Genomic DNA, 69888 nt, shown 5'->3' with positions numbered 1-69888 from the left:
GCCCCTTTCCTTAGAGCAAGTAAACCAGAGCTGGGCAAGACTGGATTACTGCAAGTGTGTGCTCAGTTGTGTCTGGTTCTTTGCAACCCTATGGACTATAGCCCGCCAGACTCCTCCGTCCATGATTCTCCAGGCAATACTGGAGTGGGTAGCCATTTCCTCAAGGGGATCTTCCCAACCCAGGGCCACCTGGGAAGTCCAACACTCCTACACAGCACCTCAGGAAAGGTTATTTATAGTTTTTATGTCACTTAGGGGATCATTTTGTTGTAGAAACTTTGTGGTTACCAGACCCTATCTCAGGCCACATTGGGAAGACACTGTACTTCCTGAGACATAAGGTGCAGAAGTGTTCCCCACCCTAGGCAATAACAGTGGGCCTCCTGCCAGATTCCACTGCCTTAACTCCCTGGAGCCCAGCACAGAATGCCTAGTACTCAACTGGTAAGGAGTGGCTGTAAGGCCCCTTTATCTGGTCCAGACAGGTCTCAGAAGTTCCCAAGTCTCCATCCACCCAACAAAGCAAATCCACGGCTGAGAGAAATGGTCCTAGGCACTGTCCCAGCTAGCTGGGAGGCAGAACAGACAGGTCATCAGTACTGCAACTTTCACAGTACAGTGACCCATGTGGTGTCAGCTTGGATTGCTGTTTATCAACACCACTGAAATACGTGGAAAGCAGCACAGCCTGGGTTTGAACCCTGGAATCCGAATCCAGAGGCTGTGCTCCTAGAATCCTGTTTTCAAATCAGGCTTGTCCTATCTCACACCAAGATGAGTTTATTATACCTGTGTCCACCCCTATTATTTCAGGAGCAGTTGGCACCACTATTTATGACAGGATTTAGTCTCCCATTCCCCCCCGCCCCAGATGCTTACATTCTCAGTACAATCTTCTAAGGAAGGCACCTAAGATGCTCGGAGGAGACATGAAGATCAAAACTCCAGCAGCCTTCCCAAAGCTGACACTGAGATCATCACAATGGGACCAAGAGACCACGTCAGGAAACCCAATTCCAGCCACAAGGGAATTTCGCTGAGATTCCCCACCCTTCCCACAGGCCTGATGTATGTATACCCAAAGCAATCCCAAACCCAACCAAACTTTGAACTCAAGGTCTCTACCCTTCTGGCAGTCCCTGCCCACCTAACTGTATCCTTTTCTCAAAATCTCCCTCTTGGCCTTCCCCTATTTTTAACTTGTAGTAAGCCTCTATACCTTAATTTGAGCAAGAAAAAAGCACTTCAATATCAATTTGTTTTCAGTTTTCATCTTTTTAATCAACTCAGTGAAGGACATCCTAAACACTACATGAAACAACAGAATTTTTTTCTTCCAGTTTAAAAAAAATGACATACACAAGTATTTCTTAGAAAGTTCTATATAATCAAGGCAGAAATCTTGAGTAAAAAACACCTATAAGTTATCATGCTCTTTATTCTTACAGTTGGAAACTGCTTCCTAATCAGGATTCAACATTGTGTACAGGTTTTTAAAATGTTTCTAGATACATATTAGTAAAAGAATCTGGCCAAACATTTCTTGGCAGAAAACCCTAAGAGCTGGAACTAAAAAAAAAAAAAAAAAAACTGGTAAAAAAGGAAGAAATACTCAGACTCTACAAATATCTTCAGACTTTGTCTTTAAATGGGAGAAGAATTTTAAAACAAACAAAACAAACATGGAGCTTTCTGAAAGATCTTTAATAAGGTACCTTGGGAACTCAACTCAAAAAAAAAAAAGAAAAGAAAACCAGGTTGGTTTAACTATTACAGATGTTTCAGTGCAGCTCCAAAAGTCTTTATAAATACAGTCATTTGGAGAGGTGGTCCTGGTCCTGGATCAGATTATTCCTTGTGTTTCTGAGAACAGTAAGAAGGGGGAGAATTGTGATGTTGGGAATACACTGCTACTGCTAAGTCACTTCAGTCGTGTCGGACTCTGTGCGACCCCATGGACTGCAGCCTACCAGGCTCCTCCGTCCATGGGATTTTCCAGGCAAGAGTACTGGAGTGGGTTGCCATTGCCTTCTCCGGGGAATAAGCTAACATGCTTAATTCCCAGGGTTGACGAGGATGCTGAAAGGCTGGAAACCCCTCCATCTCTTACATGCTCAACAGGAGATGATTATAGACAAGACAGGTGGTCCCCCAACCCCTACTTCCATCAAAGCAGACTAGCCTTAACAGGCACCTGAAAGGGAGAGGCCTAGGAATGGTTGTCAGGTGGGCCTGTTGAGGTATGCACATACAGGAGGAAAGGTGAGAGCGACAGGGTAAGACTGGTGGACAGAGGTCTCTTAAATGGCAACACAGAAGTCTCACTTACATTAGGTGCACATACCTCATCTCAGTTGTCATAATTGTCCCTGTAATTTCCCCCTGAGTAGCGGTCATAACCACCCTGGCTTCTGGGAAAAAAACATATGTAGTAGTATCACAGCAACGTATTATATATTCTGCAGTATTACTAAACACCATGATAAGTTAAACATGAATATCAAGTAAAACTCAGTCATATGGTATATAATATAGCATATTAAATATTACCACCATACATAATCAAGACAGTACAATAAACAAATGTCGCCATCTATTGCACATTGCAATTACATGACCTAACAAATTATTTACCAACGTTATACTTCATGTAGGGTCTACTGCCCTGACCAGGGATTGATCCCAGGCCCCCTGCATTGGGAGTACAGAGTCTTAGCCACTGGACCACCAGATAAATCCCTAAGATGAGTTCTTAGTGAGAGGGAAGAAGCACCAGCGTACCCTAACCTGTTGGTTACCCACCTGCCACCATAGTCTCTGGACCTTCCATATCCATATCCGTATCCGAATCCATATGCTCCAGGTCGATTGTCATACCTGCCACTTCCATAGCCCTGGTCCCCACCACCTACAATAGGGAAGAAATATTTTGAATGGCAATTGTCTAGACCTAGACTGCTAACAGGCAACTCTCCTCCATACCCCATGATCAAACTTACCAATAAACTTACCTCTAGGGTAGCCACGACCACGTTCATAGCCCCCAAAGGCACCCCCTCGTGATCCCCGGGCTGACTTGCCAGCGTGGTCTACACGGATCTGACGACCATCCAGAGACTAGGTGTGGGGAGACACAAGGGTGGATGGGTTGGTGGTCAAACAGGGCAGGGGTGAAATAGGAGTGGGCTGGGCAAGTGGGCAAAAGAGCCCAGAAATTCCTGCTGGGCACCAGGTTCTGGGTGCCATATTCCAGAACAAGCTCCTTTGACCCAAATGGTTTTATCTGGAGCTACAGAATCCCACAAAATTACCTGAATCCACCATGTTTCCCCTGCTACTACTTACATCTTGACCGAACTCAGGTTGAATTCTCCTCCCCACTCCTCTAAGCTGCCCGACTATTAGGGCTAGACAGACACCTCTCTTGGTCTGAGGCTTCAGAGTCCATCCCAGAAGACTCACGAGGTCCTCTCCGGGCCAGGCCCGCAGGTCTGCAGACTCTACTACCTAAGCCCAGAGCAGGTCAACCATCCACAGGTGGCTTCTCGGCCTCATGCAGGACCAGTCGTCGCCTCCCAGGCAGCCCGGCTCTGTCTGCCGCTGCCCTCCACCCCCTAGAACAGAAGGCAGTCACGCTCCTGTGAGTGGGCACTGCGGGGCTTGGTGGCCGCGCTGCCCCAAGCAGACACAGAGGGAAAAACAGAATGGTCCAAGTGACAGATGGACGCAGGGCCCCTATGCAGGTAGGAGACCTCACCTCTCCATTCATGGCTCTCATGGCATTTGAGGCATGCTCCGGATTGGTGAAGGTGATGAAGCCAAAACCCCGGGATCGCTGAGTCTCCCGGTCCTTGACGACCACCACTGGGAAAGACAGGGGAAAGAGCTAAGAGGACAAGTAGTAAACGGTGTTAAGAATGGACCCTCCTTCCACTAAAACTCAATGGAAACTTATTGGGTTCTCAGTCTTAGGCCTAGGAACAAAGGCAGGAAAAGGGTAAGGCCTGGGGTTCTAACCTTTCTCTCCTGTTTCCTGAAATGCATGGGACCCAGACTTTCTTCCACAATCCCCCCATCACGCACCTGGCCCATTTCTCACCCTCAGAAATAGGTCCAAAGCTGCTGAAGTGGTCTTCCAGAGCCCGCTCATCAGTGTTGAAGTTGAGCCCTCCCACGAAGAGCTTCCCTTCTTCAGAAGACATGGCAGTAAATTCAAGTCCTGTATTGAGGATATGGAGAATAGGAGAAACTGTGGAGATGGGAGAAAGAAGAGGCTGGAGAAGTGAGAAAGGATGAAGGAAGAGAGAACAGAGAGGAGACAAAACAAGCAAAAAACAACAACAACAACAAAAACCGGGGTAACCAAGCACAGACAAAGACGAAAAAGACAGAAACCTCTGGAGTCGGTGCCCACACAATATCCACTACCCAACGCCCGTCATTTTGTACACCTGCGCATGCCCAGAACAACCTTGAACAAGATGGCGGCGGTCACATGCAAAAAGAGCCCCCTCCCCCCATCCGCCTCCGCCGTCGCACGATCACGGCTGCCACCCACGCCGCCAGCCCTTCTCGGCGTTTCCTGCACTCAAATATAGCGCGCCAGCCTCACACCAACCAAAAAGTGTCACCTCCAAGCACGGAACCCACCCGATCCAGTGAAGCCCAAGCCTATGTGTCAGAGGCCGTTACTTCTCATTCGCGCACCTCGCTCTCAACCGGCGCATCAAACGTCAGTGAGACGAGTAACAGCCGCTCCGCAAAATATATGCTACTTACCTGCAAACTAACAATAACTCAGAAGAGAGCCACCACGAACGAGCCGAGACTGGGGAGGTTGCCGCGCGGCAACACGCTAATAAAGGGCACAGAGTGTACACGTCACGGAACTTCCGCCACGCGTGCCGCCGTGCGCGCTCATTGGCTAAGGTCAGTGAGGCGGAGCGGGAGGAAGGGATAACTGCTTGAAGGGAGCGGGGAGCTGAGCACGATTCCGGAAAAGGACTGGAGGTTTGTGATGTTGATGCAACCTAACATCAGCATCTCGGAGAAGGCAATGGCACCCCATTCCAGTACTCTTGCCTGGAAAATCCCATGGACGGAGAAGCCTGGTGGGCTGCTGTCTATGGGGTCGCACAGAGTCGGACACGACTGAACGACTTCACTTTCACTTTTCCCTTTCATGCATTGGAGAAGGAAATGGCAACCCACTCCAGTGTTCTTGCCTGGAGAATCCCAGGGACGGGGAAGCCTGGTGGGCTGCCTTCTATGGGGTCGCACAGAGTCGGACAAGACTGAAGCGACTTAGCAGCAGCAGCAACATCAGCATCTGCCCAGCCATCTTCATCCCTTACACGCTCACACCCGTTTCCGTCTCTGACATCACCCTTACCACCCTTGATTTCATTTCCCTCATTGATTCGGACGTCTTTCTCTAGGTTCCTTGAGGACATAATTACTGTCCTCTGATACCCTTTCACCTTCTAGTCCTCCGAGCTCATACCCCCTCAAGGGCCCAATGTTTTATCTCCCCACTGACCCTGACGTCATCACCATTCACAGTCCTTAACATCAGACATTCCTTCGTTTCTTAGCCCCTGACCCGGATCCCTTCATTTCCTCCTCTGTGCCCAACATCTAGCCACCTGTTATGCAACTCTTCTCCCTGGCATCATTTCTTCTCATTTGTAACCTCAGCCCTTATCCTTACCTGACAGCTTCCTGAAGCCAGTTTCTCGAATTCCCCACCAACAAACCACCTGAGGTGCCTTCTATAAAAGAGAATGCTTCAGTCTTCAAAAGGAGTAAATCCCAATCCAACAGAATGATTTCTGCTGTCACTCAGAGTTGCTGAACCCTTGATCCACGCAGAGGACACAATAAGTAAAGGACAGATTGTCTGAGTCCACTGCCCACAATTGTTCTTGTCCGCCTTCTGAGTGCCTGAGCTACCTTTACAATGAATGGATTTGACAGACTTTTTGTTTCTGAGCTCCCCATCAAGGAAGAATGGGTTAGTTGCCCTCAGAGACTTGAAATATGTCATCCATAGAATGGACTCGTCCAGCCTGTTAAGGATCAGCACCCCAAATACAGACTAGATCTGTTAACTTTTGGGATACAGTATGGTGAAAAAGTGAAAGTGTTACTAGTCTCTCAGTTGTGTCTGACTCTTTGCAATCTGATGGACTAGCCTGCCAGGATCCTCTGTCCATGGGATTCTCCAGTCAAGAATACTGGAGTGGGTTGTCATTACCTTCTCCAGGGGATCTTCTCAACCTATGCGTTGAACCCAGGTCTCTTGCACTGTAGGCAGATTCTTTACTGTCTGAGGCACCAGGGAAGCCCCCTTACAGAGGACAGTTAGAATAGATTTACCCTAATTCCTAAGAGCCCTGGGATTTTTCAGAGTGCTCAATGAGCATTGTCTTCTTTCTTAAAGTTACCAGTTGCATTAGCCCCTAAAAGAGAGCCAGCTTGTCCTTAGAAACTTTCAAGTCAGTCATTGAATTCTCTAGCTATGAAAGTACTAGGTGGCATCTTCTTTCGATATAAAGCTGTTGCATCTACAGTGGAAATCTGTTGTTTGGTGTAGCCACCTTTATTATTTTAACTAGATCTGGATAAGTTGCTGCCACTTCTACATTAGCACTTGTTACTTCAACTTGCGCTTTTATGTTTGTTAACACTCATGATCCAACCTCTGCTAGATTCAGACTTTTCTTCTGCAGCTTCCTTCACCTCTCTCAGGCTTAACAGGACTGAAGAGAGTTACGGCCTTGCTCTGGTTTAAGCTTTGGCTTAAGGGAATGTCGTGGGTGGTTTGATCCTCTATCCAAACCACTAAAACCTTCTCCATATCAGCAGTCAGGCTGTTTCTCTTTCTTATCATTTATGTGTTCACTGGAGCATCACTTTTAATTTCTTTCAAGAACTGTCCCTTTGCATTCACAACTTCAGTAACTGGTTACAAGAGATCTGGATTTCAGCCTGCCTCAACTCCTGATGTGCCTTCCTCACTAAGTGTAATCATTTCTAGATTTTTATTTGAAGTGAGAGACTCTTCCTGTCACTTGAACATTTTGAGGCAATTGTAAGTTTATCAAGTGGCATAATTTCAATATTATTATGTCTCAGGGAAAGAGAGGCCTGAGGAGAGGGAGAGGGACAGAAAATAGGGCAGTTTGAACATACATTTGTCATTTAAGCTTGACATCCTAGAGTCACGGATTATTGGTAACATCAAAGATCACTGATCATAGATCATCATAACAAATACAATAATAATGAAAAAGTTTGAAATATTGCAAAAATTACTGTAATGTAACACAGAGATAGGCAGTGAGCAAATGCTATTGCAAAAATGGTGCCAACAGACTTGCTGAATGCTGAGTTGCCCACAAACCTTCAATTTGTTAAAAAGAAAAAACAAAACCCATGATACAGAAGGAGACTCATAGACAGAGAAAACAAACTTAATAGCTACCAAAGTAGGAGGGGTTATTTGGGAGTATGGGATTAACAGATGCACATTACCACACATAAAATAGATAAACAACAACGACCTACTATATAGCACAAGGAACTATATTCAATATTTTGTAATAAACTATAATGGAAATGAATTGAATAAAGAAAAAACTCACAATATCTGTAAAGCACAATTAAAATGAGGGATGCCTGTACTAAGAGTTAGGGGAAGTCAGAAGTGGTTTGCAACACTTCCCTGGTAAGTTGGCTGGTAAAGAATCCACCTGCAAAGCAGGAGATGCTGGTTCAATTCCTTGGTTGAGAAGATCCCCTGGAGAAGGGATAAGCTACCCACTTCACTATTTTGGGGCTTCCCTGGTGGTTCAGACAGTAAAGAATCTGCCTGCAATGCATGAGACATGGATTCCATCCCTGGGTTGGGAAGACACCCTGGAGGAGGGCATGTCAACCCACTCCAGTATTCTTCCCTGGAGAGTCCCGATGGACAGAAGAACCTGGTGGGCCCCAGTCCATGGGGTTGCAAAGAGTCAGACACGACTGAATGACTAGGCACAACAAACTATAGTGGAAAAGAATTGAAAAAAGAAAAAGACTCATGATATCTGTAAAGCACAATAAAGCAAAGCACAATTAAAATTAGAGGTGCCTGTATTAAGAGTTGGGGAGAGCAGAGGTGGTTCACAACACTTCCTCAGACAATAGTTTCAGAGATGAGCATCCATACACAGGGCAGGAGGAGAAAAACTCATGACCAGTATGGGCAGAAACCAGGCACATAGTTACAGCTTTCACTGATTGGTTGAGCAAGGAGCAGGAGGGGATGTGAAGCTTGTTGCAAAAGAATGGGAAGAGCTGAAATGTCTTATGGCTCAGCCCATCTAAAGTCTATCATGCCTACCTCAGATCCATTAAGAAACCACAGCCAAAGGACTCAGGGGTTTTCTGCAGTAGATCCTGCCTACTATAATTCCTGTTTCTTGGGGAGATTTCACCAAGACAAACTTCCGTAGGAAATCACAGATGAGGCAATGACTGGCATCCGGGCTCTACTGTCTCATAGTAGATAATGCTGATGAAGATGACCTATTGCCAAGGCAGAAACTGACCCCCAAAATTATAGATATATTTTTGAGATCAGCCCCACTGCCCTGCCATTCCATTTTCCAGGGTATCTTCCTGATCCAGGGATCAAGCCCGGGTCTCCCACATTGTAAGCAGACTCTTTCCTGTCTGAGCCACTAGGGAAGCCCCTGCATCCACAAAATGGACTTGTCTGACTTTTGCCATATCCAGACTTCCTACGCCTAGGATAGACATGAAGAGATTTCACATTGTCCACATATGTACTAGTTTTAGCCCTCTGAGAATCTGAGCCTCCATGCAAAAGAGAGGTACTTATTTACCTCTCAAAGTGTCTGAGCTCTGATCACATTCTACAGTTTGTGACACATCATCATAGTTGTTCTATGCAGTCTCTTGTTTTACTTATTCTTTTATTCCTGCACCCGACTATCATTCTTTCATTCCCACGGTTAACTATGTTATTGAGTTTTATGTGTATCTCTTGGTATGATTTCATATAAAATTGGTATTTTGTGTATATTTTTGATTAAAGTAAATGGTAGTGTTATTTTTTAAAACTTTCTTTTTCAACCAGCATTATGTTTTTAAGATCCATCTGTGATAATTCCCTGGCAGTCCATTGGTTAAGACTCTACGCTTTCATTCATGGGGCCCAGGTTTGATCCCTGGTCGGGGAACTAAGATCACACAAGTTGCACCACACAGTCAAAAACAAACAGAAACGAATGGAAGTTTTGTTGGGAATACACTGTAGTAATAGATTTGGGGCAAAATAATATATTAGCTGTGGAGGTTTTAAGATATGGTCATAAACTCTATGATAGTGCCCCCATCAGAAGTTGGAGCCTAGTTCCCTTGCCCTTGAGGGTGGGCTGGACTTAGTGAGTCACTTGTACTGCACAGAATGAGCATGTCACTTCCAAGACTAGGTCATAAAAGGCACTTAGGCTTCCTGCTCTCACACAGACTGCTTTCTCTGTGGGATGGTATCTGGTAGATCAGGCAGCAGCCCTATGGAGGAACTGAGGCCTCCTGCTAACAGCTATGTGAGCGGGCCTTCTTGGAAGTGGAGTCAAGCCTTCAGATAACTGCAGCCGCCTTCCACATCCTGACTGCAGCCTCATGAGAAATTCAAGGCCATAACACGGCTAAGCCACTCCCAGAATTCTTGCCCACTGAAACTTAGATAATGTCTATTGTTTTAAGTTTGGGAGTAATTTGACATCAATACATAGTTGACACATCATAAAATCTTCCCAGCAAAGAGCATGAAATGTCTTTATTGTGCCCAGCTTTGCATGAAATGTTCCCTTGTTCTTGAAGAGATTTCTAGTCTTTCCCATTCTATTCTCCAGGCAAGAATACTGGAGTGGGTAGCCATTCCCTTCTCCAGGGGATCTTTCTGACCCAGGAATCAAACCCAGGTCTCCTGCATTGCAGGCGGATTCTTTACTATCTGAGCCACCAGGGAAGCTGCCTGGATAAGCCCTAGTTATGACTTTTTAAAAAAACATACACTGTTGAACTCAGGTAGCTAATATTTTACTACAATTTTTACATCTATATTCATAAATGAAATAGGTCTGTAACTTTATTGTGTTGTATCTTCTTTATCTGGTTTTAGAATGAAGACTATACTAGCCTCAAAAAATGAGCTGAACAGCTTTTGCTTTTTTCCTATTTTCTGGAACAATTTGTATATTTGGGAATTAACAGTTCCTTGAAAGTTTGATAAACTGTATCTGTAAAACCATCTGGGTCTGTGCTTGAAGCATTTGTTACAGTGAGATAGAGTGTCTGTATCATTTCAATCTGTCTTAAAACTTGTTACAAGTTTTCAATTTCTTTTTGCATCAATTTGAGCACATTTTAATTTTTCCAGAAACTTAAGCCTTTCATCTAGGTTTTACATACCATACTTAGCCTTTTTGTGTCCAGTTTCCCTTTTTTCTGTATTTTGCATTCTTTTAAAGCAGTCTTGGCAGAAGCCTATCAATATTTTCAAAGAACCAGTTTTTAATTCTGCTATTCTTTATCATTACTTTCAGAGAAGGCAATGGCAGCCCACTCCAGTACTCTTGCCTGGAAAATCCCATGGACGGAGGAGCCTGGAAGGCTGCAGTCCATGGGGTCGCTGAGGGTTGGACACGATTGAGCGACTTCACTTTCACTTTTCCCTTTCATGCATTGGAGAAGGAAATGGCAACCCACTCCAGTGTTCTTGCCTGGAGAATCCCAGGGACAGGGGAGCCTGGTGGGCTGCCATCTATGGGGTCGCACAGAGTCGGACACGACTGAAGTGACTTAGCAGCAGCAGCAGCATCACTACTTTAAAAACTATCTTTGGCATTTATTTCCTTCCTTACAATATTTCCTTCATGAGTCATGGAGTCATGGGTTTGTTCCTCTGCTCTTTCTCCATCTTTTTTATTTGAATGCTTAGATGATTTATTTTTCAACCTTTATTCTCTCCTGATGAATGTACTTAAAGCTGTATGTTTTCTTTTAATAACTGATTTTGCTGTGTCCCAGAAATTTTGCATGTAGTGTTTTTATTATTAAGTTCTAAATATTTCTAAAGTTCCCTTATGATTTCTTCTTTCACCCAGGGGTTATTTAGTAGTTTCCAAAAATGGGAGTCTTTTTTTTTTTTGGCCAGGCCATGTGGGATCTCAGTTCCCCTACCAGGGACTGAACCTGGTCCATGGTAGTGAAAGCCCAGAATCTTAACAACTACCAGAGAACTCCTAGAGCCTTTTTTGTGTGTGTGCAAGAAATAGCTTTTCATTATTGCTAATTTTAGGGCTTCCTAGATAGCACTAGTGGTAAAGAAGCCGCTTGCCAATGCAGGGAACACAGGAGACTGAGGTTGGATCCCTGGGTCAGGAGGATCTTCTGGAGGAGGGCATGGCAACCCAGTCCAGTATTCTTGCTTGGAGAATCCTATGGAAAGAGGAGCCTGGCAGGCTATGGTCCATAGGATTGCACAGAGTCAGACATGACTGAAGCACCTTAGTACACTGCTAATTTTATTGCATTGTGTTCAGAGAACGTGTTTAATATTGATACTTTTGAATTCATTGAGGATTTCATTGTGCCCTCACAGGGTCCATTTTTGTAATTAATTGTAAGCATAAAAGGAGTCTTCTCCATTTGTTAAGTGAAGGATTATATAGGAATGTGTGTCATATACTTGAAATTATATGCCAAGCTTAAAAATGTATTGTTCAAGGAGAAGGCAATGGCAACCGACTCCAGTACTCTTGCCTGGAAAATCCCATGGATGGAGGAGCCTGGTAGGCTGCAGTCCATGAGGGTCACGAAGAGTCGGACACGACTGAGTGACTTCACTTTCACTTTTCACTTTCATGCATTGGAGAAGGCAACGGCAACCCACTCCAGCTACTCTTGCCTGGAAAATCCCATGGATGGAGGAGCCTGGTGGGCTGCTGTCTGTGGGGTTGCACAGAGTCAGACACGACTGAAGCGACTTAGCAGCAGCAGCAACATAAAATGAGTATTTCAGAAGATAGAACTTCTGTCATAGAGATGGTCAGAAGACCATAACTATATTTATTCTTTCAGGTTCTAGGAGGTATGGGGGTCTTCAGGGAGTGCAGGCTGTCACATTGTTGGCGGGGGCCCGGGGCAGCCAGCACAGAGAGAGGCAGGAAGCCTGGCCCCTGGTCCTGGGGGCCTATGTGCTTCAGGTTTGGAGTCTGGGCTCCACCCAGTGGCAGCCTGGAAACAGTAGCTTCCGCCAGTCACTGGCTCTGTGAGCCATAGCAGCCGGCATGGATGTGGCCGTCTGTGGACATCTCACTGGTAAAGATATGTTCTTTGCTTGGCCACACAGTGCTTTCATCTGAGAACTGAGTGTGTTTAAGTAGGCCTGAGGAAGCTAGGGTCAGCCAGGCTTTTTCAGAGTGCGCCAGGCACACAGACTGCATCCACAGCTTGGTGGACACTTCTCTGCTGTCCAGATGACTTAAAGATAGTGTTTGGAAAAAGTCCTTGGCTGGCTTTAATTGCTACTAGGCACTGTAATGACGATGACATAGGTAAGGGAAAGAGGGCTAAAGCTGGCCCAAGTGTTCCAGGCTAATGAATAGGAGAAGTTGCCTGTCGAAGTGTGGCTTGTGGTTATTTTGCATTTGCATTGGATCTTGTAACCAGGATGAATAGTCTATCCCGAAATCCGTTAGTGATTTGCCAGCCCTCCAACCCTAAAACAATTCTCTTCCACTTTTTGCATTAAGAAACACAGCATATCCTTGGGCAGCAGACTAGAGTGTATAACCTGATCTCCTCAACTTCATCTTGCTTTCTGAGTCCTATATTAAGCATTGAATTTTTTTTAAGGATAATTTACTTAGAAAGGCAAGGAGGAAACAAACTTTGAAGGGAGAGATGAGACATTTATTGTTGCAAAGCCGAGAGACAGGTTCTTAAAGTCTGCATGAAAGTATTCTGGGAGCAGTATTTAATATGCTAAAGGATATGAGTTCTTTAATGAAGAAGTTTGATTTTTCATCTGCTAGTTACAAGCTGTAAAATGAAGCTTTGTCTCCCTGGCAGGCAAATTTTGGTTTGGTTTAGTGGAAGTTCAAGCCAGTGGCCATTTTCCCTAAGGCGGGGTGATGAGTTTAGGAATACCCAGCTCTGGGAGGAGCCAGTGGACTAATCCTGAACCCTTGAACTATTATCTGCTTCAGCAGTTTTGGAAAGTAGCCTGTTAGGATGGTAGCCGATGAATGTGGCCTGTTATTCTATTGGGGAGTTGGTTGGGACTCTGGAGATGGTATCGACACTGGCGTGCTCTGACTGTGTGGCCAGAGATGGCACAGCATTCAGTCTGCGCACCCAGTTCTGTGGTATCCTCTAAACAAGAGAGAGAACGCAGCCCTGGTTTCTAGAAGAAGATTGTCGTTCCACGTAGCGCAATGTGTCACCAGGAGTTTTTTCATTCCAAGCCTTTGGGCTTCATAACATTGGAATTGTTTTTTCATAATTCCCAACATTCCATAAATATTTGTCAAGGACAAAGAAAAGGAATGTGTTTCTTTATTCTTCTCACATAAATAACTTTGTACACATGACTTCCTGCTTTCATATGAAGAAGAAACTAGCTCCCTTGTGTGGCAGCTCCAAAATTAAAAGATTGTTGCACATATAAGGGGTTGAATATATTTTATAAAACTAATGCATTTGTATTTCTGTGCTGTTCTAAAGATTACCTTTTTACTTATATTAATTAAAGATATAGAAAGTATATATTTAAATCATGTAAATGTGACTCATTAGGGAGTTTCCTCAATCTTAATAGTCATCAGCTTCTCACACTCATATAGTATGCTGCTCAAATTTTTTTGTGTGCAATATGAACATTTGAACATTTCAGTCAGGTACTGAGCCAGAAAAGGTAATTGAAGTTTTTAGAAAACTTAACGTTGCTTAGAAAATATTTTGTTTTCTTGAAGTAGTAATAATTTGTAGCTGGAAAGATAAGATTAAGACTTATTTCAGGCCACTTGGTCACTGGTTCCTAAATTTAGGAAGCACTTGATTAACAAGTTGGTGAAAGCATTTAGTGGATACAGGAATAGTTTAAATACTTGAGATTAAAGGCTTTCCTCCGATCCCTTTCTAAGAAGTTTTAGCTTAGAAATCTTAGAAAGTTTTCTAAGGAAGTATACCTGTGGTACGTTTCGATCAGAAAGGTAGTTTCTCTTTGCTCTATTTGTTTTATAATTTGTACTAGTTATTTGTTTCTGTTGTCATTTTTTTAATGTTAAAATTATAAATCATGTCTAATCATACTGAATTATAAAACTTCTACTGTATCTTTAAGGAAAAATGAGAATTCTCCTGTTTGTCCTGCAAAAAAAAAAGTATTGTTCAGGTCTCCTTACGAGAATGTGTTTATGGTAGACATATATATTCTTTGCCAATAAGTATATATCCTTCTTTGTCTTTCATGATCTGAAATTTTGTTAGCTTTAGGATGTCTATCCCAGCTTTCTTTGAGCTTTTATTACTCTACTTTTTCTTCATACTTTCATTCTCATCAACATCCCTAAACTTTGTGTGTGTATACTGTTGAAACTTTTAAAAAATCCATTGAGGGTCCCTGTGTTCTAAATATTTTTTGTATTGTTAAAAGATAGTTCATTTCATCTTCTCCATTTATAGTTATTTTTCTATTTCTTTTTTTCTATCATACCCATACCTAATATTTTGAGTCCTTTTTATATTTCTTGTTCCTGTTTTCTATTTTTTTCTTACTTTAGTTATTTAAAAGTCTTCATCTGTATGTCCCAGTACTTCTGCTTCAGATATTGTGTATCACCCCACGTGGTAGCCAGTCTTCTGACATAGCCCCCAATGATCTCTGCCTCCTGTTACTTACATCCTGTGTGGTTCTCCTCCATGTTGTACTAGGGTTGGCCTATGTGACCAAGAAAATACAAGTTGTATGCCATTTCAGAGCTTAAGTTATAATAGACATTGCAGTTCTGTCACGGTCACAATCTCTTGCCTGTCTTCTGGGACCACATGTCCTGAGAAGCCTGATTGGAGAGGCTCATGTGGGGAAACCTCCCACTAACAGCTCTGTGTAGGCCATATTAGAAGTGGGTCCTTCAGCCAAGTCATCCCTTCAGCTAACTGCAATCCTGGCTGAACGTGACCAAAACCTCAGAAGAGACCCTGAGCCAAAACTACATGGCTAAGCTGTTCCCAGATTCCTGACCCTCGGAAACTGAGAAAATAAATATTTGTTGTTTTAAGCTAAGTTTGGCAGTGATTTGTTATACAGCAATAGGTAACTAAGGTGCATGTATGCTCAGTCACATTCGACTCTTTGTGACCCTATGGACTGTAGTCTACTAGGCTCTCCCATAGAATTTTCCAGGCAAGAATACTGGACTGGGTTGCCATTTCCTTCTCCAGGTGATCTTCCTGACCCAGGAATCAAACCCTCGTCTCCTGCATTGGCAGGCAGATTCTTTACCACTGTGCCACCTGGGAAGCCCATAGATAACTAATATGTCCAGTTTATTTTTCACTGGATGTAGTTATACTGCTCTGGTGTATACATTACCCTGACGTGGCAGCTGTTCTGGCTGGTAACTGTACTGAGGGAATGCTGAAAGCCAGACTTGACTCTGGTTAATCACTTGGAGTCCAAGGGATAAAAGGATGTGGAGGGAGATGGGCCAGATGGTGGACAGTCCCAGCACCATGCAAGCAGAGCTCTCACTTGCATCTATGATCACATTACCTGACAATTCTGCTGGTAGAGTTTCATCTTTAAACCCTAAGAGGGGGGGTCATTTCCCAAGTGGTACCACCAGCCTTTGTGTCTGGAGGGGGACAGTGGAGGAGTAATCACTGCTCTGGCTGCTCATTTCCTCTTCTCAGCAGGGTTCTTGACACCCTGATACCAGCCCTCCCCCCAGACACCTGGACCAGTGGTTTGGATGATTTCTGCAGTGAGGGGGCAGACAAGGCAACGTGGGGGAGAGGTAACAGCCAGAACTTAAATCTCCAACCTCTCCTGTATTTGCTGCCTCCAGCCATCCACCACTCAAAACTCAGGCCAGTTAACAACCACCTTCCAACTCCCCATGGGTCTTCACCACTGTGATGCAGTTTCTAGAACTCATATTTCCCTCTGTAGTTTCTCCAGAGAAGTTTCTGGGCAAGGGGATCAGTGGCTTGTGCTGTCTGCCACCTTGGCAGGAAATCAGGAGTCCCAAATAACTTTGGAAACTAATAAGAGATTTCTGTCCTTTAGGGTATCTGAGCCTCATGTTCACAGAAAGGACTTCTCTGGTGTTCAGAGGTCCCAAGCTGCCATATACAGAATTGACTTGGTTGACCTTTCAAATAGCTAAGCTCACTGATCATGGAATACACCCAGAGGGTGTCAGCCAGTTACTGACAAAGGCGGCCAGATTCCCCCATATCTTGGATGGCCCCTCGGGCCAGGGTGCCTGAGCCCCTTATTTTCACTTGTTAGACCTACAGTCTTGGAGATCCTAGGCACAGAATGGTCTTGACCCTGCACCTCCAGTGACTGAGCTCTCATCTGAGAAGGGTGGTTAGCTTACTCTCCAATACTGGGGGGGTGGGGGGGTGATAGGAGCCTTTTAAGTTATCCCTAGCTTTATATGTCATTGTTGGGAGAGACAGATAAGAGAATGGCTGCCCTGATGCCCACCTGCCTGCATTGCCTAGCACAGCAACTTCTGGCCAGAATCCAGCACAGTGAGGCTACAACTTGAAGGACCCGTTATTTCACTCACCACCTGCCATGTCCTCAGTGCAGGGACGGCACTCAGCCTCTGAGAAGGTAAGTGGAAAAAAAGGCCCTTTTTTGGATCATTATCCTCCACATATGTAGGTGACTTCTTTTAGGGCCTCAGCTTTATTAGAGCTTGATATTTTTGTCCACAGTAATGGGATAGAGAAGACAAATATATGGTTTCCATTGCTGAAATGGTTAAGGTATCCATGAGCTGGAAACCCAGTTTAGTGCTTAGAGCCCTAGGCATGGCAAGGCTGTCCCCAAAGCATGTGGCAAGAATAGGAACCTTAGACCCCTGCCAGGACCACTAGCATTCATGCATAAGACTTACAGGGAAGGGTCTGGATCTTAGAAATGGTGACATGTGCAATGCTAGAGGTAGCTCATCCAATGATTCTAAGTAGCCCATACTTCCCAGTCTTTGTAAGGAATCTTGCCCTTTCTGAGTCAGGAACTCTCCCACCCATCCCTCATTCAGGGGACTGTCCTAAAAACATGTATTTACAGACATCATCCAGACGCTCACAGGCAGACAGATGTACCACAAAATAGCTTCAGGCCTCCTCAAGTGGTGTTTGACCTGGGCTCACCTTCTAGAATTGATTTATCAGTATCCATTCTCCTGTCACCAGGGAAGTGGGAGCCACCCTTCACTTGAAATGGGCAGTGTTTCAGCTCCAGCAGGTAAAGAGGCCCTGGGGATTCCATTTATAACAAAAACCAGGGAGAAGGCAGAGAAATACACAGACCACAGTGACTTTCACGTGTGCAAAGTACAGTTGTTAAAAACAAAACAAGAAAACAGAGAAAGGAGGCCAGGGCCTCCATGGGGCACTGTCAAAGCAAAGCCCCATACTCTCGGACCTGGGGAGACAGGGCACTATGCTCCCACAGGTCTAGGGCTGGCAGGCAGGGATGTGGGGTCTCACGTGTAGGCCCTCTTGGCAAAGAATGGAGATCTGATGGGGCTGATGGAGGGCTGAAGGGAGTCTGATCAAGATGGGGCTGTGGCCTCAGCTCCCTCCTCTGAGTCCCACATCTCTGACTGCAGGTAATCAGCGAAGAGAGCCTTGGCCCGGCGTAGGACGCGCCCCAGGTGGTGTTTTCGCACGAGGCGGTCAAAGTGCATGGCCAGCTCGTTGTAATCCAGCCCATTGCGCATGATGTGGTCACGGTGCTCCAGCAGGATGGCGAGGCACAGGAAGAGCATGAATGGGTTCCCTCGGCCAAACTCCTGGGGTGGGGGCAGGCCCAGTGGGGGTGGGGGTGGCAAGGACTTCCCAGAGTCTTGTGGGGAGCCCACCTCTGGCATCAAGGGGGATCCAGCAGCCACGTCACCAGCAGGAGAGGCATCCTGGGTGGATGGTGGAGATGAGGAAGATGGTGAATCAGGGTGGGAAGAGGGAGAAAGCAGTGGGTCTGAGGAGTTCAGCAAGGGCTCAGAGAGAGACTTGGAACCGATGAGGGCGGCTGGGTAGGGCAGCTGGATCAGGGAGTCCCTCCTGGGGCCCGTTCTATCCCTGAGTTGCTGGAGGTCATCCAGACTGGCTTGCCTTAGAAGACGCCCCCCGCCACCAGGGCCCTGGCTGCTGGTGGTCAAGTGGTCAACAGCATCTTCAAAGGCACCACCTCCTCCACCGGCAGGCCTAAGCATGTGTCTCTGCCGCATGGGCCGTCCCCGGTGGCTCCCGAAGCCCATGTCCACCACTAGGCTGGGGGGGCCCACGAGCTCTACCTCGTGCTCAGGAGGGTCAGGGGGTAATGAGCTCCAGGTGACCTCCAGCATGCGCAGAGCGTCGTCAAAGGCAAACTCGCGCTTGAGCTCAAGCAGCAGCCAGCGGTAACAGAAAAAGAGGTCGTCAGCACCGGCTTCCTGCAGGTACTGGTAGAAGTCAGGGTCCGCGTGTCGCAGCAGCAGCTTGAGGTGAGCGAACTTGGTGGCCATGGCACGACCATCAGGGTGGAAGTTCGCAGCCAGGCGCTTCATGATGCCACAAAAACAGACGAAGGCATGGCCCTCGTGGTCCATGACAGCAAGGATGGGCGAGGCCAGGTCACTCATGCCCTGGCAGTAGGACACCTGCGGGTGGGTAACGGCATAGGTGGTGAGCAGGTCGTGCAGAGCCCGCAAGTGTGGGCCGTCCTCGGGCCCTGCATAGTAGGGGTGGGCCCGGTCAGTGCGCAGCACATCCTTGAGGACTGTGCTGCGGATGAACTCCAGGTCCTCGGGGCTTGCTCGCTGGGCCCACTCACTCTTGAGCTGCTCATACTCCCGGCTCTTGCGTTTCATGTAGTCCATCCGCTCTCGGCCTGTCAGCCCATCTGGGTACACATTCAGCAGGTACCGCCACACCACCTGGCCAGGGATGAAAGGGATGAGGCAGCGGGTCTACAGATGAGCTGCCATGCCCTTGTGTGTACCTATCACCACCCAGCCACCCTGGGCCCCTGTTCTCCTTTGGAAAAGCCTGCCTTCCTACTGCTGCATGCACTGGAGCACTTCCATAGCATCCCCTGAGAGTGCGGCCCAGAGCATGCATCTCTTGAGCTATTCATGTGTGCGGGAGTGCTGGACCTCATGAGTGATGGAGAAGGCTCACTTTTCGCAGGGAGGGCTCGACACCACCATGATAGATCCGCAGACGCAATTCCTCGGGGCGGGAGAGCTGGCCCTCGTGGTTCAGGTAGGTATGAAACTCCGCATCGCTCAGGGGCGGCTTGAAGGGCTTGACATCTTCCCCATATGACCAGCTCAGCACCTGCTGGACCTTAGACAAGGTGCGGCCCACCTGTGAAAGAAGGAGGGGTGGGGGAGGCCACTGTTCAGCTGGGTAGGCCAGGGGCAGGTGCCAACTGGCAGGCTCAGAATTGGGGGTGCCAGGGAGGCACTGCCCTCCAATAACAGCTGGGCCCTGGGGCTCCCTGAAAGCACCTGAGAGATGATGGACTGTGTGAAGGGCAGGGCAGCTGTTGTCAGTGATGACCGCTTCTCAGCCAGTAGCACATCGGAGCCAATGACATCCTTGGGGCTGATTATGTCCCAGTCTTCCAGCAGCGGGCCTGGGCACACAGAATGACATGGTATGAGAACCCCAGAGCTCAGGACCAGGTTCCTCTCCCTCTGAAGCCAGGCCACCCAAGAGGCAATAAGCCACTCCACTCTCCCTTCCTCTGTCATCCTAATCACACAAAAAATAAAACCATGAATAATCTGGTGGAAACAGTCTCACAGAATGGCTGGTAGACTCTAATAGTAACATTTTAATAACATAAAGCAATGTTTATTGAGAGCTTTGTGTCAGGCACCGTGCCAGGGCTTAACATCAATATAAACAATAAGAACGCTAGACAGCCCTTTCCAGCGGTGACGACTTCCTCATGAGAACATGCCTCTTGCAAAGGATCTTCTTCATTCCTCTCCAGAAGAGGAGAAGAGGAAATGCAAAAAGAAGTGCCTGGTGCAGAGCCCCAATTCCTATTTCATGGATGTAAAATGCCCAGGATGCTATAAAATCACCACTGTCTTTAGCCATGCACAAACAGTAGTCTTGTGTGTTGGCTGCTCTACTGTCCTCTGCCAGCCTACAGGAGGAAAAGAAAGGCTTACAGAAGGATGCTCTTTCAGACGGAAGCAGCACTAAAAGTACCCTGTATCAAGATGAATGGGAAACCATCCCAATAAACATGTTTTGGATACAAAAAAAAAAAAAAAAAACAGAATGCTAGACAACACTTCCATAGGGCTGAGTGACAGGAAGTGTTGTGAGCTCTTTGCAAATGTTAACTCATTTACTATTCATACAGGTAAAAAAATCTGCCTGCCAGTGCAAGAGATGCAAGAAAAGCGGGTTGGACCCCTGGGTGGGGAAGATTCCCTGCAGAAGGAAATGGCAACCCACTCCAGTATTCTTCCTGGAGAATTCCATGGACAGAGGAGCCGGGTAGACTACAGTCCATGGGATTGCAGAGATGGACACATCTGAAGCAACTGTGTATGAAGTACATACACACATGCACTCTCTAAATTGAGCACTATTATTATCACCAATCTTTCTAAGAGGAAACAGGCACAGCCAGAATTAGTATTAATAGTTGCCTAAGGTCCCATAGCGAGTGGGTGAAAGAACTGAAATTTGAAAGTCAGGCCCAAAGCTCAAGAATCCAAACCCTGAATCTTACCTTCCCACTAGTCCTCCTTCCACAATTGGTCTAGAATACCATTATTCTCATCTTACAGACCACGACAGAAAGGTTGGAAAAATTAGTAAGTGGACAAGGACATGGTAGGGCTGGGATCTTTATCTTATTCACCTTACTCCAGGGCCCAGGTAAATTTTAGCAAAAGTATCTGTGAAGCAGGTACGTCATGCACGTTACACAGAAGAGATAATGATATGCTTAATTTTATCCAATTCTGGTCCTTGGTCTCTCCCTTCTCTCTCTTCTTTACTCCCCCTTGCATCCTTTCTGCCCACCTCAAATGTCATGTGGCTTGAAGCAGCAATGGCCAATTGAGTAAGTTTGAGAGACTCAAGAGATGTCCACCCTGGCACCACAGAACTGCTAAGCTGACAACAGCAAAGACCAGTGGCTTTCCAACTCTATTACATGAAACAAATCAACTGGGATTTGTTCAAGCCACTGTCATTTGCAGGCAAATGCCATCCCTAAGCAACATTCCCATGAAGTCCACTATACTTTCTCACACAGAGCTGAGGGGGAAGCAAACCCTGGGCCACAAGTCACTGCCTCTCCCTGGATGTCCCACTGGGCACTGCAAACCTAATGGGTCCACAAGGGGAGCCCGAGATCCATTTGAGACATGACCTGCTCCCCAAGTCTGAACAGTGTCTCTATCTCTTCAATTGCTTAAGCCCCAAACCTGACAGACCTCTCTCAACTCCCATGGCTTCTGCATGCAGAACATACTTCAATTCCACTTCTTCTCTCAGCTCATACCATGCCTCTCATCCAACCAGTCCCTGCTTCCCCTTTGCCCCTCCTTCTATACTCTCTCCCAACAGATGCCAGAATGGTCTTTCTAAAACATGAAAACACTTAAAATGAAGATCACACTACTCACCAGGTAAAATGAAGAAGGTCACACCAATGGTCTGAAAGACCAAGAGAAAAACCCTTTTCAAGGCACAGAGCTAAAGCTTAATGATGAGAGGAAAGCAGAGAGACCTGGAGGGTGAGTCCAGGAAACCTGAGAGGCAAAAAGTAGGAAATGTAGGAGGAGAAAAGAGATCAAGCAGAGACAGAATTACCAAGATATGAAGGAAAGTGTCCCTGAGATGAAGAAGTGGGTTGGCAAGTCTCAGATAGGATCAATCAATGAATAGCATAGACCATGGGCCTCTCTCAACTCTTACTAATCTGCTAGCAAAATGCCCACATTCTAAGAATGAAGACAAATTCTTGCCAGCTTCCAAAGATAAAGAACAGGCTGCTTACAACTGGAAGAAGGTCAGACTGCCAAAGGGCTTCTGTTCCACAACTCCAAAAGCAAGATAGTGACTTTCAGTATCCACGGAGCACTGACATGACAGGCCTGAGATCCAAGGGCCCCCATCCAGCCACATCAGTACATATCCACCACAACCAAAGAAAGAACTTTCTGATTATTAGCATATATGTAACCTATGCACTAAAGAGGAATTAAAGAGCCTCTAGATAAAGGTAAAAGAGGAGAGTGAAAAAGCTGGCTTAAAATTCAACATTCAGAAAACTAAGATCATGGCATCTGGTCCCATCACCTCATGACAAATAGATGGGGAAACAATGGAAACAGTGACAGACTTTATTTTCTTGGGGTCCAAAATCACTACAGATGGTGACTGCAGCCACAAAATTAAAAGATGCTTGCTCCTTGGAAGAAAAGTCATGATAAACCTAGACAGTATATTAAAAAGCAGAGACATCACTTTGTTGACAAAGGTCTGCTGTATAATCAAAGGTATGGTTTTCCCAGTAGTCATATACAGATGTGAGAGTTGGACCATAAAGAAGTCTGAGTGCCAAAGAATTGCTGCTTTTGAACTCTGGTGCTGGAGAAGACTCGCGAGTCCCTCGGACAACAAGGAGATCAAACCAGTCAATCCTAGGGAAATCAACCCTGAATATTCAGTGGAAGGACTGACACTGAAGCTGAAGCTCTAATACTTTGGCTACCTGATGCAAAGAGCTGACTCACTTAAGAGCCTGACTGAGAGCAGGAGGAGAAGGGGGCGACAGAGGATGAGATGGCTGGATTGCATCATTGACTCAATGGACTGAGTTTGAGCAAACTCTGGGAGATAGTGAAGGTCAGGGAAGCCTGGCATGCTGCAGTCCATGGGGTCGCAAAGAGTCGGACACAACTGAGCAACTGAACAACAACAACCATGCACCTTACTGGAGGGGAACAAAGAAGTTCTCTAAGAAACGACTACTGAGTGACTACGAGAGCTCAAGGTGGGTGGAGGAAGGCCAAAGGGAAGGTACATGGTGACAAGCCACAAGTTTTTAATATTAGTATATAGTTAGACATAAAATGACAAAGAGACTGTCATTGGGAGTGTAATATTGTTACATCAGAATTCCTGAAACGTAAGTGACTAACTCTAAAGAAAAGATAATGACAGCCTGGAATTGAAAAAGAAAAACACAATACTGCCTAAGCAAAGCCCAAAAGTTAAGGGTTAGGGACCAGAAGAATGAGAATGAAAAGTGTTCCAAAGCTTCCATTTCAAGGGCTAGGGTGAGTGGGGGTGGGGGAGACCGGAGGGGAAAAGTGGTCAGAAGATTTCACTGTCAGTTGTGTAAAAAAGCATAAATCCAGCTATGGAGTTTTTGTGAGAGACACAGTAAAACTAGGTGACAAAGAAAGGTTAAAAATTGAAGAAATCTGAAGGCATACCTGGCAAACAGAGAGAGCAAGAGCAGCTATGTGAATGTAAGAAAAAGTACTGCTCAAGACCGAAATATGACAAGAAAGAGAGACATTCTATGTTGATTTTTTAAAAAGAAAGAACCCATTAACAAAATGGGCAAAGGATTTCCACAAGCACAAACTCATCTAGTGGCAAAACTGGATCTGAACTGATACGAGACTATATCTAGTCTTTATGTAACCCACTAAGTATGAATATACACACATTTCCCTGAAGAAACACTCAAGTTTCATGTAGGGTGCTGTCTCAGGCCCTGCTTGCACTATTACACAATATGTGCTACATGTACTACACCTCCTTATGATAAAATTGTCAAATCTCCCAAATGCTAAATTATATATTCTGCCAACCAGAAATGTAATAGGTTTTTTTCTGAAACTGGGTAAAATTATTTTAACATTTGTATGAAAGAATTCACATTTAAGAATAGTTAACAAAAAGAACCCCCCCACCCCTGAAAAAAATTGTGGGAGGAATGCAATGTTTGTCTTGGTAGAATTCAATATAGAAAGCCCAGAAATAAATCCAAGTACATATATTCTGGTCTGGGAAGATTTCACATGTCACAGGGCAACTAAGCCTGTGGCCACAACTACTGAGTCTGGGCACCACAACGGAAGATCCTCTATGATGCAACCAAGACCTGATGCAGCCAAATAAATTAAAATAAATTAAAAAAAAAAACTAGGTCCACTAATCACAATGTTGACTGAGTAGAGATTTATATGTAAAAGAGAAAATAATAAGTGTGTTAGAAGAAAATATAGGAGAATATTTGTATAAAATAGAAGAAAATTTGTATAAGTATGTGGATGGGGAAGATGTTCTAAAGAGGAGAAATTCAGAAATCATACAGAAAAAGACAGATATATGTACAAGACTGCATACAAACATTAGTTTTTGATAGGACCAAAAGAGCACCACAAACAAGGCCACAAAACAAAAAGATAAGCTTGGAAAAAAATATCTGCAATACATATGACAGAAAGGGAATTCATATCACGAATGCACAGATTGATTCTGTCTAGGCTTGGCAATCTTCCGACTGAAGAGGTGACAGAAACTGAGTTCTTCCCAGAAAGAGGGACTGGGCCATCTAAGTGATCACAACACGCCTGTTGCTTTTGCATTCATGAACACAATCCCAAGAATTCATTACGAATATTTCTAACAGTTCCATCAATCGGACACTCACCTATTAATGTGTAGTATGATTTATGTTAAACACATACCATTTGTGTACATATACAAATACAAATATACTTACATCTCTCCATATGTGGACTAATTTGTGTGTATATGTGTGTGTGAATAAAGGACCTGTAAGATTACACATCAAACTGATCAAAGTAGTTCCTGCAGGGCAAAAAGATAGGTCTGTATTGCATGCTAAGTTGCTTCAGTCATGTCTTTGTGACCTGATGGACCAGAGCCCGCCAGGCTCCTCTGTCCATGGAATTCTCCAGGGAAGAATACTGGACTGGGTTGCCATGCTCTCCTCCAGGGGATCTTCCCAACCCAGGGATCGAACTCATGCCTCTTATGTCTCCTGCACTGGCAGGGGTTCTTTTCCACTAGTGCCACCTGTGAAGCCTAAGGTAGGGGATCAAGATTAGGCACGGTGATTCAAGAGACAGACTTCATCATTATTTCTAATATGGATAATGTATTTACTGGATAATTAAAGATTAGTTTCATTAGGGAATTCCCTGGCAGTTCAGTGGTTAGGACTCCGAGATTTCACTGCTGAGGCCTGGGTTCAATCCCTGGGAACTAAGATCCAGCAAACTTGTGTGGTATGGGGGAAAAAAAAACAACTCCAATCAAACTCCCATCAATATCTTAATGAAATGATAAGCTAATTCCATTAAATGAAAAGAACAGTAAGTGCACAAGAATATTCAGGAATAATTTTAAAAAGGAAAACATATATCATAAAACTATGTGATTAAAACAACATGGAACTGGCTTAGGATTTAACAAAGAGATCAATGTAAGAGAATCAGGAATTCGGAAACAAACTCGTGTATTTGCAGGAGTTTTGGAAATAAGACAATGGTAGAAATAGAATGGAAATACTGGAAAGTTGATTCTCTTTATAAAGGTAACTTTTAAATGTCCTTTTGCCAAACTACTGGGTGTCTGTCTGTGTATTTTGCATTCCTCTCAGTTTGTGTGTAGCTGGGGTTTTCTTCACATGTTTATTAGCAGAGCAGATTTTATTTCTTTACTGAAATAGTGCTACTGTGTCTATTTTATAGGTAAGGAAATGGAGGCTGGGGGAATTAGCTAAGTGACTGACAGAGTAAGTAGCACACAGGGCTGCTTGTGCAGAGGTTCCTGTGTCTCTGGCTACCAGCCTTTTCCCATTTGTTTCTCTCCCTGTCTCAGTCACTGTCTTTCTCTCTGATTCTTGTTTCTCTCTCTCTCTGATTCTTTTTCTCTAATGTCTTTTTTTAAATAAGCACCACATTTTATAGTCGAATGTTTAAGAGCAAAGACTCTTGAAGCCAGTTCAGCCACCACCTGTGTTCAAATCACGCTCCTCCACTGACTGTCTCTGTGACACAGACAGGTCCTGTCCCCTCTCTGAGACTCAGTTTCCTCATCTGTAACATGGAGATAACGGTCATCCCTACTCTGTAGGATTGTTTTGACAATCCAGTGAATAAATATTATGTGTGTAGAATGGCCTCAAGTGCTCAACACATGTTAGCTATTTATGTTATTATGACATCAATAAAATGCCTATTCAGGCATCTCAAATAGGCACTGTGAATTTCCTGAGACTGGAAACCATGTCTTCCACTCCACAACTTTTTACTTGAAAAAAATTTCAAATCTATGACAAAGTTAAAATGATGAATACATTGACCATCCATACATCTTTCATCTACTCCCCTAACTGTTCATATTTTTGCCACATTTGCTTCATCTCATTCTCTCCATATATATACATACATTTATTATTTTGCCAAGTTATTTGCAGATATTATAACACCTTACCCCTTAATACTTGTGTTTTCCCCAAGAACAAGGATATTTTCCTTCAATAACCATGATACCGTAACCATACTCTGGAAATTTAACACTGACACTATTATTATCTAATGTATGCTTCATAATCAAATTTTCAGGACCATGTCTTAATTTATCTGTGGGCTCCCTGGGAACAGTACAGGCAAAACTAGGGGAACAGTACAGGCAAAACTAAGAACTAGGAGAAGACTGAAAGTGGCTGAGAGATCAAAGGAACAAATCAATGAAAGTGAGTACAGGATGAATGAATGAATAAATACAATTACCATGACTATAATCAGCATTATTATATTTACAATATTATTATAACTGAAACATATAATACTATAGCTCTATTATTATACTGCATTCTGTAATTATCACTAGATTATATGCTATAATAAATATGACAATTATTGTCATTAGAGCTAATACTTTTTGAGCATTCACAATGCAGCCATGCACCTTTTCAGGCACTTTTACATGAATTTCCCTGTTTAATCCTCATGATGGCCCTAAGATACCATTATCTCTACTTTATAGGTAAAGAAATGGAGGGCCAGTGGCCAAGCCAGGATTTGGACCTAGGATTCCTTGCTCCTTAGCCCACTGTGAAGGAGTGTGTTGTGAGGAGTAGAGTCATCCTATGGGGAAAAGGGGGTATCACAGGGCAGTGCCCCCAGAGCACCGGGGTACTCACTGTCCTCAGTGGGCCGGATATCTACACGCAGGTGCAGGTAAGGTTTGGAGGCAGTGGCAAAGGCTGTGCTGAGGTCCCAGTCAGACAAGAGTGAGAGGTAAGCTTCCTGCCCCATCCGATCTCGGCCCAGGTAGCTGATACCAAAGTTCTTCTTCCTGGACAGAGGAAACACCGCAGCTTTCAGGGCCCCTGTGCCTGGGAAGCCTCAGGGACCATTTCCAAAAGAAGCCTGGGAAGTTTGTTTCACAAACACAGAAACAGATGCACATCTGCTTGTATCTGGAGAACACACTGAAAACTGGTACTGGGGTCTCCTCTAGGGAGGGTAACTGAGTAGTTGAGGGATTGAAGTGGGAAGAAGCAGCCTTGTGCATAAAAAATAAAGCAAGCTGTATGGTTGTTATTTTTCACAACAGAAAATGTTTATGTAAAAAAGTCAAATTACAATTAAGAACTTGTTCTTTAGATACACCAGTGCAACTCTATGCAAAGCATATTGTGTGATAACTACTGTCACCATGAACGTGTTTAGTCACTCAGTTGTGTTCAGCTCTTTGTGACTCCATGGACTGTAGCCTGCCAGGCTCCTCTGTCCATAGAATTTTCCAGGCAAGAATACTGGAGTGGGTTGCCATTTCCTTCTCCAGGGGAATCTTTCCAACCCAGGAATCAAACCCTCATCTCCTGTGTCCCCTGCATTGCAGGTGGATTCTTTACCCGCTGAGCCATTGCCAGAACTGACAGTCACCATGGAAACCCCCCCAAATACACATCATTTCTGTATCCTTTGAGTCCATTACCATGTGCATATATTCCTCCAAAATAACAATGACACCAAAATAACCATCACATTTGCCCCCAGGAGACACTATTTTTCATCTATCAGGTTGGCAAATTTTCTAATGTTTTTTAGTAACCAGTGTTTGTGAGGAAAACAGAAACTTTATGGGCTGCTGCTGAGACGGTAAATTGGTAACACCTACCCAGAGAACATTTTGGAAACATCTGTTGAAACTTAAAAAAGTATACACCCTTTAATTCAGCAATATCACTGCTAGGAATTCATCCTATGACTAGATTTTCCCAAAAAATTCCAAGATATGTATGTGGCTATTTGTTTATTATGGGACTATTTATATTAATAATAACAAAACAAACAACCCTCCCTACCAAACGACAACAATAAAAGTGCCAAACAACTGCTGTCAAGGTGGGTGGCCCACTGGTTTTGCCCCACACCCCATTACTCACCCATTCAAGTCAAAGGCTCGGATGAGGATGTGTTGCAACACATCGAGCGAAGTGATTTGGGGGTCCACAGCAAAAGAGCGAAACTCAAGTGGCAAGAAGCTCTCACATTTCTGTGGAGAGAAGACATGGGGTAGGCCATCAGGGGTCACATCACCACAATGACATGGATGATATGGCAGAAGGTAAGGGTAGAGATGTGGCAGGGGCCAGATCAAGGCGGGAGTTCTGGGCCATGGAGAGAACCGGGGTTTGTGCTCTGAGTGAGAGGGGAGGCTTGGGAGAGTTCTGAGTAGAGGAGGGATGTGGTCTGATTCAGGATTTAACAGGACCCTTCTGGCTGCTCTATGAACAGTCCGTGGGGGACAAAGGAGAAAGCAGTGGTCCAGTGAGGAGGAGGCTACTGCAATAGTCCAGGCACCCAATCCTTCTTCTACATTCCCTCAAGGCTGGTTGCCAAGATCACCATGTTCAATCTTTGGTTGATCAGTTGCTCAGTTGTGTACGACTCTTTGTGACCCCATGGACTGCAGCACACCAGGCTTTCCTGTCCTTCACTATCTCCTGGAGTTTGCTCAAACTCACGTCCATTGAGTGTGTGATGCCATCCAACCACCTCATCCTCGGACGCCCCCTTCTTCTCCTGCCCTCAATCTCCCCCAGCATCAGGGTCTTTTCCAGTGAGCCTTGAGAACCCCATGAACAGTATGAAAAGGCAAAAAGACATGTCCAGCTTGGCCTTTATTAAACCAGTCCTCCACACTGCAACCAATCTAGCATGTCTATCTACAACACTCTCTTGCTTAAATCTCTTCAAAAGGAACCCCAGGATTCCCAACAGGAGCTTTTTTGAACTTTACACTCTGGTACTACCAAACTCCCAGAAGTTACTCCGAACACATTTTGGCTCCAGGCCTGTGCTTGTGGAGATCCCCCAGTCTGGAAGGTCCTTCCACTCTTTAACTGGCTCACTCACAGCTTAAGCATCTTCTCTTCTTTGAACACCCAAACCTCTACCTTTGAGCTTCCTCTATTACACTGCAGTGATGTTTACTTCTCTCAGGAATCTAACCTCTTCTCGTCACCACCAGTGCCACCACCCTAGTCTGAGCCACCATCACTGCTTGCTGGAACTACTGCAACAGCTTTCTTACTCAAGAATAGAATACATGCCAAAGGCCCTTCACAATCTGCCCCTCTCTTACCTGTCCTATCCACCCCCTACCACTCTTCCCCTTACTCTCTGGGCTCCAGCAATATGGAAACCTAAGGGAACATGTCAAACTCATCCCCACCTCCCAGCTTTTCTCTCAGTCTAAAACGCTCTCCTTGTTGTTCTCTCGGTCTAAAACACTCTTCCCCCCTGATATGCACATTGGTTACTCCTTTTTATTTGGGTCTCTGTTCCTTCAATACCTTTCTGGGTATTTCCCAGCACGACCTTGGCTAAAGTAACTCCCTAGTTCGGAATCTTTTTCGTTATCTCCCCATGACATTCACCACTGTCTGAAGCATATCCTTTATTTAGCTGTTTGTCTCCCCGACGAGTGTGTCTGCTCATCCAGGATGGGGATTTGCACAAAAGTGCACTCTCAACACAATGTTAAACTGATGTCAGCGCCTCCTTTTCAGACAGCAACAACCTCCCTCATTTCTCAGGGCTCCACTCCATTAAGGCCCCTCCTCTAACCCTATAGCCCCTCCTCTCTACCCACAGTCTCCTCCTATCCATTCCAGAGGGCCCTACCCTTCTATTTGTAATCCCCACGCCCCACCCTCTGCCCCCGCATTCCCAGGTCCAGCCTTCCCCCAGCCCCCAACCCAAGCCACCAATATTCTGCCCTCTAGCCTCTCCCCTCACGTAACACCCCAATTCTCAAGTCCCGCCCTCCATCCTAGGACAGCCACCACCTTCCCCTCTCCCGGGAGCTCTGGGCGGGCTGAATGACGGGCCACCAGCCTCACCTTGACTCGGACCCGCACCACCTCTCGCTCCTCCTCCTCAGCTGCCGCCGCCTGGGCTCCCCCACCAGGCGAGGGCGCTCCGGAGCCAGCCAAGTCCGAGGACCCAGAGGCCGTCGCCATCCTGCTGCCACCCACCTCAGGGTGACAGCTAACCGTTGCCCCCTACCCTTGTGCGCACGCCAGAATGCGGGCGCCCGCGGCCCCACCTTGTGCCCTGGCGCAGGCGCAGAGGGCGCCACGCGACCCTACCCACCCCCCGTTTGGCACAGGGAGGAGGTCACCTCTGCGCTTGCGCAGAGTGTGCAGTTGCCAAGAGCCCCGCCCCCAAAAGCCGGGCAGTTTGCCTCAATTTAGCCAGTATGCAGGCGCCTACTGAGGCCCCGCCTCCCTCGTCCTTGATTTGCTCACTTTGCTTCCGGATTCGTCTAGGTGAGTGTTAACGCGGCGACCTATTGGGGCGAGAAAAGTGGGCGGGGAAAGGACGCTGCTGCGCGATAACGTCAAGGCCCCACGTCCTGCTTCAAGTCGCCTCGCAACTCTGCTTAGAGATGACGTCATCTATTTAAAATCATTTCAAATGAATCTGCTGAATGGAAGAATAATCCTTTTTCCACAATCTTTTAAAAAATAGCTTACACGTTATGAAAATTCACGGACCTGTACATTTAGATGTTTGCAGTTTCTGCCTGCATGTTATACTTCAATAAATAATTTACCCATAAAATCCATTTGTATGCTCTGTGGACAAGTTTGCCTCTGTTTTTATTGAATCTTTACAACACGTTGAAGTCAGTCTTGTTATTAAACGGTGTGTGCCTACCAAATATCAGCTGAATACTGGACATATTTTAGACTCCTTTGAGAAAGTTTATGTGCCACAAAATGCAAAAAGCCATTCTCACTTTACTGTACAACGTCTCTATGGTTTGGACAAAATACATACTGCCCTTAAAAATGTAATTTCTAACCAAGGAGTCCTGTAAGGTACCTGGACTTCAGCTATTGTTGCAGTATTGTACAGATGTTACCCTTAATGTTACCTTTTTAGAGAAGTCTCCTTTTCTAACACACTTCTTGTGGCACTGCCAGATTTTCTGATGGAAACAAGGAGTTTGAAAGTCACTTTTCATTAAAATTATCATAGAGTGAAATGAGCAAAACATTAGCCTAGAACTTGGAATTTATCCTGAGGGCCCTGGAGCACAGGCTTATGATGTGTTCAGATGCCCCTGTCTTGGTTGTGGAGAAACCTCTGGAAGGAAATATACTGGAAGCAAGGAGAGCAAAAAGGAGGTCCTTGCCACAGTGTGGGGGAGAATTTTCTCTTTCATTTGTTCATTCTTCCATTTGTTCATTCTTCCATTCAACAAAGTGTATACCATATAGTTTAAATATACTAATTCATCTAATCTGCATAAAAATCCTGAGGTAGGTACTATCATTATCAGCATTTTACATATGAAAGCACTGAAAGAATGTCATGGGAAAACATGCTCAAGGGCAAAGGGATAGTAAATGGCACAGAGAGAAGAGAGTGCAATGGACAGAAGGTGGGGCTGTGCCTGCTATGCTTGAGGGAGAGCAAGGGCACCATCATGCCTTAAGAAAATAATTAAGTAAGTGATGGATCTGAGGTGAGAAATTAATGCAGGGTTTTGGGTTAACAGTGAGGCATTTCTCAAAAAGTGACACTGTAGGCTCAAGCAGTAAACTGAAGTCCTGCTCTGCACAGGTCACCTGGAGCTCATCTATAGGTATCTGCAGTTTAATTATTCATGGTCATCTCCACAAAATTTCTCAAGTACCCATTTGTTTTATGACTGAAGGTCTATGAGGTTAAAGACAGAGACTGCTGGATGAGCAATAGGGGTCTGTAGGGTTAGGGGTATCTGTGGGTACATGATAAGTGGTCTGTGGGGTGAGTGAAGGGATGTCTGTGGGATGAGTGATAGGATATGGTGTAAGTGATGGAAGATCTGTGGGGCAATTGGGGATCTATAGGGTGAGTAATGGGGAATGTAAGGTAAATAGATTCTTCAAAGTAATTATGGGGAGTTTACAGGGTGAGTGATTGAGGGATCTATGGTGAGTGATGAGACTTATTGGATAAATGATAGGGCATTTGGTAGGAGAGTGATAAGGTCTGTGCAATACATGATGGGGGATCTATGAGTGAGTCATAGAGTTGTAAGTGATGGAAGGTCTCTTGGGGCAAGTGATGGGGTCTGTGGGGTGAGTGATGGAGGTCTGTGAGGTGAATGATTCTCTCCATCAATGGAGCAAATGAAAGGCTGTTTGTGGGGAGAGTGATGGGTATCTTAGGATTTAATGATGGAGTATGTGGGGTGAGTGATGGGAGTGTAGTGGAGTGACTTTTGTGGGGGTCTCTGGTGTGAGTCATGGGAATCTTTAAGGTAGTGATGGGGTTCTTTGGAGTAATAGGGGATACATGGGGTTAGTAATGGGGTATTTGTGGGATACCTGATCAGGAGATAAGAGGCTGAGTAAACTGAAGAACTTGGATTTGGAAAATTCTCAGCCTGACCATATTTCAAAACAAGAAAGGGTATATTTTGGAGAGAATGCCAAGGGTGTGGATGGACAATCATGCCTTAAAAGACTTTACAGATGTGATTCATGGATCTAATTAACCATCAGGGGAATCTGTGGGGTCAGTGATGGAAATTTGTGAGGTCATAGGTTTGAGGTCTATGGGATAATGATGCTGGTCTATGGCTGAGAGAATGGTGGTCTGTGGAACGAGTGCTGGAAGGATCTATAGGGTCAGTCATGGGGCATCTCTGGGGTTAATAATTAAAAATCTCTCAGTATAGGGTCAAGATCTTTATTTCCTGATTTAAAAAATTGTCCCCATCACAGACTTCCTAGGTTCTCTTGTACCTTTGTCCTATTGGCTCCTGACAGTGGCTCCGCATGGCTCCTTTCTTCCCACTGCCCACCCATCAACCTGAGCTTGACAGGATCAATTCAATTTGTCCTTCCGACCTGTGGGAGCAAGGATTGGGATCTTCTGGTAGGTGGAGAGTTCCTCAATAGCCGGTGTTTAAGCCTAGTTCATCACTCTTTAGTTCTGCTTGCTCTTGGCTTTGGGTGCTTTGGCATCCAGTATGCTCTGGGTATGAGCAAGTTGCTTTATAGAATCCAGTATGAGGAGTCCGGGCACCACCAGCCACAGGGAGTTCAAGAAAACAAAGTAAAACCAGAAGTAGAGTGGGTGGCCCAGCTCCCCGTGCTGGAATCCATCACGGTACTCTGTCAGGAAATAGAGCACATCTCCATATACCTGACCTGTGGGAGGTAGAAGGAGAAGGAAACTCTGTAAGGAGGAGGAACAATTCCAAGCCATTTTCCAAGTTATTAGAGCTCAGGATTCCCAAATTCAGAGACATAAAAGTTCTGAAATCACATGACTGAAGATTTGAGAAATCAGAAATGTGAGAATTCCAGAAATCAGAAGCTGAGACTTTCTGAACTCAAGAGAGTTCATGTCTCCAGAATTTAAGCTCAAAATCTTTTCATTCAAGACAGCTCAGGATTCCAAGACTAAAGAGAACTCACATTTCCAGAAAGCTAACAACATAAGAACATAAGAGGATTGAATCTCAGATGAAGGAAGCTCAGAATCTTGATCCAGCCACCTCATGTAACTGTAACCCTCATGAGAGACTTTGTGATGGAGTGGGAGAAGAAATGAACTCTCCTGGATTGAGAACACAGGCCTGGAGGGGCATGGCTGTTCCAAAACCTCAGGGAGTTTGTCATTCAGTCTGACTCAGCCCTGGATGGGCACAATTGAGAAGTCCCACCCGCAGGAATGCCCCCATGTCTGTAGATCCCCCATCAAGCCCTCAAGCACCCACTGTGGGCTTTCTCCTCACCCATAGAGACCACAAGCTGTAGGACAAAGCGGAGGGGTTGGTGGCGGAGAAAAGCAATCACCACCCACAGGCTGAGTGGTCCCCACAGGTAAGCCGTGACGGTCTCCATGCATATCATGAAGTTATCATTCCTGCAAGAGAAAGGATGGAAGGGGCACTGGCATCACTGTGCTCTACCTACAAGGCACCCCTTAATGCTCCCTGACTTACCTCCCCCCAAAACAATGCAGGTCTCCCTTGACAAACACTTACAGGATGTATCGGCTGTCTCCCTTGGCATACTCTTTCCCTGAGGAAGACAAGAAACTTATATGAAGAATATCAGCAGGAAAAGGAAGTCAGACTTGTGAGAGCCGAGGGCTCATGTAAGAAGGCAGGCTTTATAACCTCCCCATGCCTCAGTTTCCTCATCTGTGAAATGGGGCAGCTGTTTTTATATGTATACAAGATAATGTGTGCAAACCTGACACAGAACATTAAGTGTTGCTATGATTGTCTTGTATTCAATAAATGTTTGTGGAATAAAATCAGGCAGGTGTAAATGAGGGAGTGAGGAAAGTATCCAATGAGAGAAAGAGAGAGAGCTCGAAGGTGAACAGATGAGTAAATGAAAGAGTAAGCAGAGATCACTAAGGAAAAGATAGATCACCCAATATAAAAATATACAGGAGACTGAAATAGGTTTTTCACAAAAGAGGATTCTAGATGGTGAATAAAAACATTAAAACCATAATGAGATATCACTCACATCCACTCGAAGGACTAAAATTTAATAAACACCTGATCATATCAAGTGTTGATGAGGATGTGGAAAAACTAACTCTAATATACTGCTTGTGGGAATATAAAATGGTGCAGCCATTCTTGAAAAGTTTGGCAGTTTTTCATAATATTAAACACACATCTACCACAGGACCCAGACATTCTACTCCTCCACATTTACCCAAGAGAAATGAAAGCAGACCTCCACAGAGACTTGAAGAAGAATGTTCTAGCAGATTTATTCATGAGGCCAAAAAGGAATACTGTTTGTAACAGTAAAAGATTTGGGGAAATACCTATTAATACTGGAAAAGTCAAATAATTCTGTAACATTTATGCTTTAAAAACTCCTTATAAACTTATGATGAATGTCCTCATCAAAAAAAAAGCAAAGTTCAGAAGCAAAGTTCATTTAAAAAAAAGCATGCTACCATTTATACAAAAGGAAAAATTAAAATGATGATGATGATAAACTGTTATATAGCATGTATTGTCTGCCAAACATTGTTCAAGTGTCTTACATGTATTTGGGTATGACTATTATCCCTCTTCTACAGTTGAGCAAACTGAGGCTTATGTGTGTAATTTATGTGTAAACCCTGAAAAGAAACATAAGCAATTATTTGGGGAAACTTGGTGGATAGAAGGTAAATTTTTACTGCATACCTCTAAATGGCTTCATTTTGGACCCATGTGAATATATATGCAAAAAGTTTAAATTTTTAAAATTTATTTTAAACAAATGGAATAAGAGTTGGTGGGTGGGTAAACATCTAAACCAATCCTTGTCCAGGAAATTCCCTTGCACAGCATATTGAAGAACCCAGGACTCACAGAGTTGAGATAAGATGGCTTGGTCTCCGAGAAGGTCCGCGTGGTAGAGGCTGAACCAGCCCTCAATCACCAAGTGAATGAATCCACATACTGCAAACCAGCACAGGGACAGTCTCCGCCAAGTCCCCAGTGGGACGACCGCAGCACGCCCTGACAACAGCCATGTGGCCACAACTAAGACTCCAGAGACGGAGAATAGGCCAGCCAGGATATGCCAGGTGGGGTAGTCATTAGGCACAAAGTTGTCTAGTCTCAGATGCCGAGGCCAGTAGGGGTGCATGGGGCTGGTGTTGGTGGTCATGTCTTTGTAGGCTGATGGTGGTGTGTGGATATGTAGAAAAGAGAATAAAAAAAAAAAAAACTGAACAAATACAAAGGCATAGAATGAGATCATAAAATCAAATCCAAATAGTTTATTATGACAAGAAACGTAAGTGGACTCAATTAACCGATTAAGACTGACTCAATTAAAATAATCTAATTATATACTATTTTAAAAACATGAATATAAGGCCACAGAAAAATCAAAAGCTTGTTCCTGCCCTCTGGGAGCCATATGATATGGTAGACACAGGAACCAGAACAGGTCCCAGCTTTCATTGGTCTCACTGGGAAGATAGAATCAGGCCTAGTCTCTGCTCTCATTGGTCACAGTCTGGTGGCCAGACACGACAATCAGACCAGGTCCCAGCCCTCATTGGTCATGCTCTGGCAGGGAGACACAGTAACCAGGTCTGATACCCGCCCTCAGGGGTTACAGTCCGCTGGGGGAGACACAGGAGCCAGACCCGGTGCCATGCCTCACTGGTCTGCTAGGGGAGGACACGACAAGATTTGCAGGGGTCACTGTCTTGCATCCTGCAACAGAAAGCTATTACCCTCCCCATAGTCCTGGAAACCGCAGGACAGACAAAAAAGATGACTAATCAGAACTACACCTTCAGGTTCAGTGTATGGGATTATCCGACCCCTCCCGAAATTGCTCACACTGCAGCCAACCCTCAGGAAAGAGGAAAGTGGAGGGCAGGGGTCCTGCGCCGGGAGCTAAATAGGAAAATGAGGGGCAAATACAGAGACCACCAATCAGAACCAGAACTTTCTGGTTCAGCTGCCTGATGAGAAGCAGATCTTTTGCAGTCCCGACAACCGCGCAGTAGCCGACGGCCCGGCGCAGGCGCGTAGGGGTGGTGAGGGTGGCAAAGCGGCGGGGGAAGTGGGGGCGGGGGAAAGGTCTCGCGCAGGCGCGCCAAGGTCTGGCCATTTAGCAATTGAGAGCTAAGGGATGGAGAGGCATTTCAGGCGGAGGGCAACTCACTCAACAGCGCGTTTGCAGCGGCCTCTCCCACAGGCTCCCGGGTCTCACTAAGATCGCTCGCTGGCTCCGAAATATCACTACTTCAAAACCCAACCTCTCACAGGTTCCGCCTTATGGAACTGGCCAATGGAGGAGCTGGAAAGGAGGCCCGTGCCGCTCTCAACCAATAGTTATTGTCTGTGTGCCGCCGACCCCGCCCTCGCGCGTGGTACCATTTTTGCTGCGGAGAAGCCAAGGTTGGCGGGCATTTTCAGCCAGAAGCCAATCTGTGGCAAGTCTTGGCTTGTTTCCCTTGTTTCCATCCCATCGGAAATCGGGTGTTTATCTGCTGTTGAATCAGCATTGCGTTGCACTTATTTGTAAAAGCAGAGCAACCAAAACTTTTCCCAGATCAACCTTCAATCCTAACCCCCCAAAATGGGCAAGGAAACGTAAAACAAATAAGTCCTGGTGGCTCAGCAGTAAAGCATCCACCTGCAATGCAGGAGGCGTGGGTTCGATCCCTGGGTCGGGAAGATCCCCTGGAAAAGGGAATGGCAATCCACTCCAGTATTCTTGCCTGGGAAATCCCACGGACAGAGGAACCCGCGGGCTATAGTCCATGGGGTTGCAGAGAGTTGGATACAGCTAACAGGCAGATCAAATCTTACTGCTGCCTCCACCTCTCCCTCAGGCCATCTCCATCCGGACTTCAAGTCAGAACAACCAATCAAAACCCAAGCCCCTCAGCCTTGCTGACCAATTGACATGGAGGCCCTCAAACCCTCTGTGCCAACTCTTAAGAGTGAATCAAAACTCCATAACTCTAACCCAGTGGGCACCCAGACTACTCAGTCAGTCTCCAGACCCAACCCAGGCCTTCTATCCAATTAGAATCCACACCCCTCAGTCCTAAGGACAAATAGGCATCAACTCTTCATAAGTCTTGCTTTTCCTCCACTGTCCCAGTCAGGGCAACCAGTTAGAATGGGAATTCCTCAGTTTTTCAGCCAATTGAAACAATTAGTATCAGGCCTCCCCCATATCCAGGTATCCAATCTGTCCTGGTCCCACTCACATCTAGCAGTACTATCCTCAGGCTCATCATTCAATCATGAAAGATAATAAATGAACTACAAACAAATCACAACCTCCCTCTTCATGGTTTCTAGCTTCCAAACCTTTATCCATGCTGTATCCCCTTCCTAATTCATTTCTATTCCCCACTGAGCAGTGAAGAAAGAGGCTTTTGTATATTTTCTACTTTTATTTGATAATAACAAACTGTATAAAAAGGGACAAGGAAGGCGGGGAGGCCCTGGATCTCCCCCTCTCTGCTTCCCCAAGCATCCCCCACCCCTAGGTCCCAGGAGAGACCACTCCCTTCCCGCCTTGTGGTGGGGTGGGGATTGACAGGCATGGAAATGGTGTGTGTGTGTGTGTTTGTGTATGGGTGTTGAGAGGGGTCAAGGATGGAGAGAGGGTCAAGAATTAGAGGGCCTTCCCTCATCACCCATCAGAGCTGGCACCCTGAGGAGGGGTCTTGAGGGAGCTTGTGATGGTCCACAGATGTGTCTCAGCCTATGAGACGGTAGAAGATCCAGCATCCAAAAGTGACCCAGTGACTGGCCCAGCTGAGCTCTGACCATTTGTGGACAGTGTATGCCATGCCGTAGCCCTGTGGGAAAGAGGTGATGGTTGGTCCCACTCAGCAAGAATAAAGATCTCAGGAAAACCCATCCTTTGCTCAAGGATGTTTCTGTGACTCCACTGCAACCCTGAGTGAGGCCCCAGAGAAGAGATTGAGTACATATGAAAGGTAAGCAGACTTAGTCTTTTTTCTTTTGTGTTTTCTCCTATTTTAAAAATTTAAATACGAGACAAGGCGATCCCACTCTCTGACCTGTACTCTCCCTTATATATAGAGTTCCTAGAAATTGAGTTTTTAAAAAGACAGACATTAGCAGAGGAGGTGAGTAGGCCATTTTCAGAAAAGGAAAAAAAATGAAATCGCTCTTAAACATATCAAAAGATACTCAGCCTCATGCATCATCCTTCCACTCAAACTGACAAACATATCTGTGAAGTGTGAGAGGCACTCTGTTATTGTTGTGACAAGCACGATCACACACTGCTGGTGGGAGGGTGAAAAGGTAACTTCTCCATTGCTATCAAGACTAGATCCTACAGTTCTGTCTGCTCCTCTGTGAATCCACATGGATGTGACGTTATTACTTGCTGTAGCATTACTTACAATAGAAAATGAGTGGAAAATCACCTGGGTGTTCACTGATAAGGGACAAACTATATTATATCACAATGGAAAAAATGAATGAGGATACTCTGTGTCTTTTTTAAAAAAATTATTTATTTGGCTGTGCCAGGTGTTGTGGTATGTGGGATCTAGTTCCCTGAATGGGGATCAAACCCAGGCCCATTGCATTGGGAGCTCAGGGTCTTAGCCACTGGACCAAGGAAGTCCCTTCTCTGTGTCTTAATGTGGGAAGTTTTCAGGAATTATGTGAAAAGAGCAACATGCAGCACAGTGTCATTCATGTGTTACCTTTAGGGTAAAAACCAGGGGGAGGGAATTAAAAATATTTTTTTATATCTGCTTATTATGCTTATATTTTAGAAGAATAGTTCAATACAATGAACAAAAATGGGTACCCATAAGAGGATGGAGGTAAGACGGTAGGAATAAGACTTTCCCCTGAATATCTTGTACACTGTTTGGTGTCTGAACCATGCGATATGCATTAACTATTTTTTTTTTTAGCTGTGCCTTGAGGATTGCAGGACCTTAGTACCCTGACCAGGGATTGAACCTGGGCCTCAGCAGTGAAAGCGCCATGTGCTAACCACTGGACTGCCAGGGAATTTCCTGCATTAACTATTTTTTAAAGTTTTAATAAAAAACCAACAATTTTATTTAAAAAGAAGCAAAACCCAGATTTTACACATTCAACCTGAATGAAAAATCAAAAATTGTTTTTTAATGACAAAATATAAAACATAAAGTTTTATTTTCAATTAAAAATTGAACTAAGGGAATTCCTGGTAGTCCAGTGGTTAGGACTAGGTCCTTTCACTGTGGTGGCCCAGGGTTCAATTCCTGGTCAGGGAACTAAGATCCCGCAAGATGCCTGGTGTGGCAAAAAAAAAAAAAAAAAGAAGCAAAACCTGGATCCTGTTAGTGCCATATAAATAAACATTACTTTCAAATTGTTTTTCATTTAAAGAGGAGTAAAATCTGGAATGTGCACACTCTACCTGAATAAAAACAGTATATACATTTTAACATACACTTTTAAAGTAGAATCCAGGATTTGCACAATCAATATAAGTAAAACTATTTTTAACAAATTAAATAAATAAAACTTGCAAGTTCTACCTAAGTAACAATATGATGAAATAATTAACTTTTAAAAAAGGAAAACTCAGATTTTATATTCTATCTATAGAAAATAAATTTTATAAGTAAAATAAACATATTTTGCACACTTTATCCAAGTAAAAGACCCAACAGTATCAATCAACCAGAGGGACAATGGGAGAGAAGGACAAAGGAGCAGTGGTTACCCAAGCTGGAGACATTGGACACAAGGTCCTCATGCCTTGTCTTCCACACCTTTGTTCTTATGGTTCTGATGAGCAGGTAGCACATCCCTGGGTGACCCCCAGCCCAGGGTCCCCCCCTCCCCGGGCCACCTTACCTGTTCCTCTGTGGTGTCGTCCACATCAACATCAAACAGGGAGCCCAGGTAGGCTAGGTGGAAGATGGCCAGGGCCCCAAAGAACAGGTTTAAGGCTCGCACCCCCAGGCCCTGTGGAAGACAGATGGATAAGCCTGGCAGCTGGACCTAATCACTGTCCTCCAATCCCACCTGGGCAGCTGCTCCCTGGGAAACACTCTGCTGCTGCTGCTGCTGCTACATTGCTTCAGTCATGTCTGACTCTTTGCAACCCCATGGACTGCAGCCTACCAGGCTCCTCCGTCCATGGGATTTCCCAGGCAAGAGTACTAGAGTGGGTTGCCATTGCCTTCTCCGAGGGAAACACTCTAGGCACAGGAATAAGGATGTCCAGGGCACCCCCTGCCAGAGTAGGAAAGAGATGGTTCTGATCCTCCTGGAGCTCAAGGGGTATCCAAGGATGAGGATACTGTTAGCTTGAGAATGTCCAAATTGGGGGAGATTCGAGCATTCAGGCAGAGGAGGAAGAATGATGGGTGGGGCTTTGAGTTGGGGGTTTATGGTGATAAACATTGGCTGGCTGGTTAGAGGCAAATCTGACATTCTCCATACTTCTTGTTGCCAAAAGAATGAGAAAAAAAAGACACAAACCAAAGCAAATCGCTACTATGACCTACAGGGCCCGCCTCTCCCCCTCTGACTTGCTTTGCTCAAGCCATCCTGGCCTCCTCACTATTCCTCAAATATTTCAGGCTCTCTCCCATCTCGGGGCCTTTACTCTGGTTGTTCCCTTTGCCCAAAATGCTCCCCTTCCTTACCTCCTTCAGTTAAAGAACTCAAAAGTCACTTCCCCACTTAAACTTGAAACCACTCATCCCTGATATTTCCCTCTCCCCTTCCCTTATGTATTTTCTCCTTGGCACTAATCACAACCTAACAAGCTACTACACTTAACTGACTTATTTTTTATTTACTGTCTCCCCTGTTAAAATGTTTGTCCCAGAGGGCTGAAATTTTGGTTTATTTTGTTCATCACTGTGTCTCCAGCACCTAGAACAGTGCCAGGTACCAGGAGGTGCTCAACAAATGTTCATTGGGAAAATAAACGCTAGGTAGGTATACAGCAGTTGCTTGATACATTCTTATTAGAGAGATGGATGCCAGTGAATAGAGGTGAGGTTATGAACATGGTTCAGGACTGGAAGAGAAAGCTGGGCACCATGAGATAGATATAAGATGGAAAGAGAAATAATTTTTGAAGGGGGGAGTTGACCACAAGGCTGCCTAGGCTGAATCCTCACCAAGCGATGCTGGTGTGAACAGTCTGGTGGGCACCGTTTTGATAAGACGCAGGCACTGAGAATCCGAGCCAGGCGCTTTCGGAGAACTAGGGCAGATGCAGGGAAGGGGAAGGTAAGACTGTCAGGTTAGCCTCAGGTGACAGTGGTTCCAGCCCGCCACCAACCAACACCAGCCACCCACCCCATCTGTTGGGTTGGGTTCTGCACTCACCATGCTCCACGTAAGTGATAAATGCCAGGGACAGCAGTACTGCAGCCAGGTGGAAGCTGAAGCCCTGGGGTGGGGTTGGAGGCAGTGAGGTGAGTGAGCAGGAGGCCCCACCACCCCCACCCAGCTACCATCCTGATCCCACTCTGCTCTGCTCACGTGCAAGAGGGCGCTGGCTGCATAGGTGACCAGCACGGCTGAGAAGGTCCCCAGGTGGAGAGCATTCTTGAAAACATCTACGGGGGTTGGGGAGAGGTGGGGCAAGAGTCTCCTAAGCTTTCCCCCTGCCCTTCCTGGGGGGCCATTAGGGCAGGGTGAGGATACCCACAACCTCTCAGGGCCCCCAGGATGAAGTCTCTCTATAATGGCCTCCAATTTCACATTATCTAAAACTTAGCTCCTGATTATCCCTCCCAACCTTTCCAAGTGTGGCCAATGTCAACTAAACCCTTCCAATGTCAACTAAACCCTTCCAATTCATCAGGACCAAAAGCCTCACTATCACCTTTGATCTGCTCCTCCCCTGACTCTCATAACCAAACTCTTAGCATATTCTGTCAGTTCCAGCTTTGGAGTTTATCCAGAATTTCACTTCTCCATTTCCACTGCTGCCCTCCTCAACACCCCGTCTTTCCTCACAATAGCCAGAGGATCCTGTTACAACAGGCCAAGGCAGCCCGTGGCCCTCCTCTGCTCATACCCCTGCTCTGTCTCTTTCAGAGAAAAAGCCAAAGTCCTCCCTGTGGGCAGAGAGACCCTATAGGACCAGGCTCTGTCACCTCTTAGACCTCACCTCCTGCCACTCATCCCCTTGCTCCCTCTGCTCCAGCCCTACTGGTCTCCTCACTGTGCCTCAAATGTGCCAGGTATACACCTGCCTCAGGGCCTGTGCACTGCTGTTCCTGCCATCTGTTACATTTCTCCCATACATATTTGCATTGATTCTTTCTCACCTCTAGGTGTTTGCTCAGACTAGCTCCTCAGGGAGACTTGCTCTGGTTGATTTATTTAAAATTGCATCCACTCCCACCCACACACCCCTAACACCCCCAGATCATCTTCACCTTCTCTCTATTTTTCTTACCACAGCACATATCACCACCTGAACTACTGTGTCTTTTTTAAAATTATACTGCTCCCCCCAACAAAAATGTCAACTCCACAAGGACAGAAGTTGTTTGGGAGGTTTTTTTGGTCCCTACTATCTTCAACTTGTTGTATGAATGTGAAAAGGGGTGTGGGTTGACTGCCAACCCTCTTGGAGTTATGACTTTGTGACTCACAGTTATTTAGCCAATAAGACATGGGCAGGTTCCAGCTTGTGACAACTTCCACCATGGACCGGGGCAACTCCACATTCAGTGGCTTAGAGACTGTCAGGTCCCTGTGGGCAAAAGAGACACGCAAACTTATTTGGGATTTAACCCACCTGAGAGTCACACTTTTGTTCTTAGTTGTTCCCTCCCCTGGGAGCATCCCCCCTCCTCCCTGATGCTCCTCTAGGCAGCACCCTGTGGGAGATGGAGCCCCCCAGCCCTCCCCACCATTCCAGGTGATCCTTCTCCTCGGTGAAGCCGGCCCCTGCCAACGTGGCCGTGGCTTCGGACAGAAAGCCCACAAAGTAGTTGCTGAAGTGGAAGGAGACAGCACTCTCGTAGGCTCGCAGCCACCTGGGGGAAAAGGAGCCAGAGAGAGAGGCATCATGCCCAGGTCCAGGCGTGACACCCCCCAATTGCCAGCATCCCTGGCCCCACTCCGTAGACTCACCTTACCATGGTGCCCCTAGGGGTCAGGAAGGCAGCAGAGAAGAAAGGAAAGAGAGTCAGAGAGGCCCTGGAAGCTGGTCTGAGTTGTTCATCGACAAGACAGACAGAAACATGGCAGCAAAAGAGGTGACAGTCATGCTATAATAGTCACACACACCCATCCTTCCATGCTCTGTTGGTTAGTTTCAGGTGGCTCAAATTGATGTGTGAGCTGCTCTATGATATGACATGGTCCCACGGCCTCACCTGGCCAGACATCCAGACCCAGCCACTGTTAGAGGCTGATCTCACAGCTACATGGGCAGACACACATACTATCAGACTCCCAGCTCTCTGACCAGATTCAGTGACCATAAGACACATAGAAGTCCTTTAGTTAGGCTCAGAGATCGTCAAGCACCCAGTTATGTACACGTACACAATTCTACACTTGAGACAGTCATCCTGTCAGTTGTACAATCAGACATGGTCAAAGACAGGAAACATCTTCCACTGGAAAAAGCGTAGGTTCTGGATTCAGGCCTGGGATTAATGTCTGGCTGTAGTTGGGTGACAGTGGGCAAGTCATCCCACCTTTCAGAGCCTCATTCAGCATCAGACACAATCAGCAGCCAGTAAGGAGAGGAGAAGTTCATGTAATCAAAGAGCTGGATGAAATCCTAGTCACACCAGGGGTGGATGGTCAGTCCTGCCCCTCTGTTGAACAATACTGAAGAGCCAGAGAAGGCAGATCCATAGGCAGAATCATCACAGACACACACACAACATGCCACAGATCCATTCCCAGCCACAGTTAGAGACAAGCCAGGTTTAGCCTATCTAGTGACAGCTACATGCTCCCATCACAGACAACCGCATAGCCAGCCAGCCAGCCAGAACTCCAGTCCCACACAAGGAGTCCCTGGCTGACAGGCAGAAACCCACACACACCTCTAGCCAGTGTCACAGACAGGTCAGCATCGCCAACCGACACATATCTGTTACTCTCTATTGCACTCATATAACTTGCTTCTAATGGTGGAATAGCAGAACAGATGGACAGACAGGTACAGTATGTAATGGAGTATCTACTGAGTTATAGGGCCAATCATGGTCAAACCAAAGCCTCAGACAAACACTCAGTCTCTGTCTAGTCACTGGGTAGATGATCAGTCTCAGACTCACAGAACCAATCAGTTATAGACTATGCCCCCACACCCAAGTCAGCCCCACTTGCCCTCAGCACCTGCCCTCATTTACCTGACTTTGCGTTTCTTGCTGTAGTAACAGAAGACAGATAGAAGCATTAAGAGACAAGCTCAGAGCTGGGGAGACCCCAGGTCCCTCCCCAACCCCCTCACTGCCGGGCAGAGGCCTCGAAGGCTGTGCTCACTTGCGAAGGAGGCGGTCACCATCAAGGGGAATGAAGTACGGGAAGAGGTAGGGCCCCACACAGGTGGACAGCACAAGGCACAGCAGGGCCAGCGCCAGGCTCCGGGCCACCTTCTGCAGCCATCGGCGGCTCTATGGGGATCAAGGCTCCATGAACACTGCCTCATGGTGGCTCCCACGGTCCCTGCCCACCTGTCTACCCAGGGCCTCACCAGCGGGTGACCTTGGACGGCCTGTAGGTAGCTGTGGAAGGATATCCAGGGCCCGAACACGATGGTGCCCACGAAGTAGAGGTAGCCCATGAACTCCACAGGCGAGGGCACTGCGCCCACCTCGCCCCTGTCCAGGTCGAAGCCCAGAGACACCGCCTTCATGGCCACGATCATCTGGGCCCCTACATGTGGTGCCCATGGTCAAGTGGATGAGAAGAGAGCAGGTAGCCATGGGGGGATGTGGGGATCACCAGGTTGAAAGGCGGTAGGAAAGAAGAGTGCAAGGGTGGAGAGTGGGCACAGGGTCAGACAGGCAGTTGAGCAGGTGGGCCCAGGACTGGCAGATGTTCTGACTCTATGGAGAGTCAGGCACGGACATGAGATGGGACAGACAGATGGGGTGGGGGAAGAGGCATGGTAGAGAGAAACACAGACGTGAGGGGAGTCTGAGGGCTGCGTGTCCAGTGAGCTAGGCAGATGAGGGAGAAGCATGGGGAAGGAAAGAGACAGGGTGGGGGGATTTAGGAGAGGTGGAGTGGGGCTGGAGGGCTGGGGCAGGGGACAGAGCCAGGGCTGCCTACCTCGCATCTTGTGCCATGTCACGGTATCCACCATGTGCATCTCACTGAGGAAAAAGGTGGTGATCTTGGCCCTATGACTCCCCTGGCCTCAGACACCGCAAAGGGGGGAAAACCAAGGTGCAGAGACAGCGTATTTTCCCTGCCCTGCACAACCTCATGGAGGAAGAGTTCTCCAGGGCTCCCTCCTCCAGGGGGAGCTCAAGTGCCACCTGTCCAGGGTAGCCCTCTGGAAAGAACAAGCTTCCCAGATTTCCACCACCTCCAGAAACATCCTATGCCCTCCCTGTCCTGGACAGTCTCATGAGGGGTGCCCTGGGGACCCACCCACCCCCACCCACCCACCCCCACCCACTCTTCTGCTGATGGTACAGGGATGAAGACTCACGCCCATACCCCATAAGCAGGTAGATGAGGATGGTGACGGAGAGGAAGACACCCCGATGGGAAGAATGTCGGCAGAGGAACAGGACGAGGTAGCACAGGAGGCTGAGCAGCACGACCCAAACCATGTGCAGCTGGAAGAAGTGGTAGAGGCTGAAGAAGCCACCTGCCACGGTGCTTGCATGCTTCAGGTAGGATGGCAACCCTTTGGGTGAAAGAAAGAGAGAACATGATAGGGAACTAGAGGAGGGTTGGTAGAAGGACAACCTGGGCAGAGTTCACAGCTCAGGCAAAGGCTTAGAGGTTGGAATGTGGTGGGATTGCAGGTGACACAAAGCAGGTTTTGGGGAGCTGGGGAGGCGGCTTGGGTTTAAAGAAAAGAGACATCTATAAAGGTCATTTTGGGAACCCTGGAGGAAATCTGAATAACTTATATTGGATAACACTATAGCATTGAGATTAAATTTCCTGAGGGGTGATGCTTTAGGCTATGGTTGTGGGGGGAAGATGTCCTTATTCTTGGGGGACACATGCAAGAGGATTTGGGGTGAAGTGTCAGCAGGTTATTCAAGTGATTCAGGAAGATGATCGAGCGATTGATAGAGCGAGCTAATGTGGCAGGATGTTGACAGTTGGAGAATCAGGTGATGCGTATATGAGTGTTCATTGTACTATTCTTTCAACTTAGCTTTGCAGTAACTTTGAAATTTTTCAAAATGATAAACCTGGGGAAAAATAAAACATCCATTTAAGATAAAAGAACAAGAAAAAAGAACGTGTAGAACTTCTGAGTCTCAGATTTCCAAAATTCTCAGCATCCTATAGGAACCTTGGGGACTTGGAATCTTATCTTTTAGATAAAGGCATGCCCTGGTTTGTGGAAACATTTCAGAATCTTAGAATCCAGAAATCTTATTATGATTCTAGAAATCCAGAATGCCAGCATTTTGGAAGCATAGAATGTGAGAATTTCAACATGTCAGAATCCCCAAACCCTGTGACATGGTACTTTGGGATACATGGTACTTTCCATAGCCCTGTGATATGTGCATTTCAGAATTTTATAACCTTGGGATGTAGGCATTTCAAGACCCCAAGATTTAAGAACCTCAGCTTTCAAGAGTCCCAGAACCCAGGGATACTGAAAGGCATGGTTTGGCATGGCAGGATGAGACTTGGTGTGATGTAGCATGGGGTGGCCAGGTTAGTAGGATGTGGGGTGGTAGAGTGGGGCTTAGCCTGGTGTGATGTGGTAGGCTGGACACATAGGAGCCTGGTTTGGCAAGATATGGCAGAATAAAGTGGGCCTTGGTATGGATAAATGTTGCAGGTGTGATATGGCTTGGCATGGTGGCCCATGGTGGGGCAGGCACTTACCAAGCCTCCAGAGGAGGCGGCAGGCGAGGCAGATGGCAAGGAGCAACCAGATCTGGTCAAGGCCCTGCTGGGCAGTAGGCAGGAGACAGCCCTGCAGCAGCTGCTGGAAAAATTCCTGGCGGCTGAAGGTGGCCATTGCGGACCCCCAACGAATGGATGGACAGATGGATAGACCTGCCAAAGGAGAGACACAGAGGAGGCTAGCTGGGATGTCCATGGGGCAGAGATGATGCTCAAGGGACGGATTTGAGCACTCAGATTTCAGTTTAGGGTATGGCGGGGGGAGGGTGCGAGTGTCAGGTACATCAGACTGAGCCGCCAACTGTGTGTGTATGTGTGTGTGTGTGTGTGTGGGGGGGTGTCCCGGGTGCCCATACATAGCCTGTGACCTGAGGTGAATGAAGGATCTGTGTTCTTGTACGCTGGGAACAGTCCGGGTCCGATGGTGATTGAATGGTGTACATTCTAGGCCTGTATATCAAATTGAAGGGCTCCCTGGTTTGAAAGGTAGAGTCACACTGTGTGGAGGGCAGAGCGGGAGATCCTGTGACACTCGGGGACCGTGTGCATCTCTCCTTGAACGGAGGTGGGGGGTGTCCTGTATCCCCCGCGCGCCCCATCCCACCCCCACCCGGCCTCCAACAAAGCCCTTCCCAGCCCCGGGGGCTGCAGGGAGGTGGAGATGGCGTTAAGGGACACGGCAGAAGGGGGAGTTGGAAAGGTGATGGAGAAGGGGCCCTAGCATACGCACTGCAGACCCGCAAGGGGAGGCCGACTCAGGATGCAAGCTGGAGAGCCGAGCGTGCACCACCGGGGACCTACCTGGCAGTAAGGAAGCTGCGGTCCAAGGGGCTGGGGACGTGCCGCCGCCGCGTCGTCGCTGCCTCCTCCCGGCAGCCTCCCCCGCAGGCCGCAAGGCCGGGACCAGCTGCAGCTCTCAGGGCGGCGCGGTGAGCGGGCCCTTTAAATCCCGGGCCGGTCCGGTCGGCCAATAAGAGAACGGGAGCGGGGCGGGGACGAAGGAGGAGGGGAGAGGGAGGATTGAGGGAAGGAGCTGGAGGTTGAGTGGAGCCGGGCGCGGAGGACGTAGGAGAGCGGAACGTTGGCTCCTGCAACTTTCCGACCTTTTAGTGTGCCAGTCCCTAAAGGGTCGCGTCGGGAGGTCTTCTGACCATCCAAGAAGAAACCGTCCAATCACCAAATTCCTAAACCGTGGAAGCCAAGATGGGAAAGATGGGGGAGGGAGGAGAGAAAGCCCGTTCCTCCACTCATCCGCCTCGCCCCTGAAACTGCCCACCCGCGCACGTCTTCGTGACACTGTTATGCCCCCGTTTCACAGATGGGAAAATAAACCGAGCTCTCTCCTTACCCATCCTTTGAGGGAACTATGGGAATTTCCAACCCTCCCCACCATCAGAGACCGGCCAGAAACACAAGTACTGACTGTGTCACCTGGGAGCACGAATTAGGCGCCTAGGCTTTCCCCTAGGGACTCCCAGTGAGCACTTAGCTTGTCACTGAGAACTGATTTGCAGGTTGACTTCCCCACCAGACTCACTCCTGCATTGAGGGTGACCCCAGCAACTACTGAGTGTTTCCTATGAACCAGGAGGCTAGTACAGAGCACCGATTTCCCGGTGGCTCAGCGGTAAAGAATCCGCCTGCAATGCAGGAGACATAGGAGACGCGGGTTCGATCCCTGGGTGGGGAAGATCTCCTGGAGAAGGAAATGGCAACCCACTCCAGTATTCTTGCCTGAAAAATCCCATGGACAGACGAGCCTGGTGGACTTCAGTCCATGGGCTCCTAAAGAGTCAGACATGACTTGGTGACTAACTTAACAGTGTCCCCAACAATGGTTTGAATTTGGGCTCTATCTGCACCAACTCTGAGAATTTATGAAGCATAAATCTGATTAAGGGCCTTTTTCCAAAGGAGCATTTATTGGGCACGAATTGCAGATTGAGCTATCAAGTGGAAGGAAGAAGAAAGCTAAAGTCAAGCTGGACCCCACCCTGGCCTGAGGAGCTAAATCAAACAGGTTCTAATCAGATTAATGCCTGCCTGTATGGAGCTGGGCAAGCCATGCCCATTCCCCAGGCTTCAATGTCCCTTTCTGTTAAACAAAATAGTGGGATTAGCAGTTATTTACTTGGAAATACCGATGGCAATTGGAAAAAAAAAAAGTATGTCTCCTCTCTTTAAAAAATGTTAACATAACGTTAAATAGAGTTTAAACACATAACATATATTACAAGTAAAAAGTATTTAACAGTTGATCCTTGAACAGCACAGGTTTGAACTGTGTGGTCCACTGATAGGTGGGTGTTTTAAATCCTGGGGTGTGGAGGAACCATGGGTATGGAGGGCCAACTATGAATTATACACAGATTAAACTCCTCCCAGTTGTTCAGTGGTCAACTGTAATGAATAATTACACAGGCCAGGTGCAGAATTATTAATTCCTTTCCTTAACAGCAGAATACAGGCCATAAATTTTGTGAATTGGACTTCATTCTAATTTTTTCCTCAGTTTTCAAACATACTCAAGTCAACAGTGACCCACAGCACAAGCAAGAACTATTTCCTTGTTTGCAAGACCTGGCATTTAAAACTGGAAGATCCTCACTATGCGTATCCTGAGCATCACAGACTTGATTGTTTCCATCTAGTCTTTTGATGTATGTGACAAAGAACCAGTCTCTAGATTCTAGGAGATATAAAGGGCATCTACAAATCAATAAGAAAAGGACAAACAACGCACTAGAAAATGGACAGTAGACATGAATAGGTAATTCAGAGAAGACACCTGAAATGGCCAATATGTATAATATATGAATAGATAACTGAATCTTTTTAGCTATCAAGGAACTGTAAAATTAAAACAACAGGTATGATTTCATATCTGCTAGATGTGATGTTTTATATTTTTACCACTGGAACTTAGTAGAGAGTGGACACTCATTAAATATTTCTCAGACTTTGTAAACTGTATAGTCATTATGGGTTATGGGTTCTAGGACATTTTTAATGGTCTCCCTGTAATTAAAGAGATGAAAATTAAACAAAGAGATCTCATTCTTTGCTTATTGTTGTTGTTCAGTCACCCAGTCGTGTCTGACTCTTTGTGACCCCACGGACTGCAGCATGCCAGGCCTTTCTGTCCCTCACCATCTCCCGAAGTTTGCCCAAGTTCATGTCCATTGCATCCTTAATGCCATCCAGCCATCTCATCCTCTGATGCCCTCTTCTCCTTCTGCCCCAGCAGCATGGACTTTTCCAATGAGTTAGATGTTCGCATCAGATGACCAAAATACTGGAGTTTCAACGTCAGCATCAGTCCTTCCAATGAGTATGCAGGGTTGATTTCCCTTAAGATTGACTGGTTTGATCTCCTTGCTGTCCAAGGGGCTCTTAGGAGTCTTCTCCAGAACCGCAGTTCAAAAGTATCAATTCTTCAGTGCTGAGCCTTCTTGATGGTCCAACGCTCACATCCGTATTTGACTACTAGAAAAACCATAGCTTTGACTATAAAGGTCCGTAAGTGGGTAATTTTTCTTTTAATTAATTGTCCTCTCAAGCCAGTCACCTCTTTTGGTGGGATCCAAAGGCATCAATTTTTCAGTGCTCTGCCTTCTTTGCAGTCTAGTTCTCATAACCTTAGCTTATTAGATTGGCAAAAACAAAAAAATTGCCAAGCCTCAGAATAATACCATTTTTTTCCTCTCTCTCCTTCTCTTTTTCTGTCTGTATCTATCTATAATTTTTTCTAAAGTATTTGATCATAGTTGCAGATGTGATGCCCCTTCAATTAAATTCAGTATGAATTTTCTAAAACAAAGACGTTTTCTTACGTTCTTACCAGCAGAATATGAGGGTTTCGATTTCTCCACATCTTCTCAAGCACTGTGTTATCTGACTCTTTTGGGTCTAGCCATCCTAGTGGGTGTGCTGATACTGTTGTTTTATAGGAAAAGGAAATCCTGGGTCACGAGCTGCCTTCCTTTATCAGGTCTTTTGGATTTCTTCCAATCTGGAACAACATCTTGCTCTTCCATTAACTGACACGATCTTGATGTTTTTGAAGAGCATAGGTCAGTGCTTTGGAAGAATGTCCTTAAATTTGGGTTTATCTGCTGTTATTTCAAGATTAGATTTGGATTATGCATTTTTGGCAGGAATTCCACAGCAGTGACGCTGTGTTCTCCTCAGTGTCTCCAGAATCACAAAGTATTTGTTAATTCATTTAATTAATACCAACTCAGACATGTTGGTATTAATTTTGATCATTCAATTAAGATGCTGTCTTCCAGGTTTCTCCAACGAAATGTACTCTTTCTCCTTTGTAATTAACATTAAGAAGTATCTTGTAGGGATATACTTTGAGATTATGTATCTCTCCTATTTTTCCTCAGAACTTCCACTCACCAATTTAGCATCCATTGGTGATTCTTGCCTGAAGCAATTAGTATTATGATGGTGGCACTACAGATGGTGACTGCAGCCATGAAATTAAAAGACGCTTACTCCTTGGAAGGAAAGTTATGACCAACCTAGATAGCATATTCAAAAGCAGAGACATTACTTTGCCAACAAAGGTTCGTCTAGTCAAGGCTATGGTTTTTCCTGTGGTCATGTATGGATGTGATAGTTGGACTGTGAAGAAGGCTGAGCGCCGAAGAATTGATGCTTTTGAACTGTGGTGTTGGAGAAGACTCTTGAGAGTCCCTTGGACTGCAAGGAGATCCAACCAGTCCATTCTGAAGGAGATCAGCCCTGGGATTTCTTTGGAAGGAATGATGCTAAAGCTGAAGCTCCAGTACTTTGGCCACCTCATGCAAAGAGTTGACTCATTGGAAAAGACTCTGATGCTGGGGGGGATTGGGGGCAAGAGGAGAAGGGGACGACAGAGGATGAGATGGCTGGATGGCATCACGGACTCAATGGATGTGAGTCTGAGTGAACTCCGGGAGTTGGTGATGGACAGGGAGGCCTGGTGTGCTGCGATTCATGGGGTCACAAAGAGTCAGACACGACTGAGTGACTAATTTGATCTGATCTGATATGATGATTTTCTTTTATTAATACATGTATAGCCAGTCCCAAAGAAAGGCAATGCCAAAGAATGTTCAAACTACTGCACAATTGTGCTCATTTCACATACTAGCAAGGTAATGCTCAAAATCCTTCAGGCTAGGTTTCAATAGTACATGAACCGAGAACTTCCAGATGTACAAGCTGGATTTAGAAAAGGCAGAGGGACCAGAGATCAAATTGCCAGCATTCATTGGATCATAGCAAAAGCAAAGGAATTCCAGAAAAACATCTACTTCTGCTTCATTGACTATGCTAAAGCCTTTGATTGTGTAGATCACAACAAACTGTGGAAAATTCTTAATGAGATGGGAATACCAGACCACCTTACCTGTCTACTGAGAAACCTGTGTGCAGGTCAAGAAGCAGCAGTTAGAACCAGACACGGAAGAGTAGACTGGTTCAAAATTGGGAAAGGAGTACGTCAAAGCTGTATATTTTCACTCTGCTTATTTAACTTATATGCAGAGTACATCATGCAAAATGCCAGGCTAAATGAATCACAAGCTGGAATCAAGATTGCTGGGAGAAATATCAACAACCTCAGATATGCAGATGATACCACTCTAATGGCAGAAAGTGAAGAGGAACTAAAGAGCCTGTTGATGAAGGTGAAAGAGGAGAGTGAAAAAGCTGGCTTGAAACTCAGCATTAAAAAAAAAAAAAAAAACAACTAAGATCATGTCATCCGATCCCATCTCTTCATGGCAAATAGATGGGGAAAAAGTAGAAACAGTGGCAGATTTTGTTTTCTTGGGCTCCAAAATCACTGCAGATGGTGACTGCAGCCATGAAATTAAAAGACACTTGCCCCTTGAAAGATGGGTCAATGACAAACCTAGACAGTGTATTAAAAAGCAGAGACATCATTTTGCTGACAAAGGTCCATATAGTCAAAGCTATGGTTTTTTCCAGTAGTCATGTATGCATGTGAGAATTGGACCATAAAGAAGGCTGAGAGCTGAAGAATTGAGGCTTTTGAACTGTGGTGCTTGAGAAGACTTTTTTTTTCTTTGCATTTTGTTTGTTTTCAATTAATTTATTTTAATTGGAGGATAATTACTTTACAATATTGTGATGGTTTTTGCCATACATCAACATGAATCCACAAGTATACCTGTCTCCCCATTCTGAAACCCCCTCCCACCTCCCTCCCCACCCTACCCCTTTGGGTTGTCCAAGAGTACCAGCTTTGGGTGCCCTGCTTCATGCATCGAACTTACATTGGTCATCTATTTTACAAATGGTAATGTACATGTTTCAGTGCTATTCTCTCAAATCACCCTACGCTCACCTTCTCCCACTGAGTCCAAAAATCTGTTCTTTTCAACAATCCCACTGCTGGGCATACACCCCAAGGAAACCAGAATGGAAAGAGACACATGTACTCCAATGTTCACTGCAGCACTATTTATGATAGCTAGGGCATGGAAGCAACCTAGATGTCCATCAGCAAATGAATAGATAAGGAAGTTGTGGTACATATACACAATGGAACATTACTCAGCTATAAAAAGGAATGCATTTGAGTCAGTTCTAATGAGGTGAGTGAACCTGGAGCCTATTATACAGAGTGAAGTAAGTCAGAAAGAGAAAGATAAATACTGTATATTAATGCATATATATGGAATTTAAAAAGACGGTACTGATGATCCTACATGCAGGGCACCAAAGGAGACACAGATGTAAAGAACAAACTTATGGAGAAGACTCTTGAGAGTTCCTTGGACAGCAGGAAGATCAAACCAGTCAATCCTAAAGGAAATCAACCCTGAATATTCATTGGAAGGACTGATGCTGAAGCTCCAATACTTTGGCTACCTGATGGGAAGAGCTGACTCAATGGAAAAAAAACTCTGATGCTGGGAAAGATCGAGGGTAAGAGGAGAAAGGGGCAACAGAGGATGAGATAGTTGGATGCCATCACTGACTCAATGGACATGAGTTTGAGCAAACTCTAGGAGAGAGTGAAGGACATGGAAGCCTGGCATGCTGCAGTTCATGGGGTCATAAAGAGTTGGACACAACTTAGTGACTGAACAAACTGGAATTTTACTGGGAAAAGAGCTTTGTCTTCTTCTCCATGTATTTATTCATTTGTTTATTTGTTTCAGTATGGGACTCATAATTTACAGGTTAAAATTTTAAAATAGTTAAAAGTTATTATTGTTATGTAGTTATAAAAGTAGCTTGATATAAAATTTGCATACCATAAAATTCACCTGAGTTAGTTGTACAATGCAAAGGTGAAGTGAACTGAAGTCGCTCAGTCGTGTCCGACTCTTTGCAACCCCATGGACTGTAGCCCACCAGGCTCCTCTGTCCGTGGAATTCTCCAGGCAAGAATACTGTATATGTATATAGAATATAGTATATTTATATAGGCTTAAGCAAAAATCACCCAAGTCTAATTTTAGGACATGGCGATCACTCCAAAAGAAGTCTTATGACTGTTAGCATTCACTCCTGTCCCTGAGCCCTAGGCAACCACTAATCTCTTTCTGGATTTGCTTATTCTGGACATTTCATATAAATGAAGTCATACAATCACAAATCTTTTGTGTCTTGTTTCTTTCACTGAGCGTAATTTTTTAAACTGTGATAAAATACACATAACATAGAATTTAGCATCTTAACCATTTTAAGTGCCCAGTTCAGTGATTAAATATATTCGCATTGTACAGTCAACACCACTATCCATCTCCAGGACTTTTTTCATCTTTCCAAAGTTAAACTCGATACCTATTAAACACCAACTCCTTCTTCCTTCTTCCCCAAACCCCTGGCAACCACCATTTTACTTTCAGTTTCTAGGAATTTGGGCTGTCTGAGGAGGCCTTACAAAGAGCTGAGAAAAGAAGAGAAACAAAAAGCAAAGGAGAAAAGGAAAGATATAAGCATCTGAATGCAGAGTTCCAAAGAATAGCAAGGAGAGATAAGAAAGCCTTCCTCAGTGATCAGTGCAAAGAAATACAGGAAAACAACAGAATGGGAAAGACTAGAGATCTCTTCAAGAAAATTAGAGATACCAAGGGAACATTTCATGCAAAGATGAGCTCGATAAAGGACAGAAATGGTATGGACCTAACAGAAGCAGAAGATATTAAGAAGAAGTGGCAAGAATACACAGAAGAACTGTACAAAAAAGATCTTCACGACCCAGATAATCACGATGGTGTGATCACTCACCTAGAGCCAGACATCCTGGAATGTGAAGTCAAGTGGGCCTTAGGATGCATCACTATGAACAAAGCTAGTGGAGGTGATGGAATTCCAGTTGAGCTATTTCAAATCCTGAAAGATGATGCTGTGAAAGTACTGTACTCAATATGCCAGCAAATTTGGATAACTCAGCAGTGGCCACAGGACTGGGAAAGGTCAGTTTTCATTCCAATCCCAAAGAAAGGCAATGCCAAAGAATGCTCAAACTACCACACAATTGCACTCATCTCACACACTAGTAAAGTAATGCTCAAAATTCTCCAAGCCAGGCTTCAGCAATACGTGAACTGTGAACTTCCAGATGTTCAAGCTGGTTTTAGAAAAGGCAGAGGAACCAGAGATCAAATTGCCAACATCCTCTGGATCATTGAAAAAGCAAGAGAGTTCCAGAAAAATATCTATTTCTGCTTTATTGACTATGCCAAAGCTTTTGACTGTGTGGATCACAATAAACTGTGGAAAATTCTGAAATAGATGGGAATACCAGATCACCTGACCTGCCCTCTTGAGAAACCTATATGCAGGTCAGGAAGCAACAGTTAGAACTGGACATGGAACAACAGACTGGTTCCAAATAGGAAAAGGAGTTCGTCAAGGCTGTATATTGTCACCCTGCTTATTTAACATATATGCAGAGTACATCATGAGAAACGCTGGGCTGGAAGAAGCACAAGCTGGAATCAAGATTGCCAGGAGAAATATCAATAACCTCAGATATGCAGATGACACCACCCTTATGGCAGAAAGTGAAGAGAAACTAAAGAGCCTCTTGATGAAAGTGAAAGAGGAGAGTGAAAAAGTTGGCTTAAAGCTTAACATTCAGAAAATGAAGATCATGGCATCTGGTCCCATCACTTCATGGCAAATAGATGGGGAAACAGTGGAAACAGTGTCAGACTTTATTTTTTGGGCTCCAAAATCACTGCAGATGGTGACTGCAGCCATGAAATTAAAAGACGCTTACTCCTTGGAAGGAAAGTTATGATCAACCTAGATAGCATAATACAAAGCAGAGACATTACTTTGCTGACAAAAGTCCGTCTAGTCAAGGCTATGGTTTTTCCAATGGTCATGTATGGATGTGAGAGTTGGACTGTGAAGAAAGCTGAGTGCCAAAGAATTGATGCTTTTGAACTGTGGTATTGGAGAAGACTCTTGAGAGTCCCTTGGACTGCAAGGAGATCCAACCAGTCCATTCTAAGCGAGATCAGTCCTGGGTGTTCATTGGAAGGAATGATGCTAAAGCTGAAACTCCAATACTTTGGCCACCTCATGCGAAGAGTTGACTCATTGGAAAAGACCCTGATGCTGGGAGGGATTGGGGGCAGGACGAGAAGGGGATGACAGAGGATGAGATGGCTGGATGGCATCACCGACTCGATGGACATGAGTCTGAGTGAACTCCGGGAGTTGGTGATGGACAGGGAGGGCTGGCGTGCTGCGATTCATGGGGTCGCAAAGAGTCAGACACGACTGAGCGACTGAACTGAACTGAACTGAAGTACTTATGTAAATGGAATCATGCAGTATTTGCCCTTTTGTAACTGGCTTATTTCACTTAGTATAGTGTCCTCAAGACTCACCCATATTGTAGCATCTGTCAGAATCTCCTTCCTTATTCAGACTGAATAATATTCTGTTGTATGTATATGCTACATTTTGTTTATCCATTCATCCATCAGTAAATGCTTGAGTTGCTTCCATCTTTTGGCTACTATGAACACACACAGGTGTATAAATACCTCTCCGAGTCCCTGCTTTCAATTATTCTCATATTGTATGTCCAGACATGGAATTGCTGTATCATTTGTTAATTCTATTTTTGGTTTTCTGAAGAACTGCCATATTGTTTCCCACAGTAACTATCATTTCATATTCCCACCAACAGTGCACAGGAGTTCCAACAAGGTTATCCTCACCAACCTTTTTTTTTTTTTTTTGCTATTTTATTTATTTATTGTTATAGTAGTCACCCTAATGAGTATGAGGTAGTATCTCAATGTGATTTTGCCTTGTAGTTCCCTAATGATTAGTGATGTTTATAATCTTTTCATGTGATTATTGACCCCATTTATATATATTCTTTGGTGAAATGTCTATTCAAGTCCTTTGCTCATTTTAAAATGGTTGTTTTTGAGTTGTAAGGGTTCTTTGTATGTTCTGGATATTAGCCCCTTATCAGAGATAGATGATTCATAAATATTCTTTCTCACTCCATGGATTGCCTTTTCATTCTGTTGATTGTGTTCTTCAATGCACAGGAGTTCTTAATTTTGACATAACCAAATTACCTATTTTTTGTTTTGTTGCCTGTGGTTTTGGTGTCATATCCAAGAAATCATTACCAAATCCATGAAGCTTTCTCCTCTGTTTCCTTGCAAGAATTTTATAGTTTTAGCCCATACATTTATATGTTTGATCCATTGTAAGTTAATTTTTGTATACAATATGATCCAACTTCATTCTTTCACATGTGGATATCCAGTTTTCCCAACATCATTTGTTTAAAAGAATTATCATTTTTTATTTTAATGCTCAGATTTTTCTAGTTTTGGCCAGTGGGGTTCTCTTCAAGCTGGCTCCTGTGTCCTTTTGACATGTCTCCATCATTTTTTGAGCACATCTGTTCTTTAGATCACATCAAGAGGTTTCAGGCTCATCTTGTACTTTCCCAGTCCTGGCTCTGGAGTCAGCCATTTCTCCCAAGAAGCTTCATTTCTTTTTAGTGGATAATGGCACTTACGACACCAAGATCTGGGTACTAAAAGTGCTCATTTCTTCTGTAATGTTGCTGACTCTAGGCACTCTCAGTGGACAGAATTAGGATATAAATATAGACACGTGTATGTTATGAATCCATATATACATATGTTTGTAAATCCATACACATATCTATCTTTCTCCTTATATATTCAAATCCTTGAAAACCTGACATCTACAATACCAATCCAACACACCAGAGTGTTCATCCGAGCCTTTCCCTTTTCTGTTTGTAACTCTCTTCTCTAATAGTAAGAACCCTGATTCTCATTAGCCACAAGAATTTTACTTATTTGCTCAGCCCTAAAATACACATTCAGTAGTTTCAGATTTACTAACCTGATTCACTGTGGAAGAGAAGTCTACCAACTAGAGGTCAGTATTTTCTTATAGTCCTTTTTTGTCTGTAGCCTGATGGATACCTGTTCAAGAGTTGCTTGAGTCTGGGACTTCCCTGGTGGTCCAGTGATTAGGACTCTGCACTGTCACTGCAGAGGGCATGGGAGATCCCCTGAAGAAGGAAATGGCAACTCACTCCAGTATTCTTGCCCAGACAATTCCATGGACAGAGGAGCCTGGTGGGCTACAGTCCACAGGGTCGCAAAGAGACAGACATGACTGAGTGACTAACATTTTTCACTTTCACTTTGGGGAACTAAGATGTTAAAAAAAATTACTTGGGTTTGTTCTTCCTGGTCCCCTTCAGTGAAGCTGTGTTTGAAATGTGATTAAGGTTCACTTGTTTCTGTCTGTTTTAGGATTTTCCCCTACCCTGGTTAACTTCATTTATTTTTTAAAGTATGTGAAATATTAACATGGTTTCAAAAGTCAGAACTATATCAACAAGTGTGTTGTGACAACAAGAAGTGTCATTTCTCTGTCCCATTCCTTCCAGCTGGCTCCCACCCACCCCTCTAGGCAACCAGTTTCAATGCTTGATGAAACACTCGCCTCTGTGTATTTCTTTTTGGTAAAGGTAAGCAAGTCTACATGTGTTTTCTTATATCATCTTCTTATTACACAAAGGGTTGCATACTATAGATCCTTTTGGGTACTTTGCTTTTTTCCCACTTAACGGTATGTCCTAGAAATCACTCCTCATCCATCCATAACTTTCTTCCTCTATCTTTTTGCAGCTACCTAGGACTTCGTTGTGTGACTATACCACAGTTTGTTCAACCAGTCTATGTATAGGAAATCATACTGTTGCCTGCTGCTGCTAAGTCGCTTCAGTCGTGTCCGACTCTGTGCGACCCCACAGACGGCAGCCCACCAGGCTCCCCCGTCCCTGGGATTCTCCAGGCAAGAACACTGGAGTGGGTTGCCATTTCCTTCTCTAATGCATGAAAGTGAAAAGTGAAAGTGAAGTCGCTCAGTCGTGCCCGACTCTTAGTGACCCCATGGACTACAGCCTACCAGGCTACTCCGTCCGTGGTATTTTCCAGGCAAGAGTACTGGAGTGGGGTGCCATTGCCTTCTCCGTACTATTGCCAGGATTTTGCAATTATCAATCATGCTGCAGTGAATAGCCTTGTGCATATATATTTTCACATTGTTGGAAGTGTATCTTTAGGGCCAAATGCTGGAAGTGGGATTGCTAGGGTGAAAGAGAAACATGTGTGCATTTTTGTTAGATGTCATGTTCCCTTGCACTGGGGTTGTAAAAAGGTTGTTTAAAAAGCATGAAGAAGAAAAGCTGCTATTCACAAGAGAAACCAAATCATCTTTATTGCAGCCATTCAATAGTTCATATTGGTTTTAAGATCTGAGGGATTTAATTACCCAAAGACTGATTTTAACAGTCATTGAATTTCGCTGATATTGTCAGGGCCTCTGCAGGTGGGTGCACCCTCCCCAACACAACCTGATGCTGCTATAGAAGCTTCTTTCACTGGTGGCTCAGATGGTAAAGAATCTGCCTGTAATGCAGGAGACCCGGGTTTGCTTCCTGGGTCAGGAAGATCCCCTGAAGAAGGGAATGGTTACCCACTCCAGTATTATCAGGAGAATTCCGTGGTGGGATGAACCTGGTTGGCTAAGGTTCATGGAGTCGCAAAGAGTCGGACATGACTAAGTGACTAACATTTTCACTTTGGGCTTACCTTATGGCTCAGCTGGTAAAGAATTTGCCTGCAATGTGTTCGATCCCTGGGTTGGGAAGATTCCCTGGAGAAGGGAAAAGGCTACCCACTCCAGTATTCTGGTCTGGAGAATTCCAAGGACTGTATAGTCGATGGAGCTGCAAAGTCGGACACGACTGAGCTACTTTCACTTTCACTTCAATTTCATTTTCCAGAGGCAGCAACTGAGGTCACACATGACAAGTCACAGGTGTGGCCATCTTGAAAGGTGATTTAAAACCTGTCTGGGCTCTAGGTGATTTAAAAAAATTATTTGTTTATTGGTTACACCATGCAGCATGTGGAATCTTAGTTCTTTGACTAGGGATCGAACCTGTGCCCCCATACTTTGGAAGGTGGAGTCTCAACCACTGGACCTCCAGGGAAGACCCCTAGGCGATTTTAGAGATTATTTATTTCTTTGTAAGATCCAAGATCTTCTAGAAAATCTAATTAAAGCCCTCTCCTTAGGAACACATTGAGAAAGAGAAAAGCAGCCCCCCACACCCAGGAGCTGGCCTCACACTCACAGCCAGAACCTGGTGTCCTCCTATTGAATGTGAACAGTTTTGTAGCATATCTGCCTTAGACAAGGCCACTCTGCAGCTGCCCTAGATCAGGACACAAACAAGACCATGTCATAATCACATCTGAACACAGTCAGAGCATGTGCATTGTCCAAGTCATAAAAATTACCAAGTGATTCCCTAACCTGGTTAATATGCTGTTCTTTACCAAATACAACTCATTTTAGTCTTCCCTCTTTCAAGATAAGATTTAATGATACCCAATCATAGAATAACTCCACCTCCAATCCAGAGCAAAACTCTGCTTCCTTAAACCCTCCTCCAAGTCACCTAACAGCAGCCCAAATCCTAGAAGAAATCTTCTCTAGCACCCTCTTACTTAGACACCCCACAGTGTGAGCTGTCCTTTGTTGCAAGGAGCAATCAACTTGTTCAAGCACAGGTGTGGGGTCCTTTGAATGAAGGGCTTTGACTGTACTTAGAGATTTCACAGCAAATTCAAGGACTCTTTGGAACCTCTAGTCCACGGACTCTTAATTAAATGGCCTTGTGACTAGAGTATTGGTCACGTCATTAAATAGTTGGAGAACGTGAGGTCTAGACAGATGAACGGACTTCCTCAAGCACTCCTCTGAGCTGGTAGCTGGGTGGCAACTGGAAACCATGGTGGCTGGGCCCAGGAAGAGATATATGTCCAGCAGATATGGGACCTGTCCCCAAGGCCCATTCCAGCCCAGCCAGACCCCAAGAGGAGGTCAACAGCGCCCCCTGCCCCCAGCACAGGCCACAGAACTCGCAGCAGCACTCTCACATGATTGTGTCTGAAGGATGGCTTCTTGCCCTCCCTTATCCAGCTTTCTCTCTGCATATTGGAATAGTAAGATCCCAGGTTGAGGTGAGGGATAAAGGAACTCCCACCCCTGGAATTCCCTCGAGGAATTTCAGGCAGTGAGGTATCAGCCCAAAGGGTTTCATCCTCCCTGGTCCAGCTGCTCTGAGTCGCAGAGCCTGGTCCCTCACAGTCACCGGAAGCATACCTTATTCCCATCTGTTTCCCTTCTCATACCTCCCTGCCTTTGCCCATGCCATGCCCTCTGCCTGGAATGCTGTTCCTCTACTTGTCATCCTTGAGCTCTCCTGATTTCCCTTCAAGATCCAGCTTGCTATCACCTGTGAGGTGTTGGGGTAATCGTTCCCACCTCCTGCCTTTGGCACTCCCACACCCTGGGCAGACACTCCCTTCATAAGCCTTATCACACAGGAGTGCCTGTCTCCCCACTAGGCAGGGCCTGCACATCTGTTCTCTCTGGGGCCCCCAGTGCCTGGGCTGGGCTGCGCTGCGGTTCCAGGGGGTGTCCAGCAAGGACTGACTACAGGACTCTATCGAGCAGCCAACTAGTGTGGGTGAAGGAGAGAGGTGCTGCGGGCCTCTGTCTGCCCAGAGTGTGCTTGGGATAGGGCTGCCAAGAGGACCTTCTGGATTTATGGGGGTACTGAGGCTCCCTTTCCAGTCATATTGCCCTCTGCTTCCTGCTCCACTCCACCTGCCGGCTGCTGCCTCTGTTCCTTCCAGAGTCCATGTGGGCTTCTCCATAGCTCCTGGCACCCCAGGGCCTCCTAGCACACTGTCCCCTACCCCAGGTCCCCCTGGTGCCCCAAGATCTGAAAGCGCTGATCTCATGTCGAGCTGTTCAAGCTGTGGGCTTATGCTAATTAGGGCTTCCCTTGTGGCTCAGCTGGTAAAGAGTCCGCCTGCAATGCAGGAGACCCTGGTTCGATTCCTGGGTTGGGAAGATCTGCTGGAGAAGGGATAGGCTACCCACTCTGGTATTCTTGGGCTTCCTTAGTGGCTCAGCTGGTAAAGAATCCGCCTGCAACGAGGGAGACCTGGGTTTGATCCCTGGGTTGGGAAGATTCCCTGGAGAAGGGAATGGCTACCCACTCCAATATTCTGGCCTGGAGAATTCCATGGACTGTATAGTCCATGGGGTTGCAAAGAGTTGGACATGACTGAGTGACTTTCACTTTCACTTTGTGCTAACTGAGCCTGACACCTGGAAGGCTGCAGCATGGGTGTCTGTCAAGCCATTGAGCCCTATCCCCTGCCAGGGATATCATCTCTATGGCACATCCTCGACTGTTCTCCCTGTGAAAGACAATGCCATCCCACAGAGTCAACAGAGACCAGTGCTCCTGACAAGGGGCCTAGGATGGTTTCTTAGATAAAGATTCAGCTACACTCAGGAAGTTTCAGAAGCTTATTCTCGCCAGGAAATTTTTATTTAGAACCCCAGCTAGCAGTGGCCTCCACCTCCTGGTTAGAGACACCCAGTGCTCCCCTCCCTCCTCTTCCCTTGGTGATGTGGCCAGGCATCCTTCAAGACCCTCAGCCCTGCAGAGCTGGGTACACTGCGATGCACATGCCCAATGCCCTCAACCACACTGGGTCCCTCACACGTCCCCAGAGCATGTGGCATGAGTCAGAATTCATGATGGCATCTGCATACCAACCAGCCATCTATGCATCCATCCATCCATCTGTCCATCCATCTCAGAGACAGTTCCCACAAAGGCATCCTTTCTGAAATTTAGAGTCTTTTTTCCCTTTGAATTGGAGGCTGGACTTGACATGTATATCTCCTTGGGACCTGAAACAATAGCGGGCTGGTCACCCAAAGGTCTCTAGCCACATCCTCTGGGTTCTGGCTCTTGCTCAAATGTCACCCCTGGCTTCCTAGGGCCAGGAATGAAAGGTTTCTGCTCCTCTTTCCAGAGTCACCTTCTGCCTCGGCCCTTCATCCACCTGACTCTTCTACCACAGTCATCTCTCTTACATCTCCCAGAATTCACCCATGCTGTTCCCACTTCCAGGAATGCCCTTCCTTCTTCTCTCTCTTGAGGCCTCCACAGCATTGATCACAGAGTCATGCATTAAGATATGCCCATGACTGTCTCTCCAGCTAGACTGGGGGCTGCTTAAAAGCAAGGGGGTGGACATGATTCATCTCTGTGCTCCCAGTGCATATGGTATGGACTGGATCCATAATAGTCTCCAGTTATGTGGGTGGGTGGATGGATAAGTGGGTGAATGAATGAGTGGGTAGGTGGGTCACCGATGGGTGGATGAATGGGCGTAAGGCTAGGTGAGTGGTTGGGTGATGGGTGAGTATATGGATGGATGGAAGAGTGGGTGATGACTGTCCTAGTGTTTTGACCTGCCCTATATGCTTTCTGGAGCCTCCCCTCTGACCCTCCCACACAGAACTTATCTGTAATCATCTGGAAGAGCAGACCTCCATCTTTAGAAGGTTTTTTCCTCAGCATTCCCTGATAGCTCAGTTGGTAAAGAGTCCACCTGCAATGCAGGAGACCCCGGTTCGATTCCTGGGTTGTGAAGATCTGCTGGAGAAGGGATAGGCTACCTACTCTAGTATTCTTGGGCTTCCTTAGGGGCTCAGCTGGTAAAGAATTTGCCCGCAATGCAGGAGACATGGGTTCGATCCCTGGGTTGGGAAGATCCCCTGGAGAAGGGAACAGCTACCCACTCCAGTATTCTGGCCTGGAAAATTCCATGGACTGTATGGTCCATGGGGTCACAAAGAGTTGGACATGACTCAGAGACTTTCACTTCCTCAGCATTAGAAATTAGTGCTTGATGAATACACATCAACCTGATAGCTTTGGAACAGAACTGAAGTGACAGGTTGACAGCTGGGCAGACAGAGCCCTCAGAGGAAGGGAACAGAAGTGCCTGGGAGGGCCATCTGCCTTGCATGGAGACCTAAGATAGGAAAGAAATTTCTTTTTCCTCTTGCACTGCCTTGGGGCTTCTAGAGCCACTGTGTACTTGGAAGTCTCCCCAGAGATCTCCCCTTCCTATTTCCACACTGCCCTAAATTCCACCACTGGATCAAGTCATTTCCAGTGAAGCTTTGCCTCTGCCATAAACATTCTTGCTGCTTCTTGAAGACATTGACATTTTATTTTTAATTTTTTATTTTAATATTATTTTTTGGCCACACTTGTGTGGGTTGTGGGATCTTAGTTCCCCAACTGGGGATCAAACCCGCATCCTTTGTGGTGAAAGCATGGAGTCCTAAGCACTGGACTGCCAGGGAAGTCCGGACATTGACATTTTAGTATAAAATACCTTTTAATCGGAGAAAGAAAAGGCAACTCAGTCCAGTATTCTTACCTGGGAAATCCCATGGACAGAGGAGCCTGGTGGGCTATGGTCTATCGCATCACAAGAGTGTCAGACAAGACTGAACAGCTAAAACAACAACCTTTTATTCTGTCACAAGAGGCAGAATTTCTGATGGCTGAGAGGGACGAGGTAAGTTTACTGTGTAAGCCTGAGGCCCTCCAAACAGTGAGCAGAGAGGGGACTAAGTCTGCCAGTGATTTTATTTAAGAATTCAGTCACGGCCAATTGTAGTAGGCAGGCATTCCTTTTGTCAACTCAGCAGCCTTCCCCTCTTCTATTAAACACTACCCTCCATTTTCTTTTTGACAAAACACCTCACTCCACCACATGTTTAGTTCTAATGGGGCTAATAACCCCCAACCCTGCCCAGAGCTCCAAAAGTGGACCTGTGACTAGCTTGGCTGTTCAGAGAAATCTGTCATCCTGATGACAGGGTCAGGAATGAGCATGTGACCCAAGCTAGGCAACATGACCTAAAGCTGTGACTACAGGGGAAAAGACTTCTCTTTCCCCCTTGGGGCTCCTAGCTATTCAGGTGGAGGTGAGGTAGTGACTTCGGGAGTGGCCGGCTGAGAGTAAAGCTGTCAAAGAAGAAGCAGAGCCTGCTCCTGGTGAGAGGAGGAGTCCTTAGATGTGGGGTACAGGCCCCACACTAGCTCTGCCCAGGCCAGGTCTCTTCAGTTATCCAAGTAAGTCCCTTTTCCTTCAGCTGCTTTGACTTGGCTTTCTGTCACTTACAACTCACAGATCTCTGAAGAATACATCCACCTTCCTGCCCTCGCCTGCCCCAGTGAGATTCTCTGCTCATTTTCAAGATGGATGCTTGAGGTCAGAGCATGCCACAGCCAGGATTCAGGTCCAAGAACTGGCCACTGTGTCCATCCCCCCAGCCCCTACAAGTTCCCCAGGCAGGCCTCAGGAGTGACCTGGACCAAAATCTCCTCCACATGAGACTTGAGCACCTGGGCACCTGGGCTCTTGGCCAGTTCTGTCTCTTAGCCTGTTGGGCAACTTTTTTGTTGTGGAGGGATGTGCCTTACCCCCTCTGGTCTGCAGTGCTTTATCTCTGAAAGCAGGGCCTGGGGTGAGGGAGAGCTTCAGCTCCTGGCTGTTATGCTCTCAGAGACCATCTATTCTTCTCTAAAAGGTGGCTACAAAGGTCCTCAGCAATTCTCAGCTCCAAAGTGCCCATTGTGCAGATGGAGAAACCAAGGCTCTAAGAGGTAACTTCTCCCAGGGTACCCCACAATCACCTGATGGGAATACATCTTTCCTTGTGCTCCTTTCCCCTTTGTCCTCTGGGCCCTATGATCCCCTGGTGGCAGCCAGGGGAGTGCCAGAGACTGCAAGCCAGACATGTCTTCACAGGACAAGGATCTGACTCACCGATCCATCATGCAGGGAGCACTTGCTGGGTGTCTTAGCCCTGGATGGAGCAGCTGGGTCCTGCTAGGAAGGGGGCCCAAGCATCCTTTGTAAGATGTCTGCCATTGTAAGTTCTGAAAAGCAGACAGATCTAATGACTGGCAGCTGACATTTATTGAGTGCTTGCTCTGTGCTGGACTATTTAGAGAGCTTCTCATCCATTATCTTGGTTAATCTGCTCCAAACCACTGTAAGGCAGGAACCGTATTACCTGGGTTTCATTGATAAGGCAGCTGAGGCTCAGTAGTTGAAATAATCTGCCTAAGAATAAAGCCATTCCTACTGGTGTCAACAGCCCAGCAGCCCAGGATGGCAATGGGGCATTCGAACATCTTCATGTCCTGAATGAGCCCACCTCGACGGCCACTGTCTGAGATGGGAATGGGAAGCTTGCTGTGTCTTAGATCTGAATCAGAGCACAGCACTGAAGGTGGTATCAATGGGGGTGGGTCCTCTCACCCCAGAGGGTCATTCCACATCCTCAGGGTAGGGGAGTATCACTGCAACCTCCCCAGCCCCCGCTATTCCACACCCTGTGTGAACTACATCCCCTCCCTCCAGGACCAGGGCAGAACCCATGATGGCCTGGATTCAGCTCTGTCTCCACACTTCAGCCCTTGACGTTCATTTTACATGAGTCCCTTCCCCTCCCACCTCGGTGACCTCATCTATACTATGAGCTGGTAGATGCAGTTTAAGGGAAATTTCCATAATGGTAATACCATGACTCATACATAAAGAGTGAACACATGTCAAAGATTTTACTTAGGGCTTTTATTAACGAGAGAACGGGTAAGATGTTACAATCAGCTCAAAGCAGAATCTGCAGAATAGACATATATAGATAAATTTGCCAATCGATATGCTAGGATATTTGGAATCATCCTTTCTACAGGGCAGAAATCAGTTGTATTTTGAAAGGACAAAATTCACTTGCATGTTTAATAATGGGACTCTGCAGGTCTGTGTATGTTAACTCCTGTCTCTTTAGAGTTTCAAAATGGTGCGGTCAGGGACAAGGGTGCTGCCCCTATGGATCAGATAAGCCATAAAGGCCACCTAGACACACCATTGTTCCATGGAAACAACACCTAAGAATAGTTCTGCACCTTTAAAAGCCTTTCACATTTTTTCCTGAAAATGTATAGGGCTGAACTAGACATTGGCTGAGACTTTTTCCAGCTCAGAGGCATTCCTGGGTTGAGGCAAGCCCAGCCCCTGGGGTTATATCTGCTTTCTGACTCATCTATCCCTCCACTTGTTTGCTTTCAAGATCTGGATGCTGAGGGGTGCCACTAGCTCACATAGGGCATTTCTGGTCCCACTTTCCTCCTTGGCCAGGTGTCTCCGGTTAGGGCACAGCCTGCTCGGCTGAATGAAGGAAGGCGCGATTTCCCAGCTTCAGCTTTGTCCCAAGTAACAAGGGTGGAGAATAGCAAAACGGTCATGAATTCCGCTCGCCTGGCTCTGCCAAAACCTGGATTCCTAGAGAAAGCACCTTTCTTGGTTTCTCTTATAATCTCCAGCCAAGTGGAGGGGAAGGGAAGCAGCATGTCCATCCCCTACACAGATGCCATATGTGTGCCCCCAAAGAGACATGTGCACGAACACCAAGATCCAAGCTCGGGAGCATATCTGAACACTTGAGTATGTGCTGTGCCTGGGCCCCTAGGGGTACACGTACAGACATTCCCTGACTCAGGCCCACATCCACACATGAAACCATGCACACACATGTGCATGGGCCCCCAGAGTTGCACAGGCACAGATAATGAGGCCCAGGACCATGGGCACACCTGTAGCCACACACACACACACACACACACACACACGCATGCATAATCATACAGGGCCTGTGGACCAATATGCCCCTGTGCATACACACATTCATGGGTGCCTGGAGGTCCATGTGCACAGACACCACAGTCCAGGCTCCTGTGCACTTGTGTGTCCATCCACACATTCATGTGCATTCATGAGTCCCCCAGGGCACATGAGCACAGCCAGCCATGCCCAGATCAATGGAAATATCTGCATCCATGCCCACATACATGCCCAGCTCAGGCTCTCAGGGGTATGTGTGTCCTGACACCCAGGATCA

The 69888-nt window shown here is 45.8% G+C and overlaps 5 protein-coding genes across 13 annotated transcripts in view; 1 reads left to right on the top strand and 4 right to left on the bottom strand.

The window, feature by feature from the left end:
* Positions 1-4911, bottom strand: part of RBM3 (RNA binding motif protein 3) — a 14180-nt gene extending 9269 nt beyond the window's left edge. The window contains exons 1-7 of one of the 6 annotated variants that reach the window (XM_061409991.1): positions 4780-4911; positions 4100-4219; positions 3758-3864; positions 3012-3117; positions 2803-2908; positions 2345-2411; positions 1686-1863 (exon numbers count right to left, since the gene is read on the bottom strand). In XM_061409991.1, coding sequence (XP_061265975.1) covers positions 2351-2411; positions 2803-2908; positions 3012-3117; positions 3758-3864; positions 4100-4202 — 483 coding nt within the window. In that variant the 5' untranslated portion in view covers positions 4203-4219; positions 4780-4911 and the 3' untranslated portion in view covers positions 1686-1863; positions 2345-2350. Of the gene's footprint in view, positions 1-1685; positions 1864-2344; positions 2412-2802; positions 2909-3011; positions 3118-3757; positions 3865-4099; positions 4250-4395; positions 4483-4779 lie in introns of those variants that run through there. The other 5 variants (XM_061409995.1, XM_061409992.1, XM_061409993.1 and 2 more) reach the window with 5 other exon arrangements.
* A 12732-nt stretch (positions 4912-17643) lies between these two features.
* TBC1D25 (TBC1 domain family member 25) lies at positions 17644-31053 on the bottom strand. Its single transcript, XM_061409977.1, has 6 exons — positions 30752-31053; positions 28790-28899; positions 27539-27693; positions 19818-19945; positions 19486-19674; positions 17644-19241 (listed from the first exon to the last, which is right to left on the bottom strand). The coding sequence occupies exons 1-6, from the start codon at positions 30869-30871 to the stop codon at positions 17880-17882; spliced, it is 2064 nt and encodes a 687-aa protein (XP_061265961.1). The 5' UTR covers positions 30872-31053; the 3' UTR covers positions 17644-17879.
* Positions 20257-20605, top strand: LOC133243286 (small ribosomal subunit protein eS27-like). The gene has a single exon (XM_061409997.1). The coding sequence runs from the start codon at positions 20272-20274 to the stop codon at positions 20524-20526; it is 255 nt and encodes an 84-aa protein (XP_061265981.1). The 5' UTR covers positions 20257-20271; the 3' UTR covers positions 20527-20605.
* A 2529-nt stretch (positions 31054-33582) lies between the features above and the next one.
* Positions 33583-37686, bottom strand: EBP (EBP cholestenol delta-isomerase). The gene is made up of 5 exons (XM_061409990.1): positions 37562-37686; positions 36247-36558; positions 34903-34939; positions 34651-34781; positions 33583-34060 (listed from the first exon to the last, which is right to left on the bottom strand). Exons 2-5 carry the CDS (start codon positions 36545-36547, stop codon positions 33837-33839), a joined length of 693 nt encoding a protein of 230 aa, XP_061265974.1. The 5' UTR covers positions 36548-36558; positions 37562-37686; the 3' UTR covers positions 33583-33836.
* A 1101-nt stretch (positions 37687-38787) lies between these two features.
* On the bottom strand, positions 38788-49389 carry PORCN (porcupine O-acyltransferase). Of its 4 annotated transcripts, XM_061409985.1 has the most exons (15): positions 49255-49389; positions 48433-48606; positions 47068-47260; positions 46675-46718; positions 46094-46275; positions 45883-46013; positions 45750-45767; positions 44512-44526; positions 44289-44414; positions 44028-44128; positions 42904-42980; positions 42748-42811; positions 42537-42622; positions 41257-41367; positions 38788-39218 (listed from the first exon to the last, which is right to left on the bottom strand). In XM_061409985.1, exons 2-15 carry the CDS (start codon positions 48566-48568, stop codon positions 39117-39119), a joined length of 1386 nt encoding a protein of 461 aa, XP_061265969.1. In that variant the 5' UTR covers positions 48569-48606; positions 49255-49389; the 3' UTR covers positions 38788-39116. The 4 variants fall into 4 exon arrangements, with proteins under 4 accessions (XP_061265969.1, XP_061265970.1, XP_061265972.1 ...); XM_061409986.1 differs by lacking the exon at positions 45750-45767; XM_061409988.1 differs by lacking the exon at positions 49255-49389 and having other exon boundaries at positions 47068-47780; positions 48433-48517.
* Between the last annotated feature and the right edge of the window lie 20499 nt (positions 49390-69888).

The sequence above is a fragment of the Bos javanicus genome, chromosome X (assembly GCF_032452875.1).
Source record: "Bos javanicus breed banteng chromosome X, ARS-OSU_banteng_1.0, whole genome shotgun sequence".
NCBI lineage: Eukaryota > Metazoa > Chordata > Mammalia > Artiodactyla > Bovidae > Bos > Bos javanicus.
Note: the sequence above shows the minus strand (reverse complement) of the source record. Positions and strands in the feature narration are given on the sequence as shown.

Coding starts and splice junctions, on each gene's coding strand:
- TBC1D25 (XM_061409977.1), bottom strand. CDS start 30,871: ATGGCGACGGCCTCTGGGTCCTCGGACTTGGCTGGCTCCGGAGCGCCC. Junction 19,946..27,538: donor TATCCGGCCCACTGAGGACA/GTGAGTACCCCG, acceptor CTGTGTGCCCAG/GCCCGCTGCTGGAAGACTGG. Junction 19,675..19,817: donor CACAGTCCATCATCTCTCAG/GTGCTTTCAGGG, acceptor CTTCTTTCACAG/GTGGGCCGCACCTTGTCTAA.
- LOC133243286 (XM_061409997.1), top strand. CDS start 20,272: ATGCCTCTTGCAAAGGATCTTCTTCATTCCTCTCCAGAAGAGGAGAAG.
- EBP (XM_061409990.1), bottom strand. CDS start 36,547: ATGACCACCAACACCAGCCCCATGCACCCCTACTGGCCTCGGCATCTG. Junction 34,940..36,246: donor AGCCATCTTATCTCAACTCT/GTGAGTCCTGGG, acceptor TGTCTTCCTCAG/GGAAAGAGTATGCCAAGGGA. Junction 34,782..34,902: donor GGAGACAGCCGATACATCCT/GTAAGTGTTTGT, acceptor TTTCTCTTGCAG/GAATGATAACTTCATGATAT.
- PORCN (XM_061409985.1), bottom strand. CDS start 48,568: ATGGCCACCTTCAGCCGCCAGGAATTTTTCCAGCAGCTGCTGCAGGGC. Junction 46,014..46,093: donor CCGTCCAAGGTCACCCGCTG/GTGAGGCCCTGG, acceptor TGATCCCCATAG/AGCCGCCGATGGCTGCAGAA. Junction 39,219..41,256: donor ACGACACCACAGAGGAACAG/GTAAGGTGGCCC, acceptor TCTTTCCCACAG/GGCTACGGCATGGCATACAC.